General features: G+C 39.1%; 1 protein-coding gene across 2 annotated transcripts; it reads right to left on the reverse strand.

Annotated features, from left to right (window-relative positions):
- Positions 1 to 4092: 4092 nt before the first annotated feature.
- kank3 (KN motif and ankyrin repeat domains 3) lies at positions 4093 to 53296 on the reverse strand. Of its 2 annotated transcripts, none has more exons than XM_036141001.1 (12): positions 53207 to 53296; positions 28221 to 28296; positions 27641 to 27727; positions 24773 to 26545; positions 20671 to 20764; positions 20237 to 20470; positions 19992 to 20082; positions 18371 to 18590; positions 17205 to 17347; positions 13929 to 14129; positions 9970 to 10071; positions 4093 to 4855 (listed from the first exon to the last, which is right to left on the reverse strand). In XM_036141001.1, the coding sequence occupies exons 3-12, from the start codon at positions 27675 to 27677 to the stop codon at positions 4793 to 4795; spliced, it is 2958 nt and encodes a 985-aa protein (XP_035996894.1). In that variant the 5' UTR covers positions 27678 to 27727; positions 28221 to 28296; positions 53207 to 53296; the 3' UTR covers positions 4093 to 4792. The 2 variants fall into 2 exon arrangements, with proteins under 2 accessions (XP_035996894.1, XP_035996893.1); XM_036141000.1 differs by lacking the exon at positions 53207 to 53296 and adding an exon at positions 50724 to 50835.
- Between the last annotated feature and the right edge of the window lie 13047 nt (positions 53297 to 66343).

Genomic DNA, 66343 nt, shown 5'->3' on the forward strand with positions numbered 1-66343 from the left:
GTCTTTGACCACACTTCCACTTTTAAATGCACTGTGGAGGAAAAACTCCAACGATGTGTAAAGTGCATTCTAAAGAAAATGAAAAAAAAAACACCAAATATGACTGTAAAATCTAGATCTTAGACCAAATGGAGGTGAAGGGGTAGGAAAAACTGCTCCAAAGTAGCTCTAATGCAGCACTGCTCTTGACACGGCAACTCTTTCTCAGTTTAAGAGCACTGTGTGGATGCACTGTTGGGGGACAGAAGCATGAGAATGAGACGGAGAGGAGAAAAAAAACTCCTATATAAATAAATAAGGAAAGGATGCCACTGTTGCTATACAGAGGAAGGGGCTTAGTAGTCTCCTGAAATCCTATTGGTCGGGCTGTTGCCATGTGCTCAGCAGTCAGCAGAGATGCTGCTAACAAATCAAGGAAATGTTCTAATATTAGACTGTATGTTTCCAGGCAGCAGGAGCCCCTGACCTCTCAACTCCGACTGCGTTACGTTCCACTTCACAGATCAGCATAATGACACAAGTGGTGTGGAAGTAACTGGTTAAAAAAAAAAAAAAAAATGTTACGGCACCGTAGACAAAACCAGACACCCACCCCCAATACCCCATCTCTGTCCGCGGCGTCCCAGGTTGAATGATCACAGGAACAAATGAGGATGAGAGGGGATGGAATGATTTGTGGACTGTTTTGGGGGTATTTAAGCCGAATTAAACTCATTTCATACGATGTAATAAAATAGGTCCAATAATTAAAATTTAAACAACAATTTTCTCATTTCTGAATTACATTAATTAGTCAAATCACGCCTGGCGACAGGGAGAGACAACCAGGTCAGGTGTCCCCGGCCCCTGGACCCTCCAACCATCATATTAAGGAAAACAAAAATATTTTACCCTGACATGCAAATTACATAAAAAACATTTTTTTTCTTTCTAATTGTTCTTGAAAGTAGTGGTAGTAGTAGATGTTTTTTTTCTTTAAATACTTTGTAATTATTTCTGGAATATTTTACGTCATGGTCATGTGTTGAAGACGATATGAATTAATTTTCTCTCTCTGCATAACAAATCAAAATCACTCTTGCTGCAAGGAAGTTAATCATGGTGATTCTGGTTTGTAAGGCTGCTGAGTTGCTGTGCAGGTTAACCAGTCAGATGTTGGGGTTTATTTTGTGAGGCACAGCAGAAATTAGCAAATATTTCATGATGTACTTTAGCGGAGGAAGCAAAACAGTAATTTTAAAAAATTACGTTTTCATGAATGATTTTACTTTTTGTTTCAGATTTTGATTAAATTCCCCAATTCAAATACTGCATTGATTAATGAAGGGGGATAAAAATGAAAAACATATAAAATACATTTATAATACATGAAAAACATTGATTTGATATTTACATGTCCAGATTAATTAAAATTATAAAATATAACAGTTTAATTACGTAACAATTAAATAGCATATTTTTGGCATTTGTCATTGTTAGCTTTCTTTAGCAGAAAGATCATCTAGAAACTGTTCTAAACAACAATACCAATAGAATATTAGTAATATAGTATGAATTATCTCTCTACTAGTTACAGAATGTCATGGGTAGGGGCCCATCTCAGATTATCTTGTCCCAGGCATTACTGTCAGGTGACCTGATTTGTACACTAATTTTGAACAAATGATGAGAAAGTGTTTTTCCATTTCTCATTAGACAGTTCTTTGTTGTGTTCTGCCCAGTGAAAATTGTTTTTTGGCTTTTACTGCATCCCCATCCTTGATTGTTGGGATTGCTCTAATGTACATGAATGAAAATTGAGCAACACAATGATGGGTGTAGAAACCCTTTAGGTTCATTTCTGTGCAGAAATGTTTCACCTGAGCCCTTTCCTTTGTCATCCTGTCACTGTCTTTCCTCAATAATTTTAATACTTTAACAGATCAGCTTCAAGAAAAACATGTGCACATCTTTTTCGTATGATGTGTTTTTACAACAAAGTATTTTATCCATGCTAATGTCTTACAACTTGAACACTGGTTGGGTGAACTCCCAAACACCGTGAAACATCCTTGGAAGGGTGACGGGGCGATGCAGTGTTTAATGGCCAGGATAAAAACCACATTGTTCTTAATTAATTAAAGGTTTGACTATTGGATGGATTCTCTCAAGTATGTCAGAATAAACCTTCACCCTGGAGGGTGACAAGTGAAACCCCCTCTCCTTGGAACATGCATTTTAGTCTCCTTTTTTTAAAACCGGGAACACCAGTTTCACATATTTATACTGAATGTCAGCTCACTTTGAGCCTGTTAAACCGAAGTCAAGTTCCTTGTTTATGCACACAGAATTGGCCAGTATACCTGATTCTGATCCAGTCTATCAAGATTAAGATCAATTAAGCCACATTGAGAAATTAACTTTGACTTTATCAGAATTGTTTTGCTGCATCAGCACCATTGATGAGCTTTTTCCTCTTGGGTCATTACAACTCCAAGTATTCCTTCCACTGCCATCTTTTGTGCTTAGTTTAAATCACCACTGACCCTTTCCCTTTCTTCTAAACTTGGTCTTTTCTGTGCCGTGCAGCTCCCATACCACGCTGCTGCACTTGGACACCGGATGCTCTCTATTGTGGCTGTGCAAAAGTTCATAAGCACTCTGTAGGACAGGACAACTTTCAGATTGAACGCACCTTAAGTGTGCCTGAAGTGGCTGGCAGAGTGACAGATTTCCATGATAATCCCTATGCACAGGTGCAGCACGGGATCGATGCGACACAAGGCAGCGCTAAGCGAGACCAGAGAAGCAATTCTAGCGACGTAAAGCGCACGATTTCGTTAAGCAAAGCCAGAGCGACACGAAACCTGCGACGAATGCTAAGCAACAGTGGCTGAAGTTGAAAAATCTGAACTTTTGTGGCTTGTCGCACTGCAACAACCAATCAGGAACTGGATGTGGCTTTGATGTGGTATGAAGGACTGTGGCGGAGACAATACTGTTTTCACTCAACATGGAAGACAAGCTGATAGTGGCGGTCTGCGATCGGCCTGAGTTGTATGACTCAACCAATTATTACTACCCAGACAAGTCCAGAAAGAAGCAAACCTGTAGAAAAGTGATTGAGGAGACTGGAGTGGCAGTGAAGTGAAAGCGTCACTAGATGGCGCCATTGTACTGCTGTATTTCTGGCTTGTCGCTCGCTCTGCAATTGCTGTCGATTGCTGTGTGATTGGCTGGCAATATGTCAGGTGAGCAATAGCAAGTAAAAGTGTTGACATTGTGGCACCATTCGCGTTTAATGTGAACACAATGCTAAAATTACTTTAAAATCATTCATTATTCGTCCTCCCCTTGTAGCTCCAGACCTGGCCCAGTTAGCCGCAGCTTCTGTGGGCGGGTGCTCTGTCTGTCGGTCTCTTGCTCTGCTCTCTCCCGCTGCTCTCCATGCTTCTGTCTGAGCTCCATAGCAGGTCACAGCCTGCCGTCGCATATGCCTCGTTCGGGCTCTCTCTGTCCGCTCTCTTTGTCTGATCTCCCACTGTCCTCACCTCTGTTGTACAGGTAATTTGTCCCTGAGGCAGGATAACAGTTTTGGATCCTGGACAGACAAAAGCACCGCGGGAAGCGACCGTAAAACAGCCGTAGCGCCTGTGTTTAAAAACCCCACCTGTTTAGAGTTGTTTTCGCCCCGTAATAACAGGAACATTGACCAACATATTTGGTGAGTTGTTAGACCTTTCCTGTAGTCCGCACTTAAACTGAATTTTTATGCCAAGTCTTTTTTTCTAATCATTTCTTTTTCTTTTTTTTCCTTTTTTTGACCCAACCTTTATAATCAGTTTTTTGCTGTAATGATTTAAATTTGAAGATGATGTTGTACGACAAAAGAACATCTCCTGTTTAATCACTCTTAACATGATAAAAATTAGCAAGTTAAGTTTTCAGGCTTTAAAATTACTTTCAGAAATGTTTTTTTTTTTTTTGCACTTCTGAAAACCTTTTGGAAAATACATACGTTGCAGATTTTGGTTTTCAAACAAACCCACATTATTAATTTTTTACATTTTCCTGGAACACATTTTAAAACATCAACCAAACATCTGTTAAAGCTTTTAGGTGACAAATTTATGTAAATATATTTATTTAATATATCATTTATTTATATATTTAACATACAGTGCTGATCACAATCTTTGACGTCTGATTTTTAAGCATAAAATTCTATTTAACAATTTTCTCAAAATATTTTGAATTCTGTGCTTAAAATGTAGGCGTGTAAATCATTCTGGCCAACACTTTTACAGCCTTAGCAAGGGTACAGGAGGGAGGTGCTTTGCACTACATTAAATAAGACAGGATAGGAAAGCAAGAGGAGAGCAGCACACATCAGCATTGTAGTTTGGTTTAGCGTCGGCTAAACTCACAGGAGATAATTAGGATCTTCGTTGCATCTGTAAATCAGTGAAACTTAATGTAAAACAGTGAAGACTTGTATATGCCTCATTAAGTACATGTGAGTGTGCTGCTCTTAACAGTAAAATGTTAGTAATGTGCAAATAATGTAATGTTTTATTTCCCATTACAGAAAAAAAAGACTATTTTCAGTTGAATCGGTGAGTACATAATATCACCATCCACAACTTTTATGGAAAAATAGTATTCTCATATCAACAGTACTTATAAATGCAGAACATATAGCAATACGTATGTATTTAAATAAATGTGTTTAAGTAAATTCCAGTGGAGCTTTTCACATCCCAGATCCAGCTGTGTTTGCTGGTCTCCCTGCTTCGACACAGCAGGGATGGTGTCATTCTGCGGGCCAGGACTTGTGGGGGTTTGTGGGGCTCCTCGGTTGGGCCTTTGGACTCCCCTGAACAGAGAAAAATTAAGGAAAGGGTTAAGGCGTGCAAGTAAATATACACAGTACTTACTTTACTTTAAACGTTTCTGTAAATATGCAGTAAGGTGATGGCCTTTTGGCCTTCACTTATTCTCGATTAGATTCAAGTTGGGACAAGAAACATTTTGGTTAAATTTAAAGGTTTAAATTTAAACGTAAACCTGCCAGGTTGTAGCTTAGCTAACTGTATTGCTACACTATTTGTTTTTTTTCCCCCCTTTCAGATTTTAGAGTTTATTTAGGTGTTTTGGGGTCAGAAAAATCACAGCAGCGGGAATTGTAAGAGCAAATATCTAAAATGAATTCATGTTGAAGTCATGTTGAGCTTTCGTCTTCCAAATTCTGGTATCTGCATATGTTTATATGTCTAGTTTGCTTCCTAATGCTAAAAAAAAAAAAAAACAACTCACAGCTCATCACCAAACTTTGGATAAAGTTTCTCTTGTTGGTGTTATTTTATCCATTCTAATCTACTTACAATTAGTAGTCGATTAATGGTCTTACGACAGTGAGAGATAATTGACGACAAGACCGTGGCTTGTTCAAAACTGTATATATATATATTGCCCCTTTCTTCTCATGCTGCGTCCAGACCAAACGCCTTTTCAGCATTATAAAGGTATCCAACGCTTCAACTTTGACGTTTGTGCGCATAAAAGTTTGACGCGCTGTCTAGAGCCTCAATGCTCTGATAGCGCATTTGGCAAAGTGGCTCCTGTTGGGAGGCGCTGCCCTGTTCTTTTCCTCTGCTGGACTCTTTTGAAAAATACAGATTTCAGCTGAAGAGAATATGTCCATCTGTCTCAGGTTAGTGGACATCTCGATGTTAACGTCAGTAATCCAAAGTAAGAATATTTTTCCTGTTTAGTGCCTCCCACTACGTCAGCAGAGTTGAAGTCTTTCTGATTGGTTGACGCCCCGTGTCCAGCTGCAAAAGTTCAGATTTTCCAACTCTTGCGTCGGCCTCTCTAGAGGAACTTAATGCACGTCAAACCAAGTTTGCAGAAGAGCAGAAATCCTCAAAACGCACAGAGCAACATGCATCTGACGCACCGCTGGACCTCTCTGAGCCCCCCGAGGCGCATCCACCACAGACTGTGCATGTAAACCCAATGCCCTTGATGCTCAAAAAGCGTTTGGTCTGAACGTAGCATCAGACTGGTTGTGATTCACTGATGACACTAACTGCTTCTCAGAGGGGTGGGGATGCTAGTATGGAGCCTACTTTACCCATACGCTGTATATACCTTATGCACCTCCTTCTGCTTAATGAGCTGATGTGATAAGTGAATTTCTCCACTGTGAGATCAATAAAGTCTATCTTATCTTATACCCATGAGGTCTCATGTAGGCCGGGCCCTGCGACCACCTTTCCCTTTGAAAGACTTTGTTTAAAGTACGTTCAGTCTGTTAGCAGACAGTATTGTGTTCTGCTTTACTATTGTTTTTGGCAACGAGATACAAAATGCATCCTCCTTCAGTGACCGTAACGCCATTCAGCCGTGCTGCATGATGGGGCAGCTCAACTTCAAATCTGCTGATGCTTTCATAAGGATCCTATTTGTTTCACACATTTTATTCTATTCAACTTATTTGTTTCTCTTTAGTAAGCTTATAGGTTCCTGTTTAATTGTATTTTATAAATAAGTTTAATGTGTGAGAAAACCACGTTTTTGTTTATTCGGTCAGTATTTAATACAGGTGGCATAATAAATTGAGAAAATATAGTGATGTGCCTCTTTTATAACTCAGCATCATGTAAAAGATTTTAGCCCTTCATGTTATGGAAAGACTCTCTTGATATAAGAGAAAACTAGTTTTTAGGAAAATGGCCACTTGTCAATTAACTTTAGATTAACTCATTAAATCGATAACCACTAGTTGTTCTTTAGCCCACTCCCTGGGATGAGAAGCAACCTGATTAATGGACTATTGGGACGCTTCAGTTTGCACGATGCAGGACCTTCATGTGGCGGCGCTAATTTTTATTCTCTGGGCAATGTTTTTCAGAGAGTAGTCATCTTGCAATCTGAAAGCTGTGGGTTTGATTCCGCCTCCCTGCTGCCTCAAGTCGATGTGCCCCTGGGCAAGGGATTAAATCCAGTTGCCTACCAATCTGTTTATGTGAGTGTGATTGGGTGAATGTGGCCCTGGTGGAAATAGCTTTAAGTCTGTGATGGCGACCCCAAGTGAGCAGCTGTTGTTACTACATGTTTTCCAGGTGGTCCATTTTTAAAAGTGCGGTGTGAAAGTGAACTGTATGAGCAAAATGCTGATTGTGCGCTCCTCATTTTTATAGCTTGTTCTCTATAAACCCACCTGCCGCGGTTGACAGAAACAGCTCTGTCCTCATGTCCAGCTACGACTTGGTGCAAAGACTAGGAATGGAGTCACCCAGCAGTCCTTGAAGCCTCTTAGCATCGGTTTTCCTCATGCAGGGCTTCTTTTTTCCCAAACCAATGATAGCTGCTAACTTTTCTATAGCATCAACTATTGCTAACACAAAATGATGGCCTATCATTGTGTCAGTCAAAAATTACAGTTGAAATTTATTGTTATAAAGTGAACTTTTAGTTTATAAAATGGTCTTTCTTAGTTTAAATCTTTCAAATCTTAGCGTTTATGTTGCTGGTAAACTACCTGGCCAATATTTTTCAGTAAGACAGCAGAATATTTCTAGATAGACATCAGCAGTAAAACACAATCCTTTCACTGCTGGATTTGTCAAGGACACATTTGAAGCTCATAAAGAGCTTCAACAGCAAAGGCTCTATCCCGCAATTATGCCTTGTAATGTCAAATTAGAAAGTCCTGTTCTCTGTTTTTAAACCCAGGGCTCTCTGACGGCGGGTTTACTGGTGGAAGTAGAATGGGAGGGAGATGTTTTTGTTTTTATGCTCCTCCCCTGTCTGCTTATATCCTTAGATATAGATATTAGATATAAACCTTTATTTTTTTTAAATTAACTTATAAAATGAGCCTGCCAGCACCGTTCTAAAGCTAGAGGTTGGCTTGGCATTGGTACTGCACTTAGTTTACAATGATACAATTTGAATAATCACTTGTTTCAAAAAACACAATAACTTTAAAAATAAAACACATTTCTATAAAGGTTTGTTGACACCTGCTGGTTATACAGTACTGTAGTTTTTTCTTTGCAAAACCAGCATGCAACAAAATCTGAGGTAAATGGGACGCTGTATTTATGCAGACTGGTAAAGCTGTGTTTATCGTTACATATGATGCTTGCTTGCTATAGAAAAGCTATTAGGTTTGTAGCTATACACAGCCATCTAGGTGTTAAAATTAAAATAAACACAGAACCTTGACAACCCTCAGATAAAACGTATTTTTCCCAAGATGGCGACGTGGGACTTTTTTTGGTTTGTCTTCGTGTTTTTGTTTGCGTTATCGCTTCTCCATGCTTTGACCCAATATAAGGGGAAGAGCTGTTTGATCTGAGCTGTTTGATCTGAGATTCTGCCCTTGAGTCCACGGATCGTACCGACCACCCTAACTGGACTTTATCCTTCCCGATCTGCAACGAACAACAGAAGCACCCCTCTACCCGCCCTCGAAGGCCCAGATGTGCTAAAGGTTGACTCACACAGACCAGCGAAAGTAAGGTCCCTCGCCAACAAACTCATCGAGATACGGTTAAGAATCGCTGAAGGTAAGCGGGATAGCTGTGAAACTGTCCCGGCACCGTGGTGCAGCTAGCAATCCGCTCTCTGTTCAGAGTCAATTGAACAGCAACTGCATAGAGGAGGAAAGGAGGCGTGGCGACATACAGTCTCAACGCCTGGTGCACAGATCAGAACCTTCTGATCCCCTGACCTGGAATATCTAGGTCAGTGGATCTAGGTTAAATATAATATATTGGAACAAATGTTTATCGAATTATTCCAATGTAAAGTTTCACAATTATAAATCAGGTATTGTTTTCTAATCTTAAAAAAAATAAAATAATAATCATCTGTCTCCTGCTTCTTGCTGCACAGCTTAACCACCAGGTGGAGCTCTCGGCTCTCCTGGTGGCTCGGACATTGAATCAGCCGCTCCCAAATCTTATTTCTTTCATCTGATGACGGCCGACTCTTCTTCTGACTCGGCTTCCACAGGATAGTTGACTGAACTATTTCTACAGAAAAGCAAGACTCCTCCCTACTTTCTGCGTTGTCAGCCATTGTAGCAGCAGGTGGTTTATCACAAAGGAGCGCAACAGAATCTCAGAAGAAGACTCCTTTTTAGTGAGATTTATGACCACATATCTCAACCATAATTTATTTTAGAACAGTTTTGTCAACGTAATCTTTCCATTCAGTTTTTTTTTTTTTTTTTTTTTACGATTCATGTCACAGGCACTTTAATCTCTTACAAAAAACATGTACACATTGTTTGTTATTACCTGTTCCCATTGTTTATTTATTGCTTGTTATTTTTTGTCTGTACCCTGAACTGGAGCATGTCCCAGAAAAATAATTTCACCATGGTAGCACGTGGTGACAAATTTACAAGAATTAACATGTTTGATCAAAACATTTTAAAAGTCCTGTTAATTTTCTGCCTTCTCACAGAGTGCTGTCTGCAGAAGCTTGGTAAAGTCTAAAGGGGGCAGCATTGTGCTGCAAATCAGCGCTGCCCACACCCATAACACTTCTAGGCGCTCTCCTTTAAATACAAGAGGAGTTCCTCACTCTAAATGTATTTTTAAGCCTATGACCTTTAATTTGTCTTGATTTTGCTTTCATTTAAACAGAATTTTCTCACTTGACTCTTGAGAATAGTCAAATTTTTCAACGTGTGAGCTAATGACTGCAGAACTGGATAAAATGCTGCACGGTTTTCCTTCATCCTTTTCGCTTAACCAGGTGATTTTAGTTCCCGTCTATGCCGTGGAGCTGGAAACTGAAATGATAGGAACTAATCTAAACTTTTTTTTGTTTCTGAACCTGGATTCCACACCTCTGAATAAATGCAGGCTTTAAATGTACATTGTATGTAATAATAAACATACATCCACATGTTGTGTTTGACCACACACAGCCCCACAAAGCGACAGACGCAATAGAGAATGGACTCACCAGAGCAGTCTGGGTCTTGGCATAGTTCATATGGGCATAGAGAAGCACAGCTGTGTCATTGTGAGCCGCCTCCAGTGCAATGGACAGAGCATTACTGCCATCCTGCAGAAGGAAACAGGCCAGAGAGAGGAAATGTCAGATCATTGTCCATGAAAGACCCCACCACCACCACTGCCACCCGAGTCTGAGTACATTGCAGTTTGAAATGAGCCGCGTGATTCACATTGTGCACGGTTGTTACTTTTTTTTTTCTTCCCCCAGTGGTTTAAACAGTTAAGCAATTTGATAATTATGGTCAGGTAAATTAGTGTCATACATCTGTGATTGACCAGTTAAAAACAAAAAACAAGACATTCCTCTAAAACCCTCCTCAGTGTTCTTTGTTGTTTACCACATTACAAAGCAAGTCGCTGTATGAGGATGTGTAACATGTTAGAAATGCAGAGCCTTCCAGAGGCGTTCCTAGGCCTACAACGTCTTCACACTTTGAAGATTGACTGTAGTGGGATAAAGTGATGAATTGTGATTGTATGTGAGACAACAGAACATAGTGTAAACCCCGAAAGGTTTGGCTTGTATTTGTATCAAGCTGCCCTGATTAAGCACTTTGTAAAAACACTTTTTGTTGTAATTAAAGCTGCAACTCTGCCCGACTGTTTCTACCAGCATTGCACCTTCCGAGACTTCATTTTTAGCCCTCTTTATATATTACCTAACAGCTCAAGCTGAGTCAGATTGAATGGATCGTGTCTATGAAAATTATCTCTTTGCCACAATTGTATTTATATCTGGACTTTTAACTAGACAATTCCAACACACCAGTTCAGGGTAATGTGCAGTGTTAGTTTCTCATCACGCGGTGTTCTTCATGTGATCCAAAACCTTGGTTTTACTCTGGTATTATGAGAGCACCTCCTTCTCTCCCTCCTCAATACCCCATTATGTTTGGTTTGTAGCTTATCTTATGGTTGGGTTTGTTCTGTATTTGCTTATTTCTGGTTAGTTGTGGGTTTTGCATTAATCCATTTTGGTTTATTTCAGGTATTCCCTCTTCAGGTTTTATTTCTTTAGTATAATTTAACAAATTAAATTTTAATTTAACCAGAAAATCCTTGTGTGGTCTCTTTTTAATGTTTTCCCACCAAACGAGCCTGGTGGACATAACAAGGCCAAAATGAAAAGCAAAATTAGTAGTTGTCTTTTCAACCGGCTCTCCCGCCCAAACCGTGGGTTACTGTAGCTTTTTAGCCGACTAATGCTCTGACTGTCTGGCCTGTTGGGGTTGGTGGGTGGCTAATGCTGTGTTCCAGTTGGAGCTCGGACATCCTGACCTCCGGTCGGATGAATCAACTGGAACAGCTGCTGAAGTGAGACCTTCCCCACGCAAAGTCAAATTTATTAAGGCCAATTGTCAGATTCCCCATGGCAGCTCCACACGTTAACAACAGTAAGCTGTGATTAAAACATTTTCATTTCACAAGACAGTGGTGCGTCTACAATCAGTGTTAAATGCCACAGGTGCAACTCTTAACCGGACAAATTAAAAGTGGTGTTTGCATGGGGAAAGTACAGCTTTCTACGACGTTCAAAAGAGGTACTACGAATAAAACAACAGTTTTCCTGGCAGTCAGCATATTGGAATCCTGACTTTTGTTTTTATTTTGGACTCCTGACCTCTAGGAAACTGGAACACTGTTACACAATTCCTAGCTCCTAGTTCCCACTTCTGAGGTAAATGTAACGTAGAAAATGTCTTAACTTAAATTCTGCAACATTTTCTAGATCTTTGTGATGCTGTTATTACCAATTAGGTGACTACTTACTTCTGAACTGGCTGCACTTGATTGTTTTTTTTTTTTGGGGGGGGGGGGGGGTTATAAGAGTACTGGGAGCTGAATCTACAGGTATATGCATGCTATATTTAACATTTTCATTTGTGTATGTATACCCAGGGGCAGAGCTAGAGGGGGGCCAGGGGGGCAATGGACTCCTTTGTAATCTGATTGGCCCCGTAGGTGCCCCCCCCCCCCCCCCCCCGATGACTGACACGTCACAATACCAGGTGCCTCCTGTACAGTAGATGACGCTATGTAACACAAATGGTTCCAATCCAACCAACTAGAGGAAGAACTTTACAGTATATAAAAGTAAATTAGAGAATAAACAAAGAATCAAAAACTGAAGAAAGAATTGCAGAAAAGATTAGATGTGGAAGAACAGGAAGATGGTTTTATTTAGGATTAAAAAGGCAGGAAACAAGAAAGACTGGATTATAACTATACTTCATTATACTTTTAAAAATACAAAAGTATAATACAGGGAGTTGTGACCACTGGGGGAGGATGAAACGGTAGAACTCGTTATATTTGGTATGTGTGAAATATAAGCATGAAAGAGGATTTAGACTAGAATATGAAAAGATTAAATAAAGGTTTAACATAATAGGCATATTTTAAATTGACTTATAGAGCAAACAGAAATTAATTAACTAATTTATTAAAGAATGTTAAGTTATGTTTTCTTCTTTTTTTATCCAGTAAATGTGATGTAATGGTCTAACGTAAGGGAGAGTTTTTATTTTCATTTCTTTTTACCCTCCTAAAGGGAAAGAGGGGCAGTGTTTAGAGATAATTTTAGCTGATGTAGCACTTTGTTTTAAAAGGGGTACTTGAGATGTTGATGGTGAAGTTGACCGTTTTCCTAATTGGATCTGGTTTGATAACCTTTATTAAACCCGGGCGTCCCTCTGGTCTGGTCAACAGGGTGGTAAGTTTGAGAAACAACCCCCCAATAAAAAAGCCTGGCTCTGCCACTGTGTATACCTCCTTTTTCTTCCACTTCCCAAGCGTGCATTTTATGTTGGTTTATCATAACGTGCATTGGTTTGACCTTGTGACGCTACAAATTATTAGAAAAATGGGGTATAAAGAGGGCTTTTGCAAAGGATTGGATGTCTGTGGTCGACACTGCAGCAACAGACGGCAGCACTAACACAAGGTTTCATGTTTCATCGGAAATAAAGGCTTTGAATATGTTCCACGTAGACAAAATAAATCAAAAATAAACTACAAGAATCAGTTCAATCCTGGAAAGAAGTATACGCTGGCACAAACCTACTTTTCACATCCTGTTGCTCAGCCTAACTCGTGGTTTATTAAGCCGTTTTGTTGTCTCAGTGGAGTTGAGGGGGAAAAGGGACTCTTTCCAAATGTCAAGCTGTGCTGCTCTGAAACTCTACCCAAAAGCTGCCTCTTCCCAAACGGCCCAGATGTGAACATTCACATATCTGTCTGCCTGGTTTCTCCCCAAGCATCCAGACAGAACAATTCACTGTAAATCACTTTAAGAATCACAAGGCTGAGCTAAGCAGGGGGGAAAAAAAGAGGCGAGAGAGGAAGTCTAACTCTAACAAGATTTTCACCAGGGAAGTTTTCTGTTCGCTGGCTCCCGGACCCTTTGGGGAACACGTCCAACCCTTGTTCAACATGTTTTTCTACAAACACAGGCAGTCGCTGTTGGTGTGTTTATGGGTCATTTAATGAAGTGTGCAGAGACTCGACATGAAGGTCTGCAGGGCCTCGCGTCTGAAATTATCAAGGCTGTGAACTAAGAGGTTTTTAATTCTCCCTCTGGGACATTTCGGCTGCATAGCGACAGGATTTCCTTTAAGCAGCACTGCTGAGTCAAAGGCAGATGACACTAATCTGATTGTGGTTCTTTGGAGTTTTATCATTACCTTCCTAAGTGAGAATATTTCAAGTAGCATGAGAGGAGGGTTACAAATATAGAGAAAAAATGAAGCCATTTCCTGAATAAGTTTAGCTAAACCCAGAGGAGAGCGATCTTGAATGTTTTCTAGATTTAGTGGTCGGATCATTTGGCTCAGAGTGGAAAAAGAAAATCAAATTTTTCTTGTCGAGTCAGCTAAAAAAAAAGGTTTTAGAGGTGAAATGGCTCACATTGTCCACGATGGATATGTCGCAGCCAGGCTGTTCCAGGAGCAGTTTGACGATCTCGGCGCGGCCGTGCTCGCTGGCACACATCAGAGCCGTGGATCCCTCGTCGTCCTGAATGTTTACGTCGGCGCCACACTGGAGCAGGGCCTGCACCATCTCCTGCCGTCCGTGGCTCACCGCCAACATCAGCGCCGTCTGGCCTGCCTGGTAGAAGGAAAACACACACAGTTGGATTTAGCGTTGGGACAGAAACAAAGGAGATGGTGGAAAAAGAAAATGATCTTATGCAAAGGCATTACATTTTTTTTTAGTGCTTTGCACACAGTATGCTAGAGGTGAATGACGGTGTTCCCAATTATCGGTTATACCCGATATAACAGCAGGTAATGTTGACTAATGCTGAATTAGTTCAGTTTGATTGCTGTTGGTCCACTTTCTGATTTTATGTAAGCTACACCCACAGCAAGCTGTCCAGGTGACATTTGAGCAAACACTTTAAAAAAAGGAACAGTGTTTGTGTCCACTTGCTAAACTTGATCAGGCATAAAATTATGACCACCTGTTTGTCGCCCTTTTGCTGCCAAAATGATCCTGACCTGCATTGAGGTATTACGCCACCACTGTGTCCACCATAATTAGGCAAGCTGAATTTTGAGAGTAAATGTCAGACCTCAAAAATTAAGAATGTTAATTTGAGTTTTTTATCAACTAAGAATATCTATCTATCTGTGCACATTACTGGGCCTCTATTGTTGTATAAAGTGATTATGCAATTAAATTAATAATGAAGAGTTTTCTATCTCACTAGTTGGTTTTTATCTGTTAAAAATGTTCAGCTGTAGATTTTGAATTGTTTCTTATCCTTCCTTTGACATCAAAAACAACAAACCTTTTGTTTAACAGCAAACAGAGCCTCCCAGACCCAATTCTTTGCAGTCCTTTAATGCCCTGGAGCGCCGCCGTGCATAATAACCACGGTTTCCGGTGCCACTGTTTGAAAAAATTGTTTTCTAAAACATGGCCGCAGCTTTAGGAGGTAATCTGGGTGCATCCGAAAAGGTCTAATTGGTAAGGAGTCAAAGCGGAAGTGTGTCAGTAGGAAAATACCTGGAAATGCTTTGTTACATTACCTACTGTAATTAATTTCCAACTTTGTTATAGCTAATAAGTCATATTTCTAATTATTATTATGCTTAACGTTTTTTGTTAGATCCATCTTTGCATCTGGAAATTGAGAAGCTTATTTTATTTCTTCAATAAATTGTACACAGACAAAGATAATTAAAAGTAAAAGTGACTTTTACTGGTGTTATCTATTTATTCCTGCACATATCTCCATTTTGCCAGTTGTAAAGTTAATAAAAAACAGCAGAAACTGGTAAATTTTTAATTTCCGACCTTAAATTCTGTTGCCTGCCACATGTTTTGTTCCCCGCAGCAACAATAACGAGCTCCAGTAATTGGATTTATAGAGAACGATGCCATAAATTCGGTCCCATGACTGAGCAGTCAGGCGCCACAAACCCTACAGAACCTGATTAAATCAACTGCAGAGATAAAACCACTTAAACTGCATTTCCTCACAATAGCAACACATTCTGGTGTTTAAACTCTAGCTCCCTGGGCTTGAACCGCTTCACTAGAATGTGAGCAGGTCATTCCTTCAAGTCTCGTTTCTGAATTTGGAGAACAGAAGACGAGAGCTGTCTCACTTATAAGGAACACGCTTTGATAAAATGGGAAAACAAAGAGGAGGATAAGAATAAGATTATTGTTTTCATCTGATCATGTCAAGAGAACATCGGGTAAATGTCAGCAGTGACGTCAACAATGCAGAGCTTTGATTCAGGATCGTTATTAGCTGGAGGACAAGCAGGTCAGTTTGTGTTTTCAGAGCATGGAAGATATCTAAAGGGCGACAACGGTTTTTAGAAACCAAACAAGGGCTGCAGAAAGGTAGCATAGGCCTAAAATATCATGTACTAAAATAATGTAAGGAAATATCAAAATCACAAATCTTGAGAGAGTGATCGCAAAGTTGTTGTTGTTTTTTAGCTAAATAAATAAGTCAGATATGACAATCTGCCTTTTTAAAATATATCTTTAAAAAAAATGTAAGACTTGAAGCAATGTAATGCAGCATTATGGGACCGTTTAGCTTGCTCTTGGTGGTCTAAAGGTCATACTCCCCAAGACCAGAGACACTTTGAAACAAAAGCAGATTTATTTCAGGTTAGGACATTTCATATTTCACAATAACTCAAGGGCAGAACCCCAGGGAAGTCCTCATGGGTTCTCCTGCTACAGCCTTTGCATGTAATGGTTGTCCAACGCCACACAAGAAGAGGATTCAGAAACCTTTACAACCCTAAACAAACAGCTCAACAAAATTTGTTTAGTCACTAAAATAAACTAGCTTATTTTTACAACATTTACAACGGAAATTTTACTAAAAAACATCATCAATTTTACCATACAATGTTCCTTTTTATATAGAAAATTATGTGAAAAATCTTGTAGTTTGCAACCAAACACCCAAAAATCTTATGTGGAAATCGTATGCATATAATATATAAAACGCCCCAACCTGCTAAAGCTAGCAAATGTTATTACCTTTACATTTGAAAAAAATTGCTACATTGTTTTTAAAGCATTTTTTGGCCAAAATTGTAAAGAGGACCCCAGTGGGTTAAGGGCTAAAGAGCCACATGTGGCCCCAGAGCCGCAGGTTTCAGACCCCTGGCCTTGAGGATGTGTCGAGGACGATGTGTAAAGTCTCCTAAAAGTCTTTACCAAATACCGCCTTTGTATAAGTCCAAAAGCAAAGAGCAAAATGACATTATTTTGCTCTTGCTGCCCAGAGAGAGAAAAGAAATGTCTCTGTTGTTGACTTTTGTCCATCTTATTTAACAGGACTGGTACTAAGGTATAAAACCCGCAGGCTATTGGCTATGTTTTATTTTTTAATGCAAACTAAAACATAAAACGAGGCCTTTATTTATCGTTGAGTCTTGCCTTAGAATTAAATATGAATGCTTTATTATGGAGGACTCATTCTCAATTTCTGAAAATATGTACAGAAAAATATACAAAAATAAAATGGTGGTTATCGACTTGTTGAACAAGTGTCTTATAGTAAAGTTGATGAATTTCTATCTGCTTCAACTTAATTTTATTTAGTTTGCCCTGGAGAAAAAAATGTCTCTTTGGATTGGAAAGGCTGATCCTCGGGAAACAACTCCTGCTCATTAAAATCAAGCGAGTGAAGGTGTATCTCACCTGGCTGGCCTTGGCGTTGACGTTGCCCTGACTGAAGAGCTTCTTCACCACAGCCATGTCTTCCTCTTCTTTTACAGTGGAGAGCGCAGCCAGCATGATGGCCGTGTAGCCCGCCTTGTTCTGCTTATCCACGCAGCACACACCTGCAAGAACCGTGAGTTATTCTGACAGGCGGAAAAAAAACAGAAGAGCTTCCAGCAGACGTGTTGTTTCAGCTGTTCCAATAAAAAGGTCGTGTCCGCCGTATCTACATAAGTATCTGCGCCAAGAATTACATCAGCTAGAACCTGTCAGGAGAACCAAGTCACACTGGGAAGCCTTTAAGGTTGCACATCAACCGTGGAGCTTTTTGCTTCTACGTTGTTCTGCTGACAGCTGCTTTCAGAGCCGCTAAAGATCACTCAGCCAAGCTGTGAGTTATGAAAGGTTTCTATTGCAAAATGTTTAAGTTTCATTCTCATTCGTCTTGAATCGCTGGCTATTTACATCTGAGACAAGATGCTATTGGTGCGATTAATTTTTCCTCAGAAGTCTTCATTTCCAGGCTGTAGGTTAGAGAAATGGACCTTGAAAGTGGAAGGTCGCTGAACTGGCTACCATTAAAATGTGCTTATAAAAGGCAGAGTCGCTGGAATAAAGCGTTTGCTACTTGTGAACATGTTGCTGTATAGTTTGAATGCATAAAATAGGGGGAAATGTGTTATTGGCTTTTAATGGTGAACCTTTAACCAGAACAACAAGCAAATCTTGCTAGTTTTCCTACTTGGAACTGGACCACACTCAGATCCGACTTCAGAGGAAAATTAAATGGTTAAAACCAGATATTTGCATAAACTATATAGAAAAACTACGAGATTTTAAATCAGACTTAACTATTCCTAATTGTTTTTCTTCAGGCTCCAAAATTTAAAATCCTCGTCACCAAGTGTATTCATCTTTATAAAGTGTAAATCCTGCCCCCTGAGTGGCCTTTTGGCCAACTGTGGACACTGAGCCGCTCCTACCAGCATCTTCACAAAGTGTCTAGCTTTCATAACTACATTTTGCATCTCTGAGGCAGAGCACCCGTTTCCTTCCTGAACAGCATGATGGCTATATCCTTTTAATGTTTATACTTTTATATAACCGAGTCATTTTCCAGGCGTTTCCATCAGCTGTTCACTCACCAGTATCCAACAGCAGTCTGACGACCCCGAAGTTGGAGTGGGAGACGCTGTAGTGAAGAGCCGTGTTGCCGTTGCCGTCCGTCATGTTGACAACGTGCTCCAGCAGCGCTGAGGAAACCTCGGAGAAGGCCATGAGGTAGTCGGAGACCCGCGGCGGCTGAGCCATCTTTGCACTGGACACCCGGAACCACTCAAGCTGGACCGTGTGGGTGCTGGAGAGCTGAGAACAAGACCGGAGAGACATCAGCTGAAGGGCAGCAGTCTTTATTGAGGACTCCTACGTTTTATTCACAAGATGAGATTCATTTAATCAACAGAAATGTTTGTGCTTTTAATGATTTGATAGAAGTTTTCTTGGTGAGAGCGATTATACACCAACAAGTGTGTTGGGGCTTTTCTTTGAGCCAAGCAAGGTCAGAGTTATACATACAGGCTCCTTGCATATTGCCCTGTTATCGGAAACCTTTTATTTTAATATGGTTTAGGATTAATTCAGAAAATGAAATGTTAGCCTACAGTTTCTCTTCAGGGCCAGTTTTGATGTGTGACTGGGAGGATTTTAAGTTTCTACCACTAATTTTAGGTGAAGTTTGGAGGCTGACTTGCCATCCCTTTGTTCAGAGCACCAGAACCACAGGCGGGGGAATGGACCCTCAGCATCATGCTAACGTCACCATGCTTGGCATGTGGTTGACTGTGCTCAGGGTTGAAAGCCTCAGTTGCTTTTTACAAATGTCTTCTTGTGCTCAAACAGCTCAGTCTTTGTCTTATATCACAAGAAACTAGTCTGGTTATGCACTAGAGGTTGGGGATTACAACAATAAACTCTACTTCAAAATACATCTGTGCATAAATCCTGCAGCAAAAGCCTCGGGAAATAATTTTAATAAATGACCAAGTTTTCTTTGACTATCGCCATTTTCTCCCGTCTTCTCATTGTTCAACATGTCTGTTCATCTGAGCTGCCCCCTAGGGGTGTGACTTTGATTTATGGGTATTATTCATTAATCTGATTGGATGAAGAATAATACGAGAAGCACTGATTGGCTACGTGGATAATCTTAAAGTAACCAATTAGAGATCAGCATGAAGTCACATGGAAATCCTTGAGTTAAAACCATACATGAGTCTGGCGTCCCACATCATTAAACATATGTATGTAACCCAAAATGGAATGGCAACCTCAAAAAGACATTTTATGAGAGAACAGAATTACTTTTTATTTTGTAATTTATGTTTACTAAAATTAAATAATAATGTTAGAATTAAGCTTCTAGGGATTGGTCCTGGCCTGAACACTTGAAAATTGGTGGACTATTCCTGGACAGCTGACAACCAGTGTAATTGAGTTTTACCAACTCAAAAGTCCATAAAGGGTCAGAGACACAAAAAGACGTATTTTACTGACAGAATTCTTAAGACTCACAGAATTAAACCAGAATTTTGTCGATGGATTCAAAAAGTATGTGGCTTCCTTGCAACTTGTAAATGGACATTTATCCAAACATTAAACGAGGCTTTATATGTGACTCCAGTTGTAGTGATTTGAAAAAGCTTTGCTTTATTTTACATAATGAGATTTTAGTCTTGAAAACGTGTAGAGAAAACTGCAGGCACGCACCACTTCCTTACTCTTCAGCGTTTTCACGTCGTCGTTCAGGTGGTTCTTCAGAATGAGACAGGCTTCACGCATTTTTGAGCTGAACTCAAACCTGGAACAAACAAGCAGAGCTTACTCTCACTGACCTGATGCTTTAATCAGCATTAGAGCTCTGAAGTCAGGAAGTATCACTACATGCGGTATCTGAGACTCCATCATTGACCGTAGAAAAACTTTTTTGCCAGTCTACTTTTTAAACAACCCACTTTTCTTTCACAGCGTCTGATGAATAACTCGTGGCTCTCAGCGTTTCCTCATCCGTGTCGCTCTCATCCAGGTTGACATTTCTTTCCTCCTCAGACGTTTCTTCCTCCAATGCGGCCTCATCTTCCTCTGTACTATCCAAGCACTCGCCTTCTCCACTTTCTCCAGAAGAACTCCCAACTTCCTCCTCCTCCTCTTCCTCCTCCTCCTCCTCCTCGCTGGAGGTGGATTCATACCTGAAAGAGGAAAAAAAACCTTCACATATATAATATGTAGCTCATATTTTAACCTAGGTGGCTGTAATAGAGCGAGGATTAGTTTATTAGTCAAACCTTAAACCTGGACACAATGTTCTAACCTTTAGATTATGGGTCAGCCTCACTTTATTTTTGCAAAGGTAAAAATAAAGAGCAGGTGTCGTGTTGCCGTCACGTACCCTCCATTGAGAATCCCAACAAACTGCAGGCTCTTCTTACGATTCTCGCTCGAGTTACTCCCATCCTTCCTCTTCATGATTGATTTCAACATACCTATTTGTGTTGGAGAGACAAAACAGATTTGATTACATCTATAAACTCTAAAGAGCTTGGAAAATGTTATCTTATATTCCTATTTCTAAATTATTTTATAAAATGGGTTAAATGCTTAAGCAAACCAGATACATACAGTGAAACTGCACTATTCCTGTAAACAAGTCACAATTTCCTGAAGTTCACTGTTTTACATCACAGTATTTCTCTATACTCTGTCTTTAGAGCCATTTTCATTGCAACCCATTTAAGGAGGTTAGGTGAAGAGCTTAAAATTCAAGCCTCGTATGAGATTGTTGTATAAACAGAGGTTTTACTCACAAAACCTTAAAGAGTACATTAATTAACGAAAAGTAAACAATGGGACCAACAGTCAGATAACCAGAGCGGCAGAGAAACTTGTAAGAAAATAATCTAGGATACATTTCCTGTCAGATGTTTAAATGCTTCATAGTCAGGAAAAATAAAAATAAAAAATTCTCCCCCAGGTGTTTTGAGACAAGTTTTTTTTTAAGATCTAAAAAATGTGGCAGCATCATACTCTGGGGCTGTAAGTGGTTCTGGTGTATTCCACAAAATACATTGATACAGCAAAATAAAATATTCAACTTTCCCTAAAAATCAACACTTCAAGCCAGACGTGCCCAGCTGAGATAGGGCAGATGTTTAAACTCCACCTCCAAGCAATGTGAAACTCAGCTTTTTTCTAATTGGCTTGCAAGAGGAGGCTTAAATGTTTCCAAAATATATATTTTATATAATAAAATACATATTTATATAATATAGATTTACAGCTATTTAGACATATCTAATGCGGTTTAAACATGGCGGCCGTTTAGAAAAAAAAAAACATCTACCAGCTTAAACTGTCAATGTATCACGTGAAAATGGAGAATTCCTCCCTTCTAAGTTTTGTAAAGCTCGTCTGTAACACCATATCATCACTGACTTAATTTCTGTGCAAAATCAGGCTTATGATTAACCTTTAACGTCTTGCATTATGGATTATTGATACAATGCTGTGCGCAAGGGTACATTTTGATGATACAAGGGGTAAATGTGTTGAGCAAAGACTGTTTTGTATCCATAAAGAGTCCTACAGTGGAAACCAGCACTTTTATTTGACCACATTCTGACTTGTATGAGGTGAAGAATATGTTTAGCACAGTTTTGGAACATTGGCTAAATTTTGTCAAAATCACAGCCCTGCCCAGCACACTGCCGACTTAAACCTTTGTGGATATATAAAATCTGATGCTTTTCCAAGGTTTTCAAAAGAGTTTCCATGATGTTTTGTAATTTTCTATACAAAAAAAATGGGCAAGGCTAAATGTTTTTATTTTTTTCCCCCTTTGTTCAGTCACCAATAAATTAGACATACTAGTGTTTCCACTGGATTAAAAAAAATATTTTAATCAATACCCCACCCCCCAATGATTTAAATAAACTCATTAAAAACCATAAAAAGTACACCTGTCTGCAGAACTGTGTTGGACTTTCCTGATCTGCTGTTCATCCATAGATGTACTGCTGATCAGGAAACATAGCAGCTCAGGCTAACCCTCCCATCAGATCTGTAATTACGGTGTATTTACCTTGTATGTATGACAAATAAAGCACTTTACTTTAGATAGTTGGTAGTGGTTTTTCTTTGCTGTGAATAATCTTGACATGAGTAATGCATTTAATATGTTTGACTCAACAAAAACAAAACGCAGACATAAACACTGAGAAACATAACAGCCAAGCAGGCCAGTTAAAGCACTGGGTCCCCTTTTTACTGCACCATTTTTCTGACACGTCGGCTCCATAAATCCTGTTTTTTGTTTTTTTATACTGTTGCTCCATTTCTCTCCTGCTGCCTAGAGGCTACTTGGATAAATGAGACATTTTAAAATGTATCGTGTTTATTTTCTGACAATGGCTTTACCTAAAGCACTGTTGGTGTATTTATTGACAAATGGCAAATCTTAATTTAAATCTTAAACGCCTTTAATTGTACTGGTAAAGAAGTAACAGGTCATTTCTTTTCAGAGTGAACTGTTAAGTAGTGAAAAATAATTCTTCTGAGGAAGAGGGAATGCATCAAGATTAAAATTTGATGTTAAAGGAAGGTAGCAGTAGTGATAGTGTGTCGGCAAAAATACCTATACCATGACAGCAACATATACATCAGAGACAACACAAATCTAAAGGATAAAATAAATAAATATGGCAGGGAAAGTAAAAATTTAAAACCTCACCTTTCTCACTAGGTGTATACGTTTTTGTCTTAACTTAAAATTCTCATCAGATGTCTGAGACTTACAAAAGAATTGACACGATATCACGTAAACTTAGTTGTTAACCAAAGAGGAATTACACATGTAATAATGAACACGTGAAAAAAGATGATACGAAAGAAAGTAAAAGGCAAACTCCACCAAACTAAAGACAATAATCCATAGAAGAGGTCCCCATGGGAATGGGTTAAAATCACACCCCAGTAATCCACATGTGACAATTTTCCCATAGAGATGTCTTCAAGCTGTCATCATCAATCAACGCCTGACAAATAAGTGATACATTTCTGCGTTTAATACTTTCTTGTGCCATTCCTCCTTATTACATCAAATTTGTGGACCTTTTTTTTTTTTTTACTTCTCTATGTGTGAAAATATTAGTTGTTTCAACAATCTGTAAATAATTTAGGTCAAATCACATAGTTTATTAGAAATCTACACTACCAAAAGTATTTCCTGATAATTAAACCCCATTTTTACAATTTAAACCAGCTCAAGTATTTAAAATCTAGCAACCAGGCAGGTAGATTGTTTTGATTAGTAAATCCAAACCACTTGGGTCCTTTAATCAAAATACCTCTCTACTAAACATCCCACAGTCATCTGTTAAAGGTATAACCTGTGAAGGCGAATAGAAACCACTACTCAGTCATGGAAAAACCACAGAGTAGGGCACAGTGCATGCTGATGAGTACAATGTACAGAGTTTCCCAAGTCTCTGCAGAGTCAATAGTCCTCCAAACTTCATCACAACGTGGCGTGTAAAGCCTGGCTTATGTTTGACACATCTACAAGGTCTCCGCATGGCCTAAAGTTTCTGCTCCGTGCTCCTAGGAAAAGGTCTTAATTATGCGGACAGTCCCTCGCAGGAAAAACATGGAGGACGAGCAAGTACTCCTTCTGGCAGAGGTTCAGAAATATAAACATCTTCATGATTCGACCCATAAAGATCACCGTGATGAACAAATTGTTAACAATTCCTGGACAGTAGGAGCGCAATGCTGCCCTCTAGAGTCTAGGAGAATGGCGCCACTTAGGAGGAAAAGCCCCACAGAGCATAAATGCTGCAGCAAAGTGTCTGCATGTCTCATTTCCATGCAGAGTGTACGCGCGTCAAGCGTAAAACAACCTTAATGCAGGGGATGCAGTGGTGTAGCGTACACTGCTACTAATGTCCAGAGCAGTGTAGATGTGTTTTATGGAGGGACAAATCCTGACTTTCTGTTTAGTAATCCAGTTGTTAAGTCTGGGTTTGTTAGATCCTAAACTGTCTCCCTGTAAACAGCTTGAGGATGGCCTCTTCTCGTTCCAACAAAACAAGGTCCATAAAGAGCTGGATGGGGTACTTTGTCATGGAGGACTTTGACTGGCCTGTTTCTTAGGAGTAAAATTGCAGGCAAGACTTTGTGTCAGGCCATTTCACCCAACATCCGAATGGCTTAATTTATTTTCGTATATTAGCGGAGTTGTGGGTTTCTTCAGTTTACTGAGTTATAAAAGACGTCTGGCAGCCAAAAAAGGGATCTAGTCCAAAAAAGTTCATTAAACTCGTCTTTTTATAAGAAAAAAAAAATAGAATACTAGTGATTGAAAATGAAAATGTGTTAAGTGGGTATAATTTACCCAGGAAAGAGATTATTTGTGTTTTAGGAAGACAGTTTCAAACACTGTTTTTAAGTTGGAGGACCCCCAACCTTAGAATGGGTAACAAGCTCACGGTACTCGCCTGTTTTTGTGTCGCTGGCTCTGGTCTCCTCTTGCTCTCCTGTGTTTCTCTCCTCTGCACCAACCACCTCTTCCTCTGGTGATACCTTGTATTCAGCAATAGTCAGCTGTCTCTTCTTTGGCACTGTAACCTTCTGCTCCTCGGGATTTTCACCACTCATGACTTCCGACTGACACCCAACGCTGACCCGCTCCACGGGTGCCGGTTCTGGCACCACCGCGGCATCGGTTTGCGTGCCCTGCTCCGTCTGATCCGTGTCCAAGTCGTTGCCAACACAAACGTCTGTCACCTCCGGATGGCACATGGTGCCGGTATGATTTAACACAGACGGTGAAGTCTCTACCTGGACGGTTCTCACGTCTGGTTTTGCCAGGGCTCCCCTTTCTACTGTGACTTTAGAGGTTCTTTCATCAATCTGAGCTCTGAGGTTGTTGACGTCTTCGTCGGCTACAGTAAGGCGATTTTCTAAGGCTACTATGGACTCCTGCTGGAACTTAATGGTGTCCTGTAAAGTGTCTATCTCCCTCTGCGCCTCTGTAGTCAGCCCAAGCAGCGACTCCATGACCCAAACTTCAGCCTCCTTCGTCGCCGCTTTGACCTGCGTCGCCTGCTCGTGGACCGCGGCAGCTTCCATTTCTGTGCTTTTATCACATACTCCCACCTCCGTGCCCACAGATGCATCTTTCACGCCGCTCCTGTAATAGAAAACTACAGAGGTCATTGGCGCGTCACCCCCAACAGCAACAGATTTCTTATCTTTTTCCGCAGAGTGCGGCAAAACTTTAGATAAGGGTGGGGGAGACTTCAGCTCCTTTCCCTCAAACTTCTCCGCCAGTCTTTTCAGCTCCCCAGATTTTACGAGGCCTTTGTGTCCGGCTGTGGTTGACGAAGTCACTCGGCTGTGGTCGGACTGGAGGGTCTCGGTCGTTTGCGTCGCAGACTCTTTAGACTGTTGCTTCTGCTGGGAAACCTCCATGGCCGCTTTCCTCTCCTCCAAGGCCAACAGCAGCATGTCTTTCTCTGCACGAAGCGTGGCCAGCTCCTTCTCAAGAGCAGGAACACCCTTCACCCTTTCCTCCATCTCCTTCAGCTGCTTTAAGGCCGTGGCCATCTGCTCTCTAACTGTCTGCAGCTGGCTGGGTGGGATCGGGGTCACTGTGGTGCCAGCAGCTGGAGTGCTGCGCCCAGAGGTCTGAGGGCTGGGTTTGGTCCAGCTGCTCTGCAGAGGCGGAATAGATAGGGGTGGTGGGAGCTGTTTGGGAGGATCCGCGAGCTGGAGGCGCCCACCGTTCTGGTGCTGGTGGGTTTGCTCCTGCTGAAGCCGTCGGCTGGTTTCCAGGAGGGTCCGCTCGACTCTTGGGTTTCGCTGTGGCGGAGGCGGAGGCACTTTGGCCCCGGCAGAAAGGGGAGGCATGCTGAGGAGGGTTACGGGGGAAATGGAGAGCATGTCACAGGGCGCTGAGCCGAGGCGATTGCGCGGCGGCGGCGGAGGAGGAACTCTACCATCTTCACTGATTGGGGAGGAAAGAGATTCTGTGGATGTCCAGCCGCTGGTGCGTCCCCCAACACTCGGACTCCTCTGGGAAAGTTTCAGTCCTCGTCCAGGACGCCGGGAGCTGAGGGGGGCCCGGCGGAGGTTGTGGCCGCTCTCTATCTCTTCGACGTATTTAAGGAAGTCCAGGTCGAGCTGGAATCCATAAGGAGTCTGGACAGAGTAAGAGCCTGACTGGTCGGCATCTTCCTGACTGGAATAGACGAATGCAGAACCTAAGTCTGAAGAGAAAGGGACGGGATAACCTCTCAGTATTTTAAACATGCAGTCTCAAATTACTTTCACAAACAAGTTCAGTTTTAATTAACATGCACAGTATCAAAAATGTATTACTAAGTTTGGAAACATCAAAAACAAGCCCTGACGGACTGACTAAGGAATAGATAGATAAACAGAACAACTGCTTTAGAAAGCCGGCCTGATGCTACATCCAAATCAGTACCAGCAATTTTAATATTAACTGATGGCCTATAAAAATCTTTCTTATTACTAAAGTGATACCAATGTTCAGGTCCCCACATGAGATTACTGATAGAGGAGTCAAGAGTTGTCCAAGAGCTGAGAAGCAATCGTAAAGAACTTCAGAAAAACCTGAAAATGGCAGGCACTGTTTTTTTACCCTTGGAAACAATAAGTATTAAATTCCACCTCAATGGTCTCCTAAAGCAGTCTCACTGTGGAAGATTCCACTGATAAAGAAAAATCATGTTGAGGCTTTCTTAAAACTTTGCTGCAGAAGATTTGGACAAGCCAGTGAGATACTGAGAGAATTTAACCTGGTCAGATAAGACCAAAGCTGAATTATTTGAGTGATTCTGCACATAAACACCCGACTTAAAGCATACTGGGACAGGTAAACGTCATACAACTGAAGGGTCAATGTACAAACACATGTTCTTAATAAGAATTTTAACACGAAAAGCTGCTGGAATGGCCAAATCAATCACTTGACTTGTATCCAATTGAAAATCAACGGAATATTGAGAATGCAAAGGAAGGACTAGAATCGTCAAGACCAAACACAGTTTGTGTGGAAGAAGGACTCCTAATCCCACCTGAATATGTGTTTTTCTATAACAATGTTGTTTTTTTACTGGTGTCACTCCATTTATTTACGTTTAACTTCATGTGGACTAATTTGCTGATTTCCCTGTAGATTGATTGGGCTGTTGCCGACAACTGGTGTTTACTTTATGTCAATTACACTATCAGAAATATTTTAACTGAGAAAAACAAAACTCTTAAGGAGTAGCCCAAACATTCAGATTTATGAAATCAAAGAGATTAAACGCAAATCAAAAGTTGTAGTTTCTTACCAGGCACCTTTGGATTCACTTGCACCGATTGGGTCATTGTTCAGGTCTGAACCCTCTCAGTGCCAAAAATCTCCGATACGTGCCAGGCTGAAGAAAAACAGAGAGAGATAGAGAAATCATTTTAATAATAATGCAGCAACACTGGTTTGAAAAATCAACCTTAATCAAGATAAATTATTAAAGACAATTCTTATAAAAAGGTAAAAATACAGTGCAGAAAACTTCATTAATTCAAATGTGAAACCAAACAGTAGCTCCACTATTAACAACATTAAACCACTGATTTCCAAAGCAACACCCATCGCTTTCCTGCATTTTTCTTTTTTTACTGTAATAATCATGATTCATTATTCACAACCTAAGTAAAATCAGCCAAACCCAAACAGACAGCAGCTCTACCCACTCCTTTAACAGCCTAATTAGTCCATTTGAAATGCATTTTTCCTCTGCAGGACAGGTCATAACTTACAGTTTAGAGCAAGTAATGACATCCTTGCTATTTTTATACTGGCCAAAACAAAATAGTGACCTAAAAGTGAAATGTTGTGACTTCAAAACAAAGAATATATGGGGTGTTTACCTGCTTTGGTCACTTTATAAGGGATCGGGAGCAGCTGGAGCTCAGGGAGGTTTCCTCCTTCCTGCTTCACACAGCTCTGGGAAACAAAGACAGAATTATGTAAAAAAAAAAAAAAAGGTCCTGTCAAGAAAAATACCTACGAAGATACTTCCACACTGGAAAAAGTGGTTCAAAACAGGACAAGAATAAAAGAGCCATGTCAACAGCAAAATGTATGTTTTAGGAAAATTAATGTGAAAAAAAAAAATGCTCAAAAGGCTCCTGTACTTATTATCACCAGCATCACCTATGAATGCCTTGAACGTCTCGGATACAGCGGTCCCTTGTAGAAAACGAGTCAGTTATTTAGTTTCAAACATACAGACACGTGTTCCCCTGCAGCACATTCCTAACACATTCTGTTGAAACACGCCAGTCGGCCTTGTAGTTTACCAGCCGCTGATAACCTGTGAACACATCTATCGTTTGTTAGCTCAGACACACTTCTTGCTGTCAAGGAAAATCCCACTATCACTCACACAGACAGGAAAAAACCTTTTACCTCTGTCCACATCAGGGGCCTCTGGGGGACTGTTGTATACTTGGAAAATGTTCTCAAAGAAGGAAAAAAAAAGGTTTATGCTTAAAAACAAAAACGGCCGGTGTTTTGTTTTAAATAGCATTCAGTTATCATTCAAATGTCCAAGTTCAGTAAACCTAATGCCATAGAACCGAGACCAGGGGTCTGAAACCTGTGGCTCTTAATAACTTGAAAAAATGATAAAGAACTGTTGTTTCTAAATATAATTATAATAACAGTGGCATGTTTTAGCAGTTTTTCCAGGAAATAATTTCCTTGAATTTCCACAAAAGAATGACACTAAAAGCACAAATAATTTTATAAAAGTAAAATTATGGTTAAAATAAATGATGGTACTTTAAAAATGTCCTGACATATTTTCATATTCTGTCTTTTTTTTATAAAAAGGTTATAACATTTGCGTCATGTTTCATTCAGCTGAGGGTAAAAAATGTCTCTTTGGATCAGAAATGTTGCTGAAACCAATCCGATGGCTTCCTACATTTAATTTTATTATCAAAAACTTCTATAATATCTTTCCAGACTGAAATCCCCAGACGATTTCCGATTTACTTTTTAGCCAGTTTTAAAATATGAACTCTACACAATCAAAGGAGGACTCAAGCTGATCAGGAGGGCGGGTTCAGTGGTTGGCTTGGGTCTGGACTCTCTGGTGGCTCCTACTGAGAGGACATCTCTTCCTAAACTGTTGGCCATCTTAGACAATGCCTGTCATCCTCTACATAATCTCAACAGCAACCACAGACGCCTGTTCAGCAAAATTTTGCTTTCTCCCCATATCAGGACTAAAACTTCAAAGAAATGTTTCCCCTGTACCCTCAAACTTTTCAAGTCGTCACTCAGGGAGGGGGGGGGGGTAGAAATAGATGGAAATGGCAACATAACAAATGTTTGTGCAACAACCTGCTGCTGTTTATCTGTTTACTTGTCTTTATGCATGTTTAAATATGTGCAATGGTGTATTTTTTTTTTTTTTTATTTGCTGCATTTCTGCTGCAATCCTTATTCCCCAGAGGGAAACCTCAAGGGATCAATAAAGTTTATCTATCTGTCCATAACTTTTAGACTTTTTTTTCCTCCATAATCTCATTTACTTTTTTATTCTTGTCCAGACCAGAAAATCAAATCAGATTTTATTCTTTTCCAGTCTGCATCAGATGCCAAAATTATAACTGAGCACAAACAGCTTATTAAACAAGTTACGTGGATCTCTAGTCGGCAGACGTCAGGTTACATATAGATGTGATGAATACAGTTTTTTCTAGACACACTTTACCACAATTACACTGATGAACTCATCAAAATACATCCAATGTTGATGCAAGAATGTTGCAACTGCAGTGCTAAGAAATCTGAATAATCTCACAATAAAGACAAAAAAAAAAACAGGCCCCACAAACAGCATCCGGGGGATTTTTATTTAATTCTACTGCAGGATCAGCTCGTTTCACAACTTTGAGTGCACTGGTGTTACCAATTTCTTAAAATGTTATAGGAAATATCATTAAACCCAATTTTTTCCAACCTATCTTGAATCGTTTGAATAAAAAAAGGATTCAAACAACAATAAAAAAAGATTCCAAACATGTTTGAGAAAGTTCAGCTAATGAAAAGCATCAAGCACAGAGATGGCAGCATCATCCTGTGGGGATATCTTCCACAAGTAGAGATGAATGAAAAGTTTGATAAGCTGGAATCAAACAAAGGGCAACAATATAGTTTGGTATCTTCTTCCAGAGAGACAGGTCTCATTAAAAAGAAGACAGTAATGTAAACAGAACAAAATACACAGACATGCCACCAAAAGCAAATGTTGGGCGTAGATGTTTTCTTTAAGACATGAGCAGGATAATAAAAGCTTTCGTAGCAAAAATTAGATTTACTGGTTTCACACAGAACACTTAGATCTTCCTCCCAAGCCCTTCTTCGTTTCCCCCATCTTTTCTTTTGCCCACATCAGCAACCTTTAATCTCCTTTTATTTTCATGCCTCCTTGTCTCAACCCTGCTCTTCTCACATGACTCGCTGTGCTTCTCACCCAGAACTTCCCTCAAAACACCCCCCCCCCCACACACACACACACACACACACACACACACAAACACACACATCTGCCTGAACTCTCTAGTGTTGTTGTTTTTCTCTCTGATTTGATGACACCAAATTACAGACTGCATGAGGGAGCAGCATTCCTTTGCTTTGCAACCCCTCCGGTCCTGACCAGCTGAGTGCCACGCTGTCGAGTCGTTCACACCAAAAAGAAGTGCCAACATAAGAGCGGTTAACATAATGACACTCAGACGAACCAAAAGTACAATCCCAGAAATGGCCATAAAGAGCGTGACTGACCCTATATAACTCTAAAATTAAAAGGTCCCTGTGAAGATGTTTAGAAAAAGGCATTTCGTCTTCTTTGGCCCACATTTCACCAGGACTGGCTTTGGGGAATGGGCTTCAAAGGTTTCATTTTTAACCATCAACCAAGCAAATTAAATAAAATGACAACACTTTAAAAAGTCCTTAGTATAATCACATGCTACAAAGGGAAGGAAAAAGATAACTGAATGCTGAAAGTGCATTTAACTAGTTTCCATATACAATCTTTGAAATTCTGATTGGGCTGACGTAGATTTAGGGTGAGTCATATTTTACCTCTTTCCCAAAAATGTGTATCTCTTCCCAAGACAGAGATGTACCAAATGTTTTGTGATGTTTGAAGAAGAAGCAGTGAAGTAGTCCTCTCACACTATTGAGATATTTTGGGGTGCAGAGGACACTCACTCCTGAAGAGCCTTTTTAACTTTGTGGTGGCATCAGCCATGTTCTATAGTGCAGCTCTATGGGGGCTGCAGCTTATCTACAGCTGAGAGAAAGTGGTTAAGCTGATCAGGAAGGCCAGCTCTGTCCTGGGATGTTCCCTGAACCGAGTGCAGGCGGTGAGAGAAAGAAGCACCCTGGCAAAAATAACATCGCTGTTGGACAGTGTCTCCATGCATGAAGCTTATCCAGAGCTGGAGAGCTCCTTCAGAGACAGATCGCTCAAATTAAATAAAAGTTTATTTATATAGCACTTTTTCTGCTGCATCCTAAATGCACAAAGGAGTGTGATTGCAGAGCCTTCTTCCCCGCAGTTATTAGACTTTATAACTGTCACTGCTCCCAAAAAACTCAAGTTGTTTACATTTCTGCAGCACAATTTAAAATGTTGTGTTCTAAATAGACTTTTTTCTAGGCAAAAGTATATAGTCAGTGCATGTTTTGTACACTCAAAATCACCCAACTCAGTTGCACATTTCATTTAATCTTCGACTGCAATTTTAACAACTATAGTAGTTTTTTCTGTTGTAAACATACATATACATATATACATATATATATATATATATATATATATATATATATATATATATATATATATATATGTATGTATATATGGGGGGAGGGGGAGGCGGTAAAGGACCTCAAGCTGGAATGGAACACGGGTATGCCATATTGAGGACTAAAGCCTCCATACATACACTACAAAAAGGGAACTAAAAGTAAATAAAATTTTCTTCAAATTAGTTTATTTTCCTTGATTTGAGCAGCTAAATAAGACTATTTGCCAATGGAACGAGTATTATTATGTCTAAAATATGATAATTAGATATCTCGCACTTGAAATAAGATGGAGATTAATTGTTCTTATTTTAAGTGCAAAAATCTTATCCTATTGGCAAATAGTCTTATTTACCTGCTCAAATCAAGGAAAATATACTCATTTGAAGAAAATTTTACTCACTTTTAGTTTCCTTTTTGCAGTGTAGGTCGTGCTCACTACCCCTGCGCTGTGAGAGCATGGCCTGTAAACTTTTACCTTAATTGCTGCGGATATGCCTGAATTTCCCCACTACAGAACAATAAAGCATACTTCTATTTTGTGAAGTGCACCACTTCCTCCTGCACCAATAGCTGCCCAAACACCAAAGCTGCTAACGCACTACTTGACAATTGAGATGCTGTTCTTAGGCTTTCAATCTACCTGTTTCCTCCAAACAGAACAATGGTCCTTTTGAGCTTTCCCAGATTGTTTAAAGACATAGTTTTCTTAGTTTATGCAAGTTTTAGAATAACAATTGTGTCTCTTATTATTGTCGTACTATGCAAATACAAATAATTCTGGTTATCCTAACTGACCTAAAACATTTTAATGTGAATTAATTTAACAGGTTTTGTAATACACTGTAAACACATAGTAGATATATTTGATTTTAAGCCATGAAATGTAGTTTAAAATCCTTGTTGATTTATTTATTTGATTGAGGAACATTTGGCCACGTGTAGATCTCAAACAGGTGTTGTCGAAGGTTAGATTGCAGCGTCTGCAGACGGGCTCTAACATACAGACCCTTGGCATGACATCTGACAGCCATTAAACTCAGTGAGTGGAGGTTATGTGACACGGAGAATGTCACATCAGTGCTTTAGACAGCATTACATCACTTGACAGAGTTTGTTGAGGTCACATTGGGGCTTTGAAACCGGATTGGCGTCCATAGATTTCCGGGTTCTGATGTTGGAACCGATCGTTAGATGAGCGTCTCCCTTCATAAGTCAATGAACGGTTATCGGTTTCAGAGTCAAGTTATTGTGCTACTTCCCTTCTCTACCCTGAGTTATTTAATTACATTTTTTTAGCTGTCCTATGAATTAACTAACAGTAAAACTCATATTCTTGCTGTGATATATAAGGTAATTTACTGTGGTATACTGACCCGAACCGCTCACATTTTTAATGAATATCTCAGTATAAGATGAAATTATGAATACAACTGGTCCTTTTTCCATTTCGCCAAATGTACCTAACTTCTGAGGAAACATGCCCTCCTGCCACACCAGCAAAAACAAGACAAGTACAGAACAAATTAGCATTCATGCATTTTTCCCCTGCAGCCCGAGAGGGAACATGTGACGCCAAGTTCAGCCGTTTCCTGTCATCTCAGCACGGCACACAGGCCGGCGTGCCATTAATGAAGAGGAAGACATTGGTTTGTCCCGCATTCAGCTGGACTCATGGAAGAGGAAATGTTTTGCTGGTGTAAGAACTGGGGCCATGTTTTGAAACAGTGACCTCATCCCCAACACCACCCTTTCCCCGAGAAAGGAAGGCCACAGAGAGAGAGAGAGAGAGAGAGAGAGAGACGGATACTCGATCTGACTGACAAGGAGGGGAGTGAGTTAACACCAACATCCTCAATCTGACTGCTTTACATGAGAAAACACCCATTCAGAAACCTCAGCATGCACACATTCACAGAATGAGATCCAAACCATGAAAATGCCTCCAGCGCTATATGCATACCATTATGTCAGTCATTTGTATCAACAACGGCAGCAGAAGTTAACCGTTTCAAGTCCTCTCGGTTATTCTAACTTTATTCCGGATGTTTCACACAAATCTTTTGGAGAATTTCAACAAAACAGGATTGAACTGATCTTAATGGCATTAATTGGCCTCTGGTAATAAAGTAAACAACTTTGGTGTTATTTTGGACCAAGACTAAAAGTTGTTTAAATCCAATATTGAACAGGTTTCCAGGGTTTTACTTTTTTCACCTCAGGAATATCACCAAAATTAGAAACATTCTGTCCAGGGGTGATGCTGAAAAACTAGTCCATGCATTTGTTACTTCAAGGCTGGACTATTGTAATTCTTTACCATCAGGAAGTCCACAAAATGCAGTTCAAAGCCTTCAGCTGATCCAAAATGCTGCAGCAAGAGTTCTGATGAAAATCAACAAGAGGGATCATATTTCTCGTTTTTAGCTTCCCTTCATTGGCTTCCTGTTAAGAATAGAATTTAAAATTCTTCTTCTAATGTATAAAGCCCTTACTAATCAAGCTCCATCATATATCAGAGCTCTGATTACCTCGTATGTTCCTAACAAAGCACTTCGCTCTCAGACTGCAGGTCTGCTGGTGGTTCCTAGAGTCTCTAAAAGTAGAATGGGAGGCAGATCCTTTAGCTATCAGGCTCCTCTCCCAATTTGGTCCGTGAGGCAGACACCCTGTCTAATTTTAAGACTAATCAATGGCTTAGCACCTAAATATATCACAGACATGTTATCAGTGTATCAACCTCCGAGACCACTCAGGTCTTCTGGCTCAAATCTACTCTGCACCCAGAACCAAACATAGAGAAGCAGCATTTAGTTCCTATGCTCCACTCATCTTACCCCCAGACTGTAAAATTGCTGAAAGCCTCAGTTCTTATAAATTAAGATTAAAAACACATTTGTTTAGGATTGCCTTTGACTGTTCGAGTTAAATGTTAATTGAAACATCACTAGTTTAAGTTTGTAGTCCAACTGTATTTAAAATCATTTATATTTTCCTTTAGGTTCCATTTTCCCATGTTTTATTTTGTTTCATGTTTTTACTTGCTTTCATTCTGTTTTTATTTTCCTATGTTTTAATCATGTAAATCACTCTTGTGCTGAAATGCGCTGGACAAATACATTTGCCTTGCCTAGGCTTAAAACTTTCCTTTTTGACAAAGCTTCTAGTTAAAGTGGCTTAGGTTACCCTGAGCTACCTCTATAGTTATGCTGCTATAGGCTTAGGCTACTGGAGGACATCAGGGTCTATTTTTCTCACTCTACTGAGTTCTGCTGTTCTCCAATTTGCATTATTTGTTGTTATTTCAACTTTTAACTCTGTGTTCTCTCTGTCTTTTCTCTCTTCATACTAGGTACATCTGGTCTGGCGTTCTGTTAGCTGTCACCTCACCTGAGTGGAGGGATCATCTGCTATCACCATATAACATAGAAAGGATTCCTGGATCAGTGCTTCTCTGCTTTTTTTGTCTCTGCTCTGTCTTCTCTAACCTCCAGTGGGTCGAGGCAGATGATCGTTCACACTGAGCCTGGTTCTGCTGGAGGTTTTCCTCCCTTTCATCTTAATATAGAAGATAAATCCTTACATAGTTTAGCAAAGCTGTTGTTTCAATCAGTAGAGCCTAGTAATGGGTTAGTATCAAACATTCCAACATATAAACTAAAATAGTTGCATTTTTCAGGCGAATCTTCACTATAAACATCCCCCTTCCAACTTGGGTTAAAACAAAAACCAGCTGCTGATACCGAGCATCTCCAGGTGAGGAGTTTAGCCTCATGTCTTCAATCCCATGAGGCCTTTCAGGCCGACAATGGGCAAACACACAGCCAGGAGGGCCTCTCTGCCGCCGCTGGGAGAAATCAGCAGTTTCCTGAAGGGAAACCTAAAACTCCCCTAATAAATCCCCCAACATCAGTACAAGCACATCTCCATGCACCCGTTAGAGACCTCCCATTGTCTCCCAATAGAGGAAGTATGTGGAGGAGGAGGAGGAGGGGGGGGGGGGAATGTCAGGAAAGCCATTGGGTCGTCCTGAAACCTGCTTCCTGAAGGCAGCAGGAAAACAGAGGAGAAGACAAGCAAAAAGTGACCACTGAACAAATACTGTGCTACAAAGACACACACACACAGGCATCCTGCAGCAAACAACCATCCGATATCACATGACGCGTCACGTTGCTCTTAGGTAACACGCTTTCACATTTACAGACAACTCAACGCGTGCTGAAGCTCTCAACCTTCATTTTTAAATAGACGGTATCGACATTTTCTGACTCCGATATCTGCGTCATAAACCATGCACCGACTTCGCATCCCTGATATCCCATTTTCCTCCACAAAAAAAAAAAAACAACAGGAAAAAAAAGTGACTTTTTAATCTGTCAGGTTAACTTAAAACATCACATGCATCCTGAAGCTCCTCCTTCTTCCTTTCCAGCAAATACAATCAGCCACATTCAGACCCCACAATGAGGCATTATGCCTCTTTAGTAGCTGCGCTGTTTTCAAACGGTTTTTCTGAAGCCACATTGTTTCCACCAACATCAGGCCCCCCCCAACACGGCCCATGCAGAGTCCGTGCAGGTTCAAGATGTCACCGAGTGAATGCAATAAAGTCAGAGAGGAAGCAGCGGCCACTTGGAGAGTTTTAGGTTGAGTGGGGCGCCGTTTGGAGGTAGAGTGGCTCCCACAGCGAGTCTAAAGCTGTTTGGAACAGCCTGAATCAGGATAAAGGGAGGCCCTTTCCCAGGATATCCACAGTTCTTGGTGAGAAAAAAAAATGTTTTAGTTTCTACAGGCGAGACTTTTCCCTACATTGTGACATTAAAGAGATTTAGAGGGATTTTACAACAAGACATTTCACTTTTTGGGTCTTATCTAAGGTAACTGAATGGTAACAAACACATCCTTATCTTTTATATGTTTGTCTATTGCTATTTAACATGAAACTTTATCTCGTCGCTTTCCAGTGTGTTGTAATTAAACGAAAATTTTGCCACAGCATTCCTTTAAGGCAGCGGTATTTGGGGTTGAGACCCCATTATGGGTAGTAAAACACCAAGTGGGGGGTCTGGAGATGGTCTCCCACTGTCTCCAGACAGCTAATTAAATTTTTTAAATGAGTGACAGTCGCACATTTTATTCTAATTGATGCACACAAATAAATGGCGATGATAATAACTTGGTTAAAACAAATGTAATGAGTACTGAGCCAGATTGTGATGCCATTATAGTAAATTGGTCTGTTGTGTTAGCTTTTTCCACCAAAGCAGAGTCGGTGCTAGACCAGAGCTCGTGCTAAAGCTGGTTCTTAATTGGTTCTATTGAGGGGGAAGGCTGGGAAAGAACCAATTCTGTTTTCCACAACCAAAGATGTGGGAAACAGATGCAACAATGAGAAGATGGCGATGGGTCAAATGCAGGGGATGAATTTTATTATTTGCAATGACAATGACAAATGTGCAATATACATTCGTATATTGCACATTTCGCATCATTGCATCTCCATTACGCGGGTCAGAAAATGGATGGATGGATGAATATTCACCTGTACACTGTGACTTTCTCCTGCATTGTTTACATTTCAATTGTTTTACTTTTAAATCAGTGCTGCACCTTATACTGTATTTTAAATCTACGGTGAATTACAAGCTGTATTCTTGCACTAATGCCCTTGCACAATCAATTTCTGCACATAGAAATAGTTTTAAAAATACTCACCTGTACACTGTGACTTCTCCTGCATTGTCTACATTTAAATTGTTTACTTTTAAATCACTGCTTCACCTCATACTGTAAATCCAATTCTTCTGCAATTTACAAGCTGTATGCAACGAAATTTCGTTCTGTACGCACTCTGTGCATACAAAATGACAAATAAAGTTGTCTAAGTCTAAGACAAATAAAAAGCTGATTATCACTGCAGGTAAGACATTAAGTGATCATGACAAAAACACTGCACCACACGTCAAAATTTCTGAATCATCTAAAGATAAAGTACTTGTTAGCCCAGATTTTTTTAATAATGTGGGAGCTCATTTGTTTTATTGCTGTTGTCTTAAACAATGTTATTGTTTTTTTCTTTGCCATCATTTCGTACTTCCGCGGTTTTCGTCCTTCCTCACCCAAAATGTCCCGATATGAAAATAACCTGTCCCTCACAGCTTGACTTTAACCCAGTTTACCTTCAGTCAGGTTAAAATAGGGACCAGAAAAATGTGTTACTTCCCCAACATGACAAGCTGAACTAACTTTAAACTTTATATTCATTACAAACCCTACCAGACAAAACCTAATTTCTCTCTTATTTCCTTTTTCTTCAATCAGCTCCGCTCTGTGAGTTTTCCAACCAATAAAAACCCCCCTCCCCTTACAAATGACAAACTTTTTTTTAATTTTATTTATATTCAGTGTAGAGTAATTTAGTCCTTGTTAGACTAGTCCACATGATAAGGTTATTATGCATGTCTAGTTTCCTATAGAGAAACTACTTTGGAAGATAAATTACATATTAAACACTTAAGAATTATTTGTTTTCCTAAGGCTCTGCAGCCCTACCGGCCATTATTTCCACAAATATCGTGTGTTCAATGATTTTGTTTCTCATTTAAATTACTGCGCAACCTCTTGGTCAAGAAATTCAAAAAGAAAGATTCCTGCAGATTGAATTTCGTTCGGTAGGAAATTTCCGCTATCAAACTAAGCAGATGTGAGGATAAGAAAATTCAGCATGATGACTTAAACACTGAACTGAGTTTTCCAACCAGGTAAACAAGGAAGCTAAACAAGCTTAGAGCTTTTCTAAAAGCAGTTTGGAGCTGACCTAGATAACTGCGCCATAGATTTGCGTTTTAAGAGCAGACTCTGGCCCATTTGTCTCCTCCTCAACAGCGGCTACTGCTAGAGTCTCCAGATGTTTTATTTTCATAACTACAGAATAAGAACAGATGTCAGCGTGTTTCATGCCCAGAAACAACTGAAATGCTGCATGCGTCCATTATCGTGTTACTTCCTTGGCTGCTGGAAATTACACTGGTTGTGCATGTGTTTGATGGAGGGGGGGGGGGGGGGGGGGGGGGGGTAATGACAAGGCAGGGGAGGCATACAACTCTTTGAAATGTCTCTTGGAGAGCACACCTTAATCTCCCCAGAGCTGCTCATGTGTAAAATACATGTTTGTGGTTTCTAATTCAGTTTTACAGAATGCACTGATTCAATCAGGCCTCAGACTGGGCTTGGTAATTTCCTCTGTGTTCACGGCAAGATGTGATTTGAAGTCTGCCAGGCGTTACGTTTATTTTGTCAGGTAGCTATTTTTATGTCATTCACTGATGAAATATATTTAAAAGACGCAGCCTTCTACAACATTCAACAAAACACCAGGACTTTAAAATATGATGCTGAATAATAATAATACCTGTATTGGCTGTGTTAACGGATTTTGTTAAGTCCCCAATGACTGAAATTAACATTTTAACTTTAGTTAAAATGTTAAAACATAGTACTATACAACTATAGTTAAAACATAATTGTATAGTACAACAACAACAACAAAATATTAGCAAAAATTTCAATGGAGGAATTCACCAAAAAACTGTTTATTAAAGATGTCTTCGCAGTGAACATCTGGGTCATAGGAGTGTACGTACATTCAGGGCTGGCCCCCACATCCCTGTTTCAGGGTGATTTGTTGGCTTTTGTAAACACTATCGCAGATGAGCGACTTAACGGATTCCAACATGGACCCTGAAGGCATTTCCGTCAATTCAGGAAAACCACGGCTCTGTCAGACGTAGTGTTCCTGCTGCAAGGAGTTGAGCCTCATGTTTGAGCCAGAATACGACTCTAATAAACCATGACGGGAGGTAAGACGGCCACAGAGGCTGAAAAAGACGAGGGTAATGAAAAACAGCGATCGGTATGTTGTAAGTTTGACTGATTTTCTGTTTTTCTCTGACCATTTTAGTAATCTAAAATCTAAATAAATCTAAAATGCACCAATTTAATTTAACGTTTAAGGTCCTGACGCACAGTATGTTTTTTTTTTTTTTTTACCTCATGCAGGGCTTTGTGCATCTGAAGTCATCTATTATCCGCTTAACTTTTCTTTCCAAGGAGCCAGATTTCTTATCTTTTAAAGAGGGCTTGATACAATTTGTCGCCACTGCTTCAGCTCATTTACAAACATGATAATGGATGCATCGTAAAGAGTATTTTTGTTCGATTCTGAGAATCCCAAAGACCTGTAATTGGAATACAGTGAACACTTTAAATAGATTAACAGGCACATGATGGATTTTATATGCTTTCTTGTGCTAAAGCTGATATGAAAGCTTTAGACTGAATAAATAATGAATGAAAAAGCAGTAAAAGTGCCCCCCCCCCCCCCAACAAATGGCCCATTGGGGTACCACTGGTAGCAAATATTATTTTTATAATAATATTACTCTGCTTTTGAAGCAGAATTTGAAAAAAAAAAAAAGATAATTTAAGACTTTTGCAGAAGGCTTCTTGTTGCCAAGATCAATTTCTAACTCAACCTACTTGTAACAAATCACGAGAAGAAGAAAAAAAAGTTAACAAGTCAGTGAATTACAGGTTGCAAGGTAAACAGGAAGTTAAAAGTGGTTCATTAAGACTTCTTTATCCATTTAGACCACAGCAGGAACTGGCCATCCAGTTTGAGAGGCTTGTTAGGCCTTTTTATGAGACCTTGGGACTTCATATGGCAGGGAAGCGTTTCCTCAGCCACCTCAGTGCTAAACATCACATTTGTCCCATGATGAACCACCAAACAGAGGCGAGCTCTGTGCTTTGATGGGCTGTGGAGCCTGAATCGAGAGTTGTTGAGCTCACTTCAGACTAAGAGGTATTTCAGGGATCACAGTTAAATGGACAAAGCCTCACAAAGTTTTCTGTTTTTTTTTTTTTTTTGTTTTTTTTTTAGAATGCTTAGTTTAGCAAGCACATTTCACCAGATTCAGTTTGACCCGTTTCCATCCTGCCGTCACAGAACAGATTTCCGCTGGTGTCCCATAGAGTCCCAACAGCAGCTGATCGGAGGCATTTATACCCACTTTTTTTTGTTCAGCATTTAAAAGAAAGTTTCAGAAAAATTAGAACATGATCTTATCTGACCACACCATTGGACATCCTGCTCCGTCAAGAATCTAAAAGCAACACTGCTGTGCCTTTAAATGCTGAATCTGGTTATTTTCTGCACTCCAACCGCGTGATTTTACCAACACCGTAACCTTGTGCTTGCTGCTGAGGGACTAATATAGTTCTTAATTACGCTTATTACGAAGGTCTTTGCTTTGTAGGGTTTACTACGCTTCACTTTCTGTCTGCAGAAGTAATTTCTTTTAATGTCCTCGTCAAACATTCAAGCATCTTTTAATCTGAGTGTTACCACACATGATGCTCATGAGACAACACACAATGTTTGGTTTAGTAGAAGAATACAAAACTAGATTTATGCAATATTTTGGAGGGGAAAATGTGGTCTTGTTTTCACAAACAAAAGGTTTGACAAACTTTTTTTAATTTCATTTATATTCAGTGTAGAGTAATTTAGTCCTCGTTAGACTAGTCCACATGATAATGTTATTATGCATGTCTAGTTTCCTATAGAGAAACTACTTTAGAAGATACATTACATATTAAACACTTAAGAATTATTTGTTTTCCTAAGGCTCTGCAGCCCTGCCGGCCATTATTTCCACAAATATCGTGTGTTCAACGATTTTGTTTCTCATTTAAATTACTGCGCAACCTCTTGGTCAAGAAATTCAAAAAGAAAGATTCCTGCAGATTGAATTTCGTTCGGTAGGAAATTTCCGCTATCAAACTAAGCAGATGTGAGGATAAGAAAATTCAGCATGATCAAGTTAACCCGATTAACTCCAAATATTTTGAAACTTCTTTTCAATATGTAGGAAAAAAAAAGAAAATAAAAAACCCCACTCCCCTTACAAATGATTCAAACACTGAACATGAGCTCCTGAAATGACATTATTTTGGTAATTCACTCATGATCCCAAAACCAATTAAATTATGACCAAGAGAGACGCTCTTTGTGCTGATAAATAACTGAGACGGTTCCTAAGATGCCACTGAACATAAATCTGTCATTTGTTAATCTGTCGGCACCTTTTTTATAGTTGAAGCACCAGTGTGTTAATCTACATTATTTAATTTGTAATATGTACAAAAGCATAATTGACAAAAAAAATGAGAAAGAGATTCCCAAATCTGACTTTTTGATTGATTAAGTTGGTGTAAAATTATCAATCTTCCACCGCAGTAATCTTAAAATCATCCAGTGTGCGTAAATATACACCAAACCTACTACAATTTACTCAGAAACAACCTGTAAATCAAGTCTTATGAGTCAGCTATAAATATTTAAATTAGTAAAGTCATTTAAATTCTACCAGGTGTTGCACTACTTATACATACTATTGTCATTCCCACTGGGATTTTGTTGCTGCTAAAAATCCTTATTAATAACAGATTTCCATATTGGTTCCATTTCAAATGTAATTTTTTTTGTTCTACATTTTTCCTCCCAACTTCAGTTATTTTACACTTTATACATCTTTTAATGTTTCTCTGTTATTATTTACACTGTCATATTCCACAATAAACTACCTACCCTTTTAGAAACAATGATAAGTAAAAAGCTGAAAATCCTTTAGCCATTTTAGGTGAGCTAATGAACTGAACGTCATTAAAAAGCTTATCACTGCGCCGAAAAGTAATCGGAGAGAAATAATGAAAGATTAAATATATGGAGAATTTAGAGGACTACATTAGTGAGACAGCGCTGGAAATTCAACAATCTGGAGGTTATTGAACCACAAATAAGGATGTCAGTATTGGTTATGAGGATGGACTGATCGCTTGGCCAATTTCAATCAAGGTCTGACATTGGACAGGTTTCAGTTCCACTGGCTTGACCGGGCGATCTAATGTCAGATTTATTTCTACATCAATATTGAAGCCTTAAATTTCTCTGAAATCAGAAAAAAAAAACAACGTATGGCCAGTGTTAGAGTTGCACTGAGAAAATAACCAATTTGCAGCTCAAAAGACCACGACAGGTGACTTGGTGATAAATATATATATATACTAAAATTTATCTTTTTCCATTAGTGAACACATCAAATTAGGCACAACCGGATCACGCTGATGACAACACCCTTCAGTGTGGGTGGTAAGATATTTTCTGTATTTTCAGAGTTTGAGAGAGAGCAAGAACCTCATATGGTAACAGGAAGGCTGAAGGTATTATGACAAAGTTGCTCTATTAAATAAATTTTAACTTCCAGTATCAACCTGTCATCAAGCATACTAGATATAATAATGTTGGTTGCCTTTTTAAAATCTTCTTTAAAAAGGTAAAAGTTTACATTTTCTTGGGAATCACACACAGAGACACTGTGTGACATTGCCTTTGATCCTAATACGCGATAATTATTGACCAAAAGCTAGAAAAGCATTTTTTTCCTACTTTTCTTATATATTCTAGCTCATAGACAAAGCCCTTTACTCTGATGGATGCTTCACTAATCAGTGGTAGCATTAACAAAAAGCAGCATTAACAAGAAAAATGTTGTCTATCCATTCAAGGATGGGTTGTGGTTCACATGAGCTTAAAACGGTCAAAATCTGCTTCAGAATCTCCCTAAATCTGCTTTGATCATGTCTGCAAAAAGAGTTAAGAGCGTCTGGAAAAGCTTTGATACAATTTAGCAGCAAAGACATTAAATCCCAACCAATCAACTGCAGGTTAAATATTAACTAATTAACAACTCAATAGTACAATATTTTCATTAAGGAACTGGAGTTCCCCTTTCTAACTGGACCAACAATAACATCAGAAACACACAACAGGCAAATAATTACAGGGGCCTCTTCTGTGTAAATAAAAATAGAGTTCAATAAAAAAAAAAACATGGCTGATTTATTTTGATACCTACAACACAAAGACAACAATCTGCTCCAGAACTTCTGTTAAGATGCCATGAATAAACTACGGAAGAGGATTAGGGCCACTCAAAAAAAACAAAACAAAAAAGTCTACTCAATTCTGACGTTTCTCAGAATTCTGACTTTTTTCTCAGAATTCTTACAGAATTCTTACAGAATTCTGAGATTAAAGTCAGAATTCTGACTTTTTTCTCAGAATTCTGAGCGAATTCTGCGAGAAAAGTCCGAATTCTGCGAAAAAAGTCAGAATTGAGTAGACTTTTTTTTTTTGAGGGGCCCTAATCCTCTTCCGTAATAAACATAAAAAACATTAAATCTTAAACTTTAGCTGTTATTATGAACTGATGATGTTTAGCCAGTTAACATTTGATATTAAATACAATTGATCAGCCTGAACTTGGATCACAGAAATCTAAGTTTTAGGGTCCTAATATTTACAAAACCAACAAGAATGTCTAGTTTTTACTCCATATCTCTGTAGTGTCGAGCGGTTATTTCGTTCCTCGCGCTCCGGCTCTGTCCTCACTGCATCATGTCAAAGCAGTGCACAGACCGACTCTCAGACTTGCTAAAATTAAAACCACTTGTAATAAAGCTAAAAATACGACGGCATGCAGCTTATCAAGCTACAGGACGCACGAGCACAGCCACGGATTGGATTTTGCCCTTATTAAATAAACTGTCCTGCAGCAGCACCGAGGTGTCAATAAGTCCAAAATGCATGAAGCAGGAAGACAGTGGACGTTTTCATTATAGAATTAGAGCAACAGACTGTAACTTTGACCTGCAGACACCTCAGACTAAACTTTCAGGGAAGCTATTTTTGAGGCTGCAGCAGTAAGTCAAACCCCAGAGTCCTGTTGCAGGAAGACGATTTTCTCCAGAGGGAGCTTTGGAAAGCTGTTAAGAGCTTAACCCAAAGATGATTTTCCCTTCATCGCTTCAATCAGTTCATTATTCATCCAGAATACAAGTAATATTTAATGTTTGAGTTAAAAAGACAAAGAAAAACCGTTTCAACAAACTGATTGTTTCTGAATGGAGCCAAGTTTTGCATTGCCTTTGGTAAATAGGGAACTGAATGGGAATTGTTTAGGAAGAAATTATATAAACAAGTGCCGTTTCCACACAGTTTACATTAAAACAGCTAAAGAGAAATTTAAATGTTTCAGTAAAATCAAAATTATGGTCCCATACACAGAACTGAACCATACATTAACTAGTAATAATTTACCCAAAATTGCTGCTTGTAATGGATAACTGGAAACTTGGGCCTTGTACACGTGAAGCTATGAACATTTTTACCAAATTGTTTTTAAAAATCATATCATATACACATTATCATTTTGAGAAAGGTTTTCATCCACACAAACCCAAATTCATCACTGAGCGTTGTTTGAAACAGGCCATACGCATCAGGAGCAGTGTATTGCAAAGCTAAAACCTATGTCAGCCAGTCAGAGCCCTTCAAAATAAAGGCGATGGTGAACAGCATTGTCCACCTTAATGGGAGGATGAATTGGTGTAAAACAGCAGAGCTCCAGCGCTCTCCCTCCTTTAGCCTTTAACGTAACGGAGCAGTTGGACTTGGAAAGACAAACAAGCAAAAAGCCTCTGAACTAACTAATGTTTATAATGTTCCGTGTATGCTTTTACTTTGAAGTCTCGATACCAAGGCGAAGACAGAAAATGCTTTATGGTGCCTTGGCGACCGAAGATGCTTTTAAATTTCATAGCAGTGAATTTGTCCAGTTTAGCAATAATTAGATACATGTTGTAAAAAAGTCAATCACAACACAAACGTATAAATCAGCATCTCACTGATAGCATTAATTTATCCGCCATTGCATGGCTAAGTCTATAACAACCGTTGTACATGTGACGTCAGCGGCGCGTTATTTGTTGCCGATTGTGATGCGCCAGACCCTAAAAGTCCGTTTTGTCATGTGTACACACACAGGATCAAAAACTGAGTTTTTAAACATCTCCACTTTGGCTAGAGTTTTCAGAATCATTTGTTTTTAGAGATTGAAAACCGCATATTTCCCCCCCCCCCACCTATCCGGCTACGTGTGGACTTGACCTTAGTCTAAATAACCAGCCTCATCTGGGGAGATTTCTGCACCACAATATATTCAAGAAAAAAATTAAGTTATCACTTTTGCTGACCTGTACTGAAGCCCAAATTGAAAGAGATTGATAGTATATAGTGTAAAACCAAAAAAATAAACTTTTCCTATTCAGCATAGACTGGTTACTCTGATGAAGATATAGAACATTGTTAAAAAGTAAAAAAACACTAAATGCTGTCATACTGTTGTTACTGTTTAAAGTCCTCTTCATGATATGACAGCGTATGTACGAGAGCCGTCCAGGTTTTTTCAGCTCTGTAGGGCATAAACAACGAAAACCTACCTTCTCCCATTGCTGAGCACTGCCAACCAGCTGGCTGAAAACAAAAGGGTCTTGGTGTGGCAACTAAAGAGGTTCCCCCAATTACTACCTGAGTCACAAACTGAGAAAGACAAAAAAATAATATTGTTTTGTTGTAATAAGTACCATTAGAGGTCAGCTATGTTTATGTCCAGGTGATAAATCTCTTGAAAGTCTATTCTTTTTTTTTTTCTTTAGAAAAGACAACTAACGAACCACTCTGTCTAGAGTGCAGGGTGCCCAATGACCGCTGCATATAGGCGCCAGCTTCCCGCGACCATGCAAGGATTAGCGGCTTTGGGTGGATTAACTAAGAACCAGCATTTTATCATCTTTTGGGCTGAAGCAGAAATTGCAGGCCTTAGGGCAGAACAATAAGGTCCAACCAAGCTACGGGTAGTATGAACACTGTTGGAAAAGTCATAAGCTTTTCGCCTCATCAAATGCTGTATATATGATCAAGAATTTTTTTGTAAAATAAAAAAATAAATAAAAAAATTATGTTGACTACTACTCAAATTAAGTTGGATAGTCTAACTTTAACAACTAGATGTTCTAATAGGAAAATGAAACCCAAACACAGAAAAACTGGTTTTGGAAAAGTTTTACAGGCATTTACCCCTGGTCAAAAAAACATAAAAGAAAAAAAAAGGTAATTTCTTCCCACTGTCACCACATGCTTGCTCAGAATTAGAGATTAATGCAAAGTTAACCACTCGGCTGAATCAACCGTCTGCTGTTGTCACGTTTAGCCAGTATGAGGGATTGCTGTAAAGTTAACAACTTGAACCATTCAGCAGTCTATTATTGTCGCATACTTGCTAAGCATGAAATATTGCTGAAAGGTTAACGACTGAATTGACTAGAGCCTTACATGGAAAACTGACATTATAAACTGAATTTGACTTATAGCATTGTAACTTATAATTGAATTATAACTAGGATCAAATTGAAATTGATTTGTCTATAAGACTGGAAGGATATTATGTACTAATGTACATAAATTACATCTGCTTTTGTTAAAGTTCCTTGACATCACGTTTGTTGATAATTGGCCCCATATAAATAACTGAATGGATAAAATCAGGCAAACACAAAGCTTCTGGAATGACCCAAACCTAAAACCTTCTGAAAAGTGTATCATTAATCCCTGGAACACACTGAGAATACAAAAATTATGTTTAAGTGCTGGTACTAGATTGCTTGAACATCTTTGTTTTTCTTTGGAATAAACAAGTGACAAACTGGCACCGTATTGCCATTACTAGGGCTGAAGTAAAAACTGAAGTAAACACCAGCGCATGAGCAATTGACCCAAAAATAGTATGAATAACAAGGTAGGTGAACTGGAAAATCCAAGAGATGCTGGAACAGTGTTGATGTCATGATTACATCAAATGTATCGTCACTGAAGAGAGTTTGTACCCATGTGGACTGAAGCTCATGACGAAATGTACTTCATGCTGCCCTGATGATCGAGCAAAGCCAGAACCAGGAAATGAGCTTTAACCAATGGAAATGTGCTCACGTATTTCAAACACTACCCCTTTGTCCAACTTCTAGGCGTTGACAGAAAACATGCATCTTTGCTCCTGAGTTGTAAGATCCTGTTTTAGTAAAATAAGACAAATTGATGGATGTGCAACTATAAATACGACCTACAACGTAATATTTCATCATCACTCAAGTATTTATTCTAACACGCCCCCACACCAACCCAACAACATGCAGGACTTTTTATTTCAATGCAGCGGATGTCTCGGACTCGGCGTCCAGAGCTCGCCTGCAGGCACTACATCGTCATCGTCGTCTCTCAAAGGCTGATGAAGAAAATCCCACTTGATATAATCTGTTTCAAACAAAAGGACAAGAAGCAGCTTCAAGTTCAGCTACCAGCCTCTTTCCTGATACTGGAGGTGCCTTGGTGTGGTCGGGTCAAACTTGAATCATGTCCATACAAGCTGAAACGTATACAAACACACCCACTAATATTTGAACAAATCTCGCTTTGACAATTGCATACAAAGCAGAAAATGTCTGCTGCCATCAACAAACCTCTGGCTTAATTCTGCGTGGGTCACCGTTGTTGGTATGATTGGTGAGGTTGAATCAAATATCTGTTTTTTGACTCGTCTTTTAATCGTAGTTCATGAATTTTTAAAAACAAGTTTGAGATAAAGTCTCATTTTCTTACTGTTTCGTTGATCCCAGAACCATTTTTAATGTGTGTTTAGGGTCATTGTGCCAAAGTTTGAACCACCAAGATGTTGATTATAGTTAAAGGATTTAGACACCAGCGATAGGACTGCTCTCTTTTAATTCCACCTCCTTCATGCAAACAGCACCACAGCATGGTGCTGCCATCAGCATGCTTGTCTGCTGATACAGTGGTGTTAGGTTTGATAGCCTCACTTTGACACATTCAAACATATTTATTGTCATTTTGGCTAAAATATCTCATCAAACCTTTCTCCTGAAGACATTTGTCTCGATAGCCTCAAATTTAAAATTGAAAGTACAAATTTCGGTGCAAAGGCCCCGTTTTTGCTTGATACCCTTTAAGTCAACTTTGATGTTAAACATGTGTCACTATGGCTAATGACGCTTGTCCTCCCATGTCTTCAAATTCATGTCACTGATGAGGCTTTGTGGTTCTTTGGTTGTTCTGGAATGTCTTATTTTCCTTGCATCTAAAACGGAAGCTGTTTGGGGTTAGAAGGTCGAAACTGGACACAACTAGGACAACTGAATCCAAACACACAACAAGACTGGATCTGAAATGGCTAAAGAAAGGCAATAATAAGCTGTTGGAATGATTTTGACTTCCATTCCTTTAAAAATGTGAACTTAATCCTAAACTTTTGCTTAAAAGTGGGTCCATGCCGGTAAACCAACCACCTTAAATCAACTCTACCCATTCTGCCAAAAATCAGTGGCCGATTATCCAGTAAATATAAAGCCAAGACCATTGTTCAAGGGTTAAAAATGTTTGTTTCCTCTGCAACTTAATGAGAAACATTTACCCAAACATTAATGAGGGTTTATGTTAAGACTGTACACATAATAAAAGGAGTCTCAGCACCTAGACTAAAAGAAAGGCTCAGGCCTCCAGAGAACTTGATAATATTCTGAGGAGGTAATTTAGCTGTTTTATTCAGGGGAGGGGTTTAGACCTTCTGTCAATTAGGGAACAATTTATATTAGATTCTGGATCATCCATACAGGGGAAATAAAGCTGGTGAACTGCATCAAAATTATTCATGGCAATAATGAGAATATGTGAGTATCTATCCAGCTCTGTAGCTTTTCCAAATATTTGAATGCAACATGATGCGGTCCATAATAAGAGACAGCAGACCAGGCAGAAAACTAGGAGGGTTTTTTAACAACTCTGACAACAGTGGAAGCTGGGGAGGGGAGAAGGGGGGGATTTCCGTCCCAATGAAGCTGCCTCACCCACAAACAGTGTCTGAGGAAAAAGGATGTTTTCCTCCAAATCTGCGCTACATTTACTTTTCATTCACGCACAACGCTTACGCTTCAAAGGCTTTTCTGCAGGAAAAGGTTAAACAATTTACGTTGATTTGCGGGTAAAGAGTAGAGAATAAAAGGGAAATCAAACAGAATGAGAAGACTACAACATAAGTTTAAAGATCCTAAAACCTAAAAAAAAAGGGTCACAGAACATCCACATCCGTTGCTAAATATGTGATCATAAACTACAAAAGATTTCTCAATTCAAGCCCAAAAACAGAAGCTTTTAAATGTATTAAGTACTACTTAAAGCAGAGGGTGGAAAAGGTGAATAAGACAGTTAATTTCTTTGTAGGGCAGTTTTAGAAGTAAGCCACAACATACCACCATGAAGGTCTATAAAAGATGCCATTTAGATACTCAAAGACTGATTGTGTCACAAAATGCAAACATGATATCATGAAATCAGAGTAAACTGTGGTACAATTAGGGAAATACTGCAGGACATCTACTAAATATTACAGGAGCAATAACTTCTGTGGTTCTCCTGCTGCAAGCCCCCCCACACATTAAACTACTTGTTTGGAAACAATGAGCTGATAAAAGCATAGCAATATATAAACTGACCCACGAGGCTCGTTGCTTACCTTCTGGCTCGTCTCCGGCCAGTCACACTGAGGTTTGTCATAACTTTCAGAGAAGGTAGGCAAAGTTTGGGAGGAGAAGAGGGGGAAAAAAAGCCTCCCACTTCTCAGGCTTCAGCTCTAATGTCAAGTTTCCTGAAATGTGGAACAAAGTTCTAGATTTGAATTTCAAAATAAAATAACCAATAGTTGTTTGGTATTTAATCCAGTTCCACAGTGAGCTTCTGCTTCAGAAACCTACTCATCGTGGTGGTAGAAAAGGATTTCATAGAATTACTCAACATGGGATTTAATTTGGGAACTTTTATTTAGATTATAAGAAAACTTGTCCAGCATGAGATTCTCACTGTTTGATAATATTGAGGGGAAAAAATTATCAAAAAAAACAAAACACATTTTAAAGAAGCCAAGCTATTAACTCATTCCACAGCTACAGTAAAATAAAATATTGTCTTTTAGTTCAATTCAGAGGTGAGTGGAGAAGACAAACATTGCACTCAAGTAAAAATGGAAATAATATAAAATATTTTTACTCAAGTTCAAATAAAAAGTAGGCATCCAAAAAAAATGACTCAAGTTTATCGTATTTTGTCAGGAGTGCAGAGTTATTGATCATAATGTCAGATTTTTTTTTTTTTTCTAAAATGATCTCAGACAAGTGTGTTTTGACATTGTGTGCACATTGTGGCATCTTCAAATAATACCATTTAAAAGAAATAACTTATTTTCAGACAAACAAATTTATATACAAGAAACAAATTAATAAATCTCATCTTTTTCTCAACTTTCCTATTTTAAGTAATGTACACTACCATTTAAAGTTTAGGGGTCACTTAGAAATGCCCATATGTATGTAATAAAAAGCAGAATTTTCCTCAATTGAAAAATTTTATGAATCATAAATACAGTTAAAGTTTGTATCTATGCATGTTTGCGTAAAACTTGCTTGTTCTTCATCAGTGAAATGACCAGTAGTAGAGCTACTTTAGTTTCCAAGCTCTGTGTGTAATGGGACTGGAAATATTACCACACAGGCAAATTTGTCTTTCTTGTAAATGAGGAAAAGGTGTAGGACTCTTTGTTCAGCCAGCTGACAGGCAGTGTGCAGCGACATACTGGGTAGGGGGTCGCACTGCGATGCTCTATGTACAGCCAGATAATTTATTAACTTTTAAAACACATTAAAACTACTTGACGTTAAAACCCTTTCAGTGACTTTTTAAAGCTCTACTAGATTTTGCTACCTGTGATTACCTCGTGCCGTTATATGAGGCAGAGGTGCCCTAGTATTTAGAGAGCAGGATGCTTGCGTCCTGAAGAGACTGCAAGGTTCTGAGTTCAAATCCCACAGATTACCATTCTGGCTCCCTGAGCCCCAGAATGCTCTCTGGGCGCCGCACAGTGAAATGCAGAGGATGAATTTCATCAGAATGTGTGTTGCAATGACAATAATAGATTATCATTGTTATGCTAACTTGTTAGCTACTGATTCACATATTCAGTCTGGGTTATTATGTTAAAACAGACCTGGTTTCGGTAAGTGACTTGATTCTTTGGGTTAAAGTTGGAACTTTGCTGTCAGAGGAGAAACATGGTTAAAACGTTTTTGATTGATAATTCAGAACTTGTCAATCAAATGAAAGGCCCGGGAATGATTGTTCCTCCTCATTGTATTGAGTTGCATTAAATTAACAGCTTTGTGATCTCCTTAAATATCCTTTAAATAAACAGGTCAACATTGTTTAAAGATACATTCACTTATATTAAAAGTATCTTCAATGAAAGGCCAAGCAACCATATTAATATCAATTTTTGACAAAAATAAAACCTCCCAGTTTCTTGGGCATAATTGCAGTTTTATCACAATTTCTGGATTATTTTAATTTAGTTAATTTTATTTTATTTATTTATTTGGTAAATGCTGTACCTCACAATTTAAAGTGACTTTTGTAGTGATTATAGAACGACCTGACTCTGTGAAGTTCAGTTTATTATCATTATTCGTTTATTTTATCCAACTTCCATCAATGATCGATGCTTTTATTTTGGTTGCGTCTTGGTGATCTGTGCGCGCGCCGGTGACGTGTCCGACGTGTCTGCGTGGACTGACGCAGCTTGACAGCAGAACGAGTCAGTGACAGACAGCCACATCCACCAATCAGAAGCTAGAACCCAGACACGTGGGTGTTTACACTAAAAGGGGAGGGGTTTACAGTCCAGTTCAGACAAAAGGCGCCAAAGTGACGACATTTTTCTATGATCAATATTCGACATTTATCGCCCCAAAACGCAAAGCATTGATACTCTTCCTCCAAAGAGTTCCTGTTTTTCAACAATAAAAACTAAAATAGTATATGAGTGCTATAATTTCACTGCCTGTTAAGATTTTGGTTCACTTATATAAAACACTTTTATTTATAATATATATTATTCTTGAGAAGCTGGAAGCAGATTTTGCGTTGTAAGGGTCCAGTACTTGTACTCACCACTAGATGGCGCTGTTGCCTTTCAAAGTGAACCAGCACGTTGTCTTCATGGCCTCCGAAGAACATCTCAACACAGAAACAGACATAATGTCAAGTACTGAAAATGTTTATATTATTCCACTATTTTAATAACAAATACAGATATCTACATATTCAATCAAGTATTATTATAGAAGCATCTTAGAAATGTTAATTTATGTTCCCTGACCATTCTAGATGTAGTTTGATCATAGACAGAAGGCCACAAACAAATGAAGGAAAAACTCTTCCTACCCTGGGATAGTGAAGTTTATTATTAAAAGCTGCAGCAGTTGGTAAAAACGCATTAAATTGAGTTTTATGGAGACATTACAGTGCAAAATGAGTAGGTAAACTTAATAAACATCTCTTTGAAATGCGATTAAAAGTTTAGGGTTTAAGTTTTAAAAGGACACAGGCATCCTGCTTGGGATTTCTGCTTTAAATCTGCAAAGCCCCACCGACGGACCCGGGATGGTAAACTCTGTCCTCTTTTTTTAAACAACAGTGCAAGAACTGTCTATTGTGGTTCTCTTAAGAACTTTTGTAATCAATTTCTTGCAAGCTAAATAAAAACAACTAACAGATGTAGCACAACAGCCAACAGTCAGGAAGATGAGCTGTTCAAGTGCATAAATAATGAAATATTTTGTTCAGAGGTGCCTTTCAAGATACCGTTGGTCACTTTACAACGCAAGCACAAAACACAATAAAATAGAAGAAAATATTTACCAGATCAAAATGCAGCTTTAAAAAGATTGGTTTCCAAATGTTGATTTGGAAGTATCACACATCTTGACACAGGGTCAGGTTGGTTTCAAGCAATTTTCCCCCTTTGGTAGATACAATCACTTGAAACCTGCATTTTATATTTACTCATATTAGGAGTTTGATATTAAAATTTGTTGGATGATTTAACAAATTAAAGTGGGAAAAGGAAAGAAAATACCAATCTGTAAGGGTGGTTATTCGTCTTCATGCCACGTTAACCTTAACTCCAGTTACCTCTGAGGTTTAAACTTGGATGTGAGAATGACATCAAACATAACGCAACCGTGGTTCAGTTCTAAGTTCAAAATCCAGCAGGATTAGCCAATTGTACCCAGTGACCAGGCTGACGACTAATGCAAGCTAATAAATGCATCCCTTAGCATGTTGTGCTTTTTAAACACTGTAACAGTATATTCCCTAATTATATAGTAATTTTTCATATTCACTGTCATGAAAAGCAAAATTTACATTTGAAAGTTATTGTATCTGGAAACAAAATCAAACATAAGTGCCTAAATAAATAGCTATAAGTACACATGTATGATCCTGGATGCTACACACATGATGTATATATGCACATGGACATATATGCACATATGCAAAAACAGAAATATTACGATTTACACAGTAAGTACAAATTATTAAATCTCTCTTAATGACTATGTAATTTAAATGTTACACGAGACCTTTAAAAAGTACTGTGTACTTTATACATTTTATAGGATTGTCAAAACAGGAAAACTTTTTACTTGAATGCACTTCACTTTGCATTCCTGCTACTCTCAGTCTCTTAATATTTCCATTTTCGAACTCGGACAGGTAAAATCTTTGAGCATATTTACACATCAGTCAACTGATAATCCAGGTACAATGGATAAAGGTGTTTGTTTCTGTTTTCAAGGCATGTGTACAATTGAAAAAGTCCCAAGTCCAGTTGAACTTCACTTTTAAAATCTTCATGCTTAGAAAACCTGGTATTTATTTTGGTGATACTAGTTATAAAGAGATCTAATGTACAAATACTAAATACTTGTGGCTCTTTACAGCTATTTTGCAAAGTACATGCTGCTTGCAGAGATGATAAACTGAAACTTATACCCAAAAAAATGTTAAACTACAAGTGGAAATGCTTTCTTTAAACATGGTGGGGGTGTCGGATGACTTTGCAAATTTGACCCAAACCAGTTGTGTTTTTGCGGAGACATAGAATACAGTTGTCTCCCAGGTACATTTATTTTTACCAGAAAACAAAACAAGCACAAACCTCTGGGACAGGGGTGTGACTGCTGTGCTGTCTGCAGGGATAACCCGGGTTCTGGCTCCAGCATGGCTGGTTTACCTCCTCAGCATGCCGCCTCGCTCTGTGGAGGCCTGCTAACGAACCAGTCATTTGTCTCAGGTGTGCTGAATGAGGAGATCTACCTGCAGGACACTGAGCCTGCTGTTGCAGCTGTTGAATGAAGGAAAATTTTATGCTGTTTCCTTTTTTTCTCAACTTTCTCTATCCCTTAAAATAAATCCTCCACTGTTGGATCAAGGTGCATAAAACAGAAACGTGACTTGGACTCCCAAACATTTCAGGCTGCATAGCAGCCAGGCAGGAAGCCTCGGTTCTCCTGTGACGACAGGGAACAATGCATTTAGGGTGTCATGGGTCAGCAGGAACAGGATGCTGTGTGAACGTATAAATGAGCCTAAAAAAAAAAAAAAAAAACTGAATACCCCATCCACGTTCACAAGCATCAGACAGGAAGAAAGTAGAGTTCGGCTGTTTACCTTCCATGGTGTGAAAACCTCACAATGAGTGGACAACTGGACATAGTTACTGACACCACCCAGCTGCTGTGAGACAGACTGAACGTGACTTAAACACGGGTACGCTCATCCCCTGGGTCCTCAGAGACCGCTCTTTTAGTAGAGGATCAAAACTTTTAGATAGAGAAACTTGATCCGATAAAAGTGCGATCTGATTTAAATTAGAGTTCAAATGTTTATATCGGTTACCGCTGTCCACAAAAAACATTGGCCTGCAAATACATTAATACCCCTGAAACTTTCACATTTTTCCAGGTCACATCCACAAACTTCAATGCATTTGATTAAGCTCTTATGTGACATCACCATAAAGCACACAACAGGTGAGAAGCATGTAGGCAGGACATGGTTTTAAACAAATGTACTGGTGTGCATTTATTTAACTCCTCTGTCAGAGAAGAGTAGTGAGCAGAAAGCTTCATGAAGATTGTAGTGGCGATTGTTTGTCAAACCAAACTTTCAATAAAAGTTCCTCCAGCCACTAAGAGGCACTGGGGTCCAGATTCCATACGCAGGCAAAAGAAGCTGTGATGTCCAAATTTGTTGATTGTTCAGGAAGATTTATTTGTGTTTCCTTTTAGCCACAATTACAGACTTCAAACTTTCCTTTGTTCTCACTCTGTCAATCACACTCTGCTCTCTTGCTCTGGTAAAAACCATAGGCCCCAAACCCAAATGCCTTGCTGGTCCTTTACCAGGCCCCTATACTTATAGAAAAGTGGACTAACCCACATGACTTCCTGTCTAACTCAAAGAATGAATAAGAAAAATAATAAAACAAAAAATTAAACAAAATCAACAATTATTAACCTGCATATAAATACTGTAAATAATACAAAAAATATACATTTAAGAATTAACTAACAAAATTCAAATGAATAAAGAAATCAAGAATAAATAGCTCCAACAAAGATCAAGGAACACAGCAGACAGGCCACGGATAAACCTGTGGGGACGTTTAAAGCACAGTCATGTTAAAAAACTATAAAATACAAGCGCTGAACATCTCATAGTCATGGTCATGAGATTTTGGGTCGTGACAGAGAACGACAAGCGGCTGAAATGAGTTTTCTCCGTAGTGTGTCTGGGCTCTCCCTTAGAAATCGAGTGAGGAGCTCAGTCATCCGGGGAGGACTCAGAGTAGAGCCGCTGCTCCTCCACGTCGAGAGGAGCCAGTCGAGGTGGCTCGGGCATCTGGTCAGGATGCCTCCTGGACGCCTCCCTGGTGAGGTGTTCCTGGGCACGTCCCACCGGGAGGAGGCCCAGGGGAAGACCCAGGACACGCTGGAGGGACTATGTTTCTCAGATGGCCTGGGAACACCTTGGGATTCCCCCGGAGGAGCTGGCCCAAGAACTGGGGAGAGGGACGTCTGGGCCTCCCTACTGAAGCTGCTACCCCCGTGACCCAACCCCGGATAAGCAGAATAAGATGGATGGACGATGAACATATAAAATAATGCTCAATCCATCATTCCAAAAAAAAGAGAAATATGGCAGTACTGCAAATCTACCACAGACAGATATCCCCGACTAACACGCCAGGCAATGGCCACATCAATCTGACACCCACAGTAACTTAAAAGGACGTTAAAGTGAGTTCACAGCTCAAGTGGATGAAAACTATTAGTTGTACACAAATCTGGCTTTTGTGGAAGAGGGACTGAAAGAAATCCACTATTCCTCTGATCAGATGGGACCAAAACTTTTTAGTTACATATAAAACACCATGTGTGGCACAAAAAAAAATTAAACGTCACGTCATGATGTCCCAATCCCCATAATAAAACATGGTGGTGGCAGTATTATGCTGTGGGGATGCCTTCCTTCAGCAGGAACAGGGAAGCTGGTCAGAGGTGGAGCTAAATTCAGGGCAGAGCAGTCAGAGCTACGATGAAATGGTTCAGATTAAACCATTTTCATGACTTGGAATGGCCTAGTCCAAGTCCAGACCTAAATCCAGTTGAGAGCCTGTAGGAAGAATTTAAAAATGCTGTTTGTAGAGCCTCTTCATCTAACTTTATTTAGCTTACAGAGTAGGGTAGAAGGAAAGGACAAATATTTAACTAGATGAGCCAAAATGTACAAAACAACGAATGGTTCTAAGATGCACTGATGCATCAGGGCTGATGACAATGCAGGTTAAACTTCCTGTCCTTTTTCTTCCACTTTTATAATTATTCACTTTTCTGTTGCATAAAAACCTAACCTCTAAGGGCTGCAAACATACGTTTCCAAACCACTGTAAGAACCATGATGTAGAACATTTTGGCTTTTCTTAGTGAGAAAAACAAAATCCATCTTATTGTTTTCACCACACATTTTGGCACCCCTACTATAACTGCTTAATTGCTTTAATGCACCAGGCCCTCTGAAGGCAAGCCTCTAATGCTATTTATTACTGTCCTTTAGATTTTATGCTGCTAACATATTATTAAATGTATGAACCTCAGGTTATATAATGCAAAGTTTTCTTCTCAACCATCCCTTACAACCTTCCTGACTCACGTGCAGCTCTTTGCATCATGACGTGTTTTTCCATGATGGCGGGTACAGACGTAGGAAGCGCTTGCTTTTCAGAAGCAGGGCGGCGTTTTATGGCTCCTCTTTCCTTTCAGGTCAGCCTGACCTCCGGTCCAGAAGAACACGGTCCCATCAGAGGGACGTGCACACCCTCATCCTGCAGAACCGTGCCAGAGCGACTTTACACTTTAATCCCAATTTAATTTTAGTGCAAAGGAAGTCTTCTACATGGAAATTATTTAACGAGCAAATCAGGAAAAAAAAAAAAAAAACAGCTCTGTAGACGAAGTCAAAACAGCAACTGGATAACAGGGACAGTGATTTAACTTTACAGTAGAAAAGTTTAGTGATGTATTTTATTATCCGTTTCCTACTAAAAGGGAGGAAAAGCATTCAGCAGTAAAAGGTCACACTAATCTAGTGAGAAATATTTAAAATCTGCAATCACGGGAAACAATTAAAGCACTGATAATTTTCTTAGATATTCCATCCTGTCGCAAGATAAGTTCTTTTGCATGTCGCCATTTTGTTGATGGGACCAAAATATATAGTTATTTACCAATATTGTGGCAAGATTGACAATATGTGCAAAACTTCTTGTTTCTGGCCACTTTCATATTGATTAAGGAATGTAACTCTAACCTTTGAATTATCAAGGGATTAAAAAGACTCCTGAACTCGATGATCGAGCCAAAGCTGTGTCAATTTAAAACAGACAAGCAAATATACTCATATACCTTTAATTTATTCACTTTACAAACTGGGTTTTATGTTTTAGACCAAAATAAAGTATATTACTGTGCAATGAGAGGATAACGCATGCTATTCAAACATTCCCGAAAATAAAAGCCTGAAAAGTGTGTGAATTCAACCAACATGACTAAATATTTTACTGCTTTTGATTGGTTTCAACCAGCTTTGCAGATCTAGAGTATTGAGATTTTGTTCTTTGCAGACCAGCTTAAGCTCAGTCGGATGGGGTGGAGGGCTTCGGGGGGAGAGCAGTTTTCCTGTCTTGCCACAGATTACCGGCTGGATTGGGTTTTTATTTTTACTAGGTCAATCTAAACACGTCTACTACTACTTCATTACAGCTCTGGCTGGATGTTTCGTGTAATTGTTCTTCTGGATATTGAACCAAACCTCCTGTCTCAGGTCTTTTGCACCCGTCAACAGAGTGGTTCCCAACAATAGGCCCTCTGGCCTGCATGTTTTAGATATGAACCTGCTCCATTCAGATTATTTCATCCCCTCCTCATCGTGCCATCAGGTGCTACAGAAGCCTTGGAGACCAGCCATTTATTTAAGTCAGTGTTGCTGCAGCAGGAAACACCTAAAATATACAGGACAGCGAGTTAGGTACTCCTCTTATCACAGGTTTTCTTCCATGATTGTCGTGCATTTAGCCCCATCTTCCCATCAACTTTGCTGAACCACAGCATGATGCTACCATGTTTCACAGTGAGGATGGTGGTTTCAGGGTGCAACATTAGTTTCCCTCCCCATGTAGCGTTTTGCATGTAGGCCAAAGGTTTTATTTTGGTCTCATCTGACCAGAGCACCTTCTTTGCGTTCCCCCTACATTCTTCCACTTCCTTTTTTCAGACGCCTCACAAAAAAACCCCAAAATAAGCTAGAGAACGCAAGAAAAAGCTGCATGTGTGCGAGGACAGGACATTGTCATTTCACCCTTATGGGAACAAACTTCTCTGTTTATGCGGATCATGTATTGGCCCTTATATATAACTTCTAGCAAATTGGGATTTGATTTATTTAGGTTTACCATAGCAGAATGAGCTGAACACAAACACACACCACACGTTTCAGACTTATAGGACTTTAAAAGCTGTTAATAATTTTCCCTCTAAAATCCCAATAAAATACATTAAAGGCTATGGTTGTTCTGTGACAAAATGCCAAAATAGTTCCAGTGTTATGAATGCCTTTTGATGGGACAAACTTATTCTTTATGAACTCATTTATCAGCAGCCAGTCCCAAAAGATCAAACACCAACAACACAAGTCATCAGGGGGATTACTAAAGAAATATGTCCTACAGTAGATGATCCAAAAATCATGCATCTCTTAGGTCCTGCATCAGGTCAGTATTAGATTTGTTTTTCCTTTTTTCTAATACTAATCATCTACTGTGAAAAGTTACTCTCTTTGGTCTGAAATATTTTTACCTCTTTGCCCACTTTCCTCATACTTTTGTAAGTAATTATAAGAGACTTCAGCTGTTATAGTTATCTCACTGTTGTTCTTTACCTGGCACCACTTTAATGTACAACGTCAAAGATAATGTACATAAGTCATCTTAAATCTGTGCTTTATTTCTTTTTTTTATTTATATTTTTTTCGATCCACTGTATATATGTGGACACACTGCATATACGTCATGCACCTTTTCCTCCTTTTGGCACCTTCTTTTGATTATTGATTATGTGACAAGTGAATTTCTCCACTGTGAGCTCAATAAAGTCTATCTTATCTTAATTTTTATTTCAAACATGACTGGAATATGAAAGAAATGGAAAAATAAAACATGTATAATCGGCAGAGACTTCACACTATTCACGGCTAAATGTTGTGTTTGAAATGAGGCAAGGAGTATAAAACTATTAAATCCTACCCCAACATTGTACTTGCCGTTATATAGTCAGCAATGTCATCATTTACGACAAAATTGGACAATTATGAAGTTACAAGAGGCATTATATTATTTTTCACTCATACATATACTCACTAAAATGCATATACAGCAAAATAAATAAACATTAAGGACACATTGTACTATATGGTGTCAAATGCAAAGAAAAAACTTTGAAAGACCCTCAGAGAGGCTAAAGAACCATTTGATCATTCAGGGGAATTTGCTGCAATATGTTTGCAACAACTGTAGAGCTATATTAGCAACAAATCACCTTTCCAATAAAAATCGTGTGCCATGTGTGAACTAAGTACAACCAGGCTCCTCATTCAAAACAGAGTGCCTAGAATCAAACAAAGAGAGGAAATAATCAGGTTCCTTTGCGCTTAACTCTGCACGTAGCACATGGAAGAGCAGCAGAACATTATAACAAGCATTGTTTATTATTGTAGACCCCCTAAGTCTTATGAATTCATTACTGAGTTCAGCTATGGATAATGTAACTTAAGTGGTCAAGAGAGGAGATATCAACTAATGGAATATGGATTAACTCAGTCCATGTGTTAATTGGCGTGTTTTGCCACTAGGGGGCGCCAAAAACACCCTGCGTGTCAATATATTGGTACCCACAACAACTGCTTATATGTCACAAATAATTTCTTTCTACAGCCGTGGATTAAAGTCAAATATGTTGCTATGCAAGTGATGCAAAAATGAAATTTCTCACAGGGACGTTAGTTTGTTAATGCAGAGCAATGTGTGCAGTCCTAAAAACACATCTGTGCAAATTTATCACACTGAACCATAAATCTATATGGATGACTATTCTAGTTTGTGTTTGTTTTACCAAAAAGCTAAGCTTTTTTTAATTTTGTTTACAAACAAACAGCCAGTATCCTTAAGCGACATCCTTATCTGAGCAACAAAATACGGAAAAAAACGAGAAAAACTTAATGTTCATTCCAGCTATTAAGCCTGACCTAGAAAGACTACGGGGGAATCCTAGTGTTGTGACTCCAGTCCAGTTTATGGTTCAGGTGAACACTCGGGTAAATATAATGTCTGTGGAAATCCTCCAGCAGCTCCTTGCTCTTCCCTGCGTTGGGCAGTTTTAGCCTTAATTTTGCATTTCATAAATGCTAAGATAATATTCACAATTGAAACCTGCAGTGGACCAAATTTAGAGTAATGTCATCTCTTTATAGATTACATGTAAACACTGCAAAAACGGAAATAAAGTAAAATGTCACAGGTCACGGAATATCTAAAAATAAGTCAAATGAGTGTATTTGTCCTTGATTGGAGCAGGTAAATAAGATTATCTGCCAATGGAATGAGTATTTCGACCCCTAAAATAAGATATTTAGATATTCTGCCCTCTAAATAAGACTATGGAGATGAGTTGTTCCTATTTTAAGTGCAAAAATCTCATTCTATTGGCAAATCAGTGACGATACCCACTTTTTCTCTTGTTTTATGCTTTCTGTCGTGTTTCTCTGATACTGACAGTTTTATCTGCTTACCAAAGACTTCAACCCTTTTACCTCCTTTACCTAAACTTTCCGAGATCACTTCTGCGCTCCTACTTTTACTACGACACTTTTTGACAGCGTTTGTTCGGACCTTTGTTCGCTTCGACCAAAAGAGGAAAAACAAACCTGGATGCCAAAACCTTCGCAGCTCTTTATCAGAACAATAACCCGTAAAGTAATTTCCCCCACCGAGCCGTGAGTGCCACTGACAGGATGGAGATAGGAGGATACCTGTCTGTCAGGCTTCAGAGTGCAAAGTCCGTGGCAGCACAACATGTTTTCTTTCTCAGAGGAGAATCCAAACTGGGTGAGTCAGGAAGGAACCATAAACAAGCTGCCCTATGAAGCTTACAAAGCCTTTACCATCATTATAGGGCCTTTACTATCATTGTTTAAAGGCGTAGCAATCTTAGTGCACGGAAACATCTTAGACTTAGACAACTTTATTTGTCATTTTGTATGCACAGAGTGCGTACAGAACGAAATATTCTCAGTTTGAAGCAAAAATAGATCAGCCCCAGCCCCCCCTGCAACCATGCAGGGATGAGATGATCTAGACCAGGCATGTCCAAAGTGCGGCCCAGGGGCCATTTGTGGCCCCTGTGCTGATTCTGGGCGGGGCGGCCCCCTCAAACTGCATTTCAACACAGATTTGGTCCACCAGCACAGGTGGCTGATGCAGATGGAAGATTTTAGTTTTTAATTAGGGCAAAATTATTACAGAAAAGTTCAAATCTCACAATTGATAATGTTAAGTACTACCCAAAGTATTCGTCTTTTAATAAAACACACTTTTGACATTCTCTTTAGTTTCATAGTAACATCTATTCGATGACATTTAATCACTGAAATGCAGACTTCGGTGAATTAAAATCTGTTTTGAATTCAATTAATAATATTGGCTTATTGCAACAAGTGTTTTCAAAGAACAACTGCCTGACCGTGGTTCCCAAACCACTTCAGTTTTAATTTAATCTTGCAAGCTTCAGAAAACCATTCCGATTGTGAAGAACGAGGTGGGAGCATCATGTTGTGTGGGACAAAAACATTTTGTAGACATGTTCACTAGTCTGATGAGACTGAATTTAAAGTGTCTGGGGATGATGACCATCATACGTTTGGGGAAAAAAAAGAGGTTAGATTAGTTCCAGGAAATACAAACTTTTGAGTAAGTGGGAACATATCGATGTAGCGTTAGAAAAACGGTTATGTGCATATCTTTGGAAAATAATTATCCTTGCTTGTTTTGCCCCTTGGCTCTTATCTGTCATAAAGCTGAGGTGTTGTGTCTTGTTTTCTGCGTAGATAATTGTACATTTACAGATGTTCAAAGGTCTGTTAATAAGTTATTGATCCTTTAAGGGAGAATTGGCCACAGTTTCTGACTTCACTGAACGCAAAGAGTAATCTACTGCTTGCTTTCCAGCAGGGCATTTGATTCCACATCTGTTTGCAATGTTTTTTACTTGGAAACCTGAAAAGGTTTTATGAGTTTTAAAATCAAAACTGTAGAAAAGGAGCTATGACTAGCTGTGATTTATTTTCAAGGTTTCTGAAAGTGAAGCTTTTTTATGTACAATTGCATTTCCATAGTTCCTCCTCCTCCCCCAAACATGACTAATTTATCTTGTTTAATTATACTTGTAAGAAATGAGAACTTTAATTCAAACATAGGCTTTTAGACAACTGAAAAAAAAATGCTGAATAAGAAAAATATGTTTGAAAAAAAACATTTTTAGGCTTAAAAGAAGTTTAGACTAAACTTATTAGGTCTTAAGAGGTTACATCATATTTTAGTTAGTCTGTTTACTTGGCTTGATCATTTCTGATATTTCTCTCCGGTGGTATTATGTCTATCCTGTTTTTTTAACCTTTTGTTTATTTTTTTTTATTGAATTTGAGGATCATGAATCTATTAACCTCACAAAGTTCCTCATTTTTCATTTATTAATTTCCATTGATTCACCTAAGGACCTCTGAACTCCATGTGCCGTTACAAACACACGAACATGTCCTGAACACGTGTTTTCTCTCAGTTTTCACACACATTGGCCTCTCCTCCTGGTTTTCTGGGTGAAAGGGGAACCGAGTAAAAAAGCAGAATGCCCTGCGGCGAAGCCGGGTTGACGGACAAGCAGGGGACCAATGAACTGTGTGAGTAAACAGTCGTCTAGACGCAATACCTGATTAATCCAACACCGCCAAAGAAAGGAAAGGTCAGCTGGGTTTTTGTCTTTAGAAGTGGAGCAGAGGTTGGCGAGGTATTTAAAGCAGTTTGGACGGACGCAGCAGAGTCCAAATCGAGTTTACACGAGTTTGTGTTGAAACCGGTCAGCATTATCGGACTTTAAAGAGGGGAAATGTGAGTTTCGCAACGTGGCGGGCAAAGATCAGAGGTGAAAAATCCAAACTGTGAGCATGAACGTCTCTCATGGACAAAAGATAAACAAGAAAACATGTTCCACCTTTTAGCTGTATGGGCACACTTGACAAAGAAGCTCAACACTGCAAAAAGGGATCTAGAAATAAGTAAAATGTTCTTAAAATTTGTGTTTATGTCCTAGGATTGAGCAGGTAAATAAGATTATCTGCCAATGGAATGAGTATTTTTACCCCTAAAATAAGATAATTAGATATAATGCACTTGAAATAAGACGATGGAGATGAATTCTTCCTATTTTAAGTGCAAAAATCGTATTCTATTGGCAGATCATATTATTTACCTGCTCAAATCAAGGAAAAGTATACTTATTTTAAGAACATTTTACTTATTTTTAGTTCCGTTTTTGCAGTGTAATGCCTTATTAGTGATAAAACAGAGCTTTTAATCTGCTGAAAAGTAAAACTCTTAACTGTACATCCTGTAGCTGGATCATCAGGCTCAACAGACCAGTTCAGTTTTTACCTGTAAAACCAGTTTATTACCAGTTTTCAGGTGGGGGGTGTTCCCATCAGGATCCCTTAACTTTACTTGGACCACTCCGCCATCTATCATCAGGCTCTGATTAAAAGCTTTTCTCCAAGGTGTTAAACACTTCTTAGCTTTTTACTGATTAACACATACTAAACAGCAGAACACAGAGATATTTACACACTTCTGTCCTTTAACTTCTACTGTCTAAATCATCGCTTAGCCATGACAAGAAAGGTGACTCACAGAGTTGCAACATAAAACCAACAGGCAGTGAATCATTTTCCAGGCCCACCTTTTCTCCAAAAGCCAAACTCTGTTTCTCCAACCCTAGAGGTCACTTTCTCCTCCTAAGAAACTTGGTTTTGTTTTAAAGAAAAGAATCCCATTTTTTTATTAATACCAAATATGATTCAATTCAATTAAATTAAATTTTATATATATAGCACCAATTCATGAAACATGTCATCTCAAGGCACTTTACAAAGTCAAGTTCAATCAGATTATACAGATTGGTCAAAAATTTCCTATATAAGGAAACCAGTTGATTGCATCAAACTCTCTCCAAGCAGCATTCACTCCTGGAGAAGCGTAGAGCCACAGGGAGAGTCGTCTACATTGTACATGGGTTTGCAGCAATCCCTCATACTGAGCAAGCATGAAGCGACAGTGGGAAGAAAAACTTCACATTAACGGGAAGGAAAAACCTCCAGCAGAACCAGAACCAGGCTCAGTATGAACGGTCATCTGCATCGACCGACTGGGGTTACAGAAGACAGAGCAGAGACACAACAATGCCTCAAGATTTACTGCAAAGGGGGAAAAAAAACACAAACTTCAAAAATCTATATACAATTTCTCAAAATGAACAGAAATTTAAAAAATATCCCAACAGAAGCAGGAATTCAACAAATTAAAGA

The sequence above is a fragment of the Fundulus heteroclitus genome, chromosome 9 (genome assembly GCF_011125445.2).
Source record: "Fundulus heteroclitus isolate FHET01 chromosome 9, MU-UCD_Fhet_4.1, whole genome shotgun sequence".
In the NCBI taxonomy this organism is placed as follows: domain Eukaryota; kingdom Metazoa; phylum Chordata; class Actinopteri; order Cyprinodontiformes; family Fundulidae; genus Fundulus; species Fundulus heteroclitus.

Excerpts from the sequence above, each read along its gene's own strand:
- kank3 (XM_036141001.1), bottom strand. The coding sequence starts at position 27,677 with ATGACCCAATCGGTGCAAGTGAATCCAAAGGTGCCTG. Across the intron at positions 20,765-24,772 it reads AGCCAGCGACACAAAAACAG|GTATGTTGAAATCAATCATG; the intron begins GCGAGTACCGTG and ends CAACACAAATAG. Across the intron at positions 18,591-19,991 it reads CGCTGAAGAGTAAGGAAGTG|CTCTCCAGCACCCACACGGT; the intron begins GTGCGTGCCTGC and ends TCTTGTTCTCAG.